This window comes from Talpa europaea, assembly GCF_964194135.1.
Source record: "Talpa europaea genome assembly, chromosome: 7".
Lineage (NCBI taxonomy): Eukaryota > Metazoa > Chordata > Mammalia > Eulipotyphla > Talpidae > Talpa > Talpa europaea.
In genome coordinates this window covers 132,635,318-132,705,894 of record NC_140074.1, presented here as the reverse complement: position 1 = coordinate 132,705,894, position 70,577 = coordinate 132,635,318, and the positions used below count along the sequence as shown (strand labels likewise).

The following is a 70,577-nucleotide window of genomic DNA, read 5'->3' as shown; positions in this document are numbered from 1 at the left end:
GTCTGTTTTCAGACCATCATAAATCAGAGACATCTGCAGGGGAGGAGGAGGGAGAGGGATCAGAGGGAGGGAGGGGGGAGCACAGGGGGCTGAGGTGACTGTGCGCAGGTGCCTTGGAAAAGGAAACTCTATGGGGACGACCCCAGGGGGGACAATGGTGGGGGAAGCAAATATTGTTTAGAAATGAACAATGACATAAAAAATAAAAACATTTAAAATTAAAAAAATAAAGTGCTCTGTGTTGACAGACTCCACTCCTTTGACCTCCAAGTGAGTTATTCGGTGAATCACAAAACCAGAAAGAGAACACGTCGACCAATTTGTGGGACTCAAAATAGATATTTTAGGGTATTTTCTGTAAATGATCCCAAATCAGATTTCAGGTGGAGAAACAGCTTTAAAACAAACACCCAGGACAGACCAAATCCTCCCCATCCGGGTGGCCGCGGCGCAGGGCGAGCCGGTCCTGTCCCCGGGCTGGAGGTGAGCTGGGGCCCCGGAGAGCAAGCAGGGTACCGCGCAGAGACGGCCCCGCCCCCCCTTCCCGGGCACCGCGGGGCCCGAGCCCCGACAGGCCCTTCCCCCCGCCGGCCGCCCCGACGGGGCCGCGCGGAGCCCAGGACAGCGCCCGAGGGGCTCTTGGGGCCCTTGAGGAACCCTGACCGGCCGCGGGCTTGAAGGCCTGGGCCCCATCCAGCGCCGGGACCCCTCGCGTACCCCACCCAGCCTGGGGCTTGGCTTCCCCCGGGGCGCCCCGGGGCCCCCGCCCGCCGCGCAGGCTCCGGCCTCGCCGGGATGCGCCGACCGCGCTCGACCCGCCGCTGCGCAGTGCGGCCAGCAGGGGGCGCCCGAGCCCGGCCCTCGCCCAGGACGGGTGCCCCGGGGGCGCGGTCTGGGGGAGCAGGACCGCACAGGGAGGCATTGCCTTTGCTAATGCACCCCGCCCCGAAGTCATCTGAGCATAATTTTGTTCTCCGGCCACGCAGCTCGCTGCACATTTGCATGGCGACTCTGTGGGCTTGGTCTTTGACCCCCTCTTTCTCTTGGATCTCTTGGGCAGCTCCCCAAATGTCCTGCTGAGGGAGAGGCTTTGCCAGGCCCTGGGGGTCCCCCCCAACCCCCCGACCTGACCTTCTAAGCTGGGCGCTTGGGGCAGCAGGGCTGGCCTTACTCACGCGTGGCCCCCGCCGCTAGCACCCAGGTGGCCTTGAATGTTGGGCATCAGATGGACTCGCGAAGCCGGGGGTCATTTTGAGCATCGTGTCCGGGACATCCCAGGAACCTCGGAGCTCCCGGTGACGGGAGGTGAGAGTGTTGGGTTGCCCCCAGCAGAGTTCAGGGGCCCCACTGCCTGGGCCAACTACTGAATGACCCTGTCCCCAAATTCCATACAAGCACATTCAGGAGCCCCCAGGGCAGGGTGGGGGTCTTAGGACAGGATTGTTGAGGGGTATGTTGGGAGAGGGACTCCCGCACCTCTTTCCCTAGGGGATGGGGTTCAGGGCCAGGCGTGGCCTAGCAGGAACTGTCTGCTGCCTCCATCTTGTGAGTTTTGGCATCCGCTGGAGCTGTGTCCGGGAGGTGCGGGCCCTCCTCCCCTGTCCACGGGGCACTCACGCGGGGAGCCCCGTCGGCACAGCACCTGCAGATGTGCCTTGTTGCTGCTCTTCGGCTGCCAGAGGTTTAGCTGCAGGTAACCCGCAGTCCACAGGCAGCCCGAATGGGACCTCATTTTGTAAGGAGGGTCCTTGCAGATGTGACGGTGTAAGGTGCAGTCGGGGCGGGGGGCATTAATGCAATGCCCTGTGAGAAGAGGGAGAGACAAGCAGGAGGCCCTGGCCCCAGGGAGACTGGCCGGGTGGGAGCCGGGCAGCCCCCGCCAGGACAGGCTGGAGCGGCCAGGAAGGACCCTTCCCCAGAGGGAGTGTGGCCCCGGGGCTCCTCCAGGTTGGGCTTCTGACCTCTGGCTGATGCTTGTGCTGTTGGCTCCAAGACCCTGTTTGCCTCATGGTAGGTTTGGAAAGTGTGAACATTCCAGAAGTCACAGAGAAATAAAAGCATGGCCTGTGGTGCTGCTGCTGGGACCGGCTGAGGAGAGGAGCTCAGGAGCCAGGGAGAGGGCTATGCCAGCCCTCGGCCCTCTAGGTCTGTGGTGGATTCAAGAGCCTCATGAGCCGCCTCCCGTGAGTCAGACATGGAATGGGGCCAGGGAAGCTCAGAGTTGGGGGGTGCAGAAGGGTCCCCAGAGGAAGGAAGCACAACTTACTGACCGAGGGGGCTCCTCAGATGTGAAACCAATGGAGAACCCCCTCCTGGGAGTCCAGGCCTCCTGGTATCCTCTCCGCTGCGGCACACACGCGGCGGCTGCCCCGTCTCTCCCCACCAGACACACACCCCACATCACATACACACCTTCATCCACACAGTTCATATCACATATATCTCACACCAGACACATACCTCACTCCACACACACCTCACACAGTCCTCAACCATACCACACCGAAGGTTCCGTGCTTTACGTACCTCAGATCACGCCACACACACTACCTTGTGTCATGCCATGAGCACATGTGCCCTATGGCACACCATACCCACACACACCACAGACACAATGCCTTCCGTGACCCCCCGCCCACACACACACTTCGGACACTTCACCCCAGACCCTTCTGACCACATTGCAGTTACAGACACAGCTCACACCCCATCAACACGAACACATCTCAAACACGCACCTTCCAAAACCCCCAAATGTGCATGCCCCCCCTTAGAATAAAGCATCTCCTAAATCACCCTAGTACCTCTCATCACCCCCAAATCTAGAATGCACACACAACCCACCTACTTGGACACCCTTGCCCTGCACCACAATTCACCCCCCCCCCCTTCAACACCACTCCTAGGGCTGTTGAGAGACCAGGAGGGGGCCGCCTGACCTCTAGCAAGCAGGGGGGCTTTCCAGGAGGCTGGAAGAAACCCCAGAGTGAGGGGAACAGCGCAGATCCCAAGGGGTGTGGGGTCAGGATATGGAGGGGTGGCCAGGGTGGAGGCTGGAGGGGCGAGGCCCTAAACTCAGGTTTCTCTGCGTCAGAAGCTGCGGGTGCCTGTTCAATGTAGATTCCGGGTCCCACAGAATCTGCATTTGGGGCTGACCTCCCCCAGGAGGTTTCATGGGCCTAAAACGAGCACTTGCCCTGACTGGTTTCAGTTGCGATGGCCTGCCGACCAGGGGCTTAGACTTGGGGAGACCAGGAGCCACTGAAGGTATGAACAGGGCGAGGCTTCTGGAGGGTGAACTTAGCAGAGGTATTTAGGCAAGACTGGAGGATTCAGGGGACATGGAGGCAAGATGTAGCTAGGAAGAGCTGAACTGGGGTAGGAGTGGGGTGGCTGGGTGACCCCGTTGAGGTCAGCACCCCTATAAATCCATCTGCAGGCCTTGGCAGCCGGCTTGATGGGGGCTTGGTTACTAGGCCTCTGCCCAGCCCCGCCCTGCAGCACCAAGCCCAGCCACTCCCTGCTCTGGGCAGCCCGGGGGCTGCCCTCCGGCTTGGACCCCGGGTCTGGGTGTTCCCTCGCAGGTGCTCGTCTGCTCCTCTGAAGCTCTGTCCATCTGGGGCCCTGACGCCCTCACTGTGAGCGTGACCCCATGGCAAGCCCAGTTTCTGGGGTTCCCCTCACTCTTCCCAGCCACCTGGCATGGTGTCCAGCCCTGGGCATGGCCTCTCAGGCCCTGTGCCCTGCTCCATCCCAGAGCTGGTCTGTGAAACGCCCCCACAGCCTAAGGAGCGCCATCTGCTCTTCCCTGTCCTGGATGCTAGGAGACTGCAGCGGGGCTGGAGGGAGCCCAGTGCCTCCTGCCTGCCACAGCTGGGGGGAAGCTCCCCCTCTCCAAGGCTCTTCCGGAGTCCCGGGTCCCAGAGCACGCCCCTTGGGCCTGAGGAACAAGTTGCTACATGAAGCTGGGGAGGAGGGAGGACTTTTCTGCCTGGTGAGTAGAGGGCCATTGAGTAGAGAAAGCCTGAGAACCTCTCCTCAATCTGTGCAGCCCCTCTGGGCTGGGTCCAGGGGCAGCTGGGGGGCTAGAAACTGAACCTGAACTCTTGCCCTACCAGCGCCCAAAGTCCAGGTGACACACTGAGTTGGGACTGTGCATAGACTTTGTAGCGGTCCCTTTGCCTTTCTGGATTCTTCTCGCCCTGGGAGGTGGGGGTAAGACTTCTGAGTCAAGATATTTCCTTGCTCTCTAGCTTCTAGTTTGTTAAGCCAATGGGCACCCCAGAAGGAGATGGGGGAGCAGCAGGAGAGCACTTGAGAGGGGTCCAGCTAACTGCCTTGGCTCCTCCCAGGAGGGCCAGCCTAGGTGGCTCCTTCCTCCACCCGAGGTCCAGCCCCTGGCAGCAGCCCCCTCTACACAGCCTGCTTTGCCTCTGGCTCTGGGGCCTGTCCCTCCTCTCACCTTTTCAGCCTGGGGTGGGATGGAGGCCCCGGAACTACCCAGGGACCTGCTCCATCCCTCCCACTATCCTAACCACCCCCCCTTCCCCGCCCACTCCTGAGAGGTCTCCCCGAATGACCCCACAGGACTGTCCACCTGTTCCTGCTGGGGCCCCGGCAGAGCCGCACCAGGGCCCCGAGCCCAGCCCAGGGCCGCGGTGCCGGCCGGTGCTTACTGTGAAGCCGATGCCCACGGTGGCCGAGAAGGAGCCCGGGATGAACTTGCCCTGGTCGAACTGCACCAGCAGAGACGTCTTCCCCACGCCGCTGTCGCCCACCAGGATGGTCTGAAAGGGAGCGACAGAGACAGGTGAGGGCTGTGGTGTGGCTCCTGCTTCCGGGAGTCCCGGGGCCGCAGGAGCGGGTCCTTCTAAACACGCCTGAGGACAAGGGGTGATGGGGCAGAGGTGCTGTTGGCGGGGGTAGCACGGTGGGGCCATCCCGGAAAGCGTCCGGACCCAACTTCAAAAATGAAATGTGGAGCCCGCCTGCCACCCAGCAGTCTGGGGTCCCCCCCGCACGACCTTCCTGCTCGTCTCCTTCAGTTGGGGTCCCGCCTGCATCCTGGCCTGCCAGGTCTCCCACCTCTCCCACGCCCTTCCTCTCACTGGCGTTGAATCAAATCCCTGAACATCCATTTCCTTTCGGCGTCTGCTTCTGGGAAGACTCGCCGAGCACCGTGAGTCTGAAAACAGTCTGAATGGTGATAATAACAATAATAACAGTAACCACAGCACCCCCCTCCAAAGCACAGGTGTCTGCATGTCAGCCTTGCGAAGAGTTGCACTCGAGCCCAGAATTCCAAGAGAAGCAGGCTTGGAAGAGGTCACCTCCGTGCTGGGGGGATGAAGGGCGAGAATTAGCTGGAAGTTCAGGTGCTTATTTGAAAGAAAATTAGAAGCAACGGGGAAGAAACACACATGTGCCAAAGGTTGGCACCCCGCAGGCCCTCGATGAAAGAGTGAATGAGTGAATGAGCAGGTACAGGCCTTTGTTTCAAGGTGGATGTGGAACCAAGCATAAGTATTCTTAGGCATTGCTTTGTCATTTCGTGTGTAACTGCCATTTTAGAATTTCAGGTCTTGCAGTCCTGGGAAAAGACTGCATTCCAGAGTTCGACCCCCACCCCACTCTGGTCTTATCTCAGTTAGCTAGCCACAGGGGAGCTGAGCAATTCAGGCCACTAATAGGGTCAAACTAGCCATAAAATAGAGCTGCATCTCGATGTGACCAATCGGCTCAAAAACTGAAACTGTGCACCCACCGCTGTTAGGAAATGCACCTGTGTAACCAATGAATGGTTGGCAACATGATTTAATTTTTAGAGATCTGCTTGTAACCCTATATAAGATCCCTGTTCAGGGCTCCCGACCTCCACCGTTACATCGGTGCGTGTCGTGGGCTTGGACTCGAGCTCGTAATAAACTCCTTTATGATCTTACGGCGGCTGTCTGTGTGTCCTTGGGGGCTGCACTGGTCGACATTGGGCACAACAGTGGACAGTAGCCACTTTCCAAAGGCAAGTGTCTGAGGTCTTAGGTGGCGCTGACTTTAGCTGGATTTAACAAAACGTGCAGACATGAAAATGTAAAAGCCCAAACACTGACAGGACCTCCTTGGATCAGGTGTAGGACACCCCTCTCCCCTCCCCCACCCTGCACATTTGTCTGTGACCACAGCACCGGCTTTGGGTGGGGGGCGAGGTTGTCCACGCCCCCTATACTTCTTCTTCTTCTTCTTTTTTTTTTTTAACCAAAAACAGGTTTATTGCACCATTATTGACTCAGCAGATCTATATCCTTACACTTCAGCTGGTGCTGGGTGGGTTAACGGTGTAATCGCTAGAGGACAGTATGGCATGAGTTGCAGTCCAAGAAATGTAGCAGGTTGCTTATCACAGGACCCTGGGCTGCTTTGCTCAGGTGCCTGGCTCAGTGCAGTGTCAGAGTTCTCCGGAGGATACTTGAGGCATCGTTTTCCTCTTCTTGAACCAAATTCTACTCCATTGTTTTCATTTCCTCCTGCCTTCAGGGGCTCCATTTATCTGCTGGATGCAGTGGCTTTGATGATTTACATCTCAAAAGCTACTTCAACTTCCTCAGGCTTGAACAAGTGCTTTCTCAAGAGAGAATATTCCAGAAGGTGAGGGGTCCCACCATTCATGTCCACCTCATTCATTTTAGAGGGTCAAACAGATTCTAATTCTTTCTTCTTTTATCCTTTTCCTTCCTAGGTGTTCCCATCTCTTCTCTCTTCCTACGAAAACTTTTCCATCTTCTTGGGACATTTTCTGGTGCTGTGGGTGTGGAACCATGCCTAAGTATTCTTAGCCATTGCTTTGTGTAACTGCCATTTTAGAATTTTAGGTTTTGCTGGGAAAAGACTGCATTCCAGAGATAGTTTGAACCCTGACTCCTCCCTTTCTCTCCAGTCACCAATGAGGGTGAACTTGCTGTAATTGGAGCTGCAGGTTGGAGCTGCATCTTGGCCTGGCCAGTCAGCTTAGGATGATAGCAGGGCAACTTTGGAGAACACATCCTTATAGCCAATGAGTAACTGCCAGCATAATTTAACCTTATTAAAAGACCCCTGCTTCCTTTGTTCCGGGCTCTCTGTATCTGCCACTGTGTTGGTAGGTGCCATGAACCCGGACTCGAGTCTGAAATAAACTCCCTTTTGTGTTTGCATCAGCTGTCTTTGGGTTCTTGGAGGCTATGCTCACCAAGTCTGCTGACCTTGGGCACAACAGTGGGTACTGGGTCTGGAGTGACAGGACTCAGCTTTTCCGGTCCAGTTCCCTCCTGCCTCTGGGCAGGGGCGGAGCCATGCCCTCATACTAGCCTTAGGGCAGTGAGTGCTGAGTCCATATGCTTTCCTGGGCTGACCTCAGATCTGTTTGCGACCCGTTCACAAATGCTGCTGAATTTTCCCCTAAATCTGGAACTTTTCTTAGACCTGACCCAACCTGATCTGTGCTACTCCCTGAAATGGAGGGCCCAGGGCCAAAAGCCCGTGAGCCTCTGTGGGCTGTGTTCTCCCCAGGCTCCCCACCGAGCCGTGGCCCTGTCTGGGGGCGCAGCCAGGGTTGGTGGCTAGTAGGGTGTGGACGGAGCTGGGAAGTGAAGGCTGGGTGGCCTCAGCAGGAGGCCCATGCCAGTGGAACTCAGCAGGGTGTGGAGCTTGCAGGAGGGAAAATAGGGAAGCAGCTGTGGTCGGGGGCCCAGGTCAGGGTGGCTGTCCCTGGGTTGCCACATTTTGATTTGGAACTTCTGAGAACCCCGGGTGCAAACTGGGCTTCCGGGTGGTAAGAAGGCGCTTGTCAGGATAGCAGAATCAGAAGCGTTTGGTTGGGTCGTTTCTAGCCTGATTTAGGACATTAGGAGAGTTTGGGAACATTCTTGCTCGCCACCAAGGGGGTTCAGAACAAGGGGACTATTTGTCGTCTAGTCCCGCCTCCATCCTGTGAAACTGCAGGCAGGGGCCTTGGGTCTGGACCATGGGGAGGGGCGGGGAGGCAGCAGTTTCTTGCTTCGTTAACTCAGTTTCCAGCTCAGGACCCTGCACTCTTTCATGGACTGCGAGGCGGGGGCGGAGGGAGGGTTGGCATGGGGGGCGGGGGCTTCTTTACAAACTGCTGAAGGACCCTCTGCCTATTGGCTTTTTTTTTTCCTTAAAGGTTTATTTTTATTTATACAAGGGCTGGGGTGCAGGCCAGAGGCACGGGAGTGTAGGAGGATTCACTAGAGACAGAGCAGGGAGCAGAACAGGCAGATGGACCGAAGACACTGCTGAGGGGAGCAGCGGGTGCGACAGGAGAGGTCTGCCGCGCCATGTGGGAATCTCCCTGGCCAGTGGGAATCAAACCCGCGCTGCAGAGGCTGCGGACAGCTTCACAGAGTTTGCTCAACCTGCTGCGCCACCGGGGAGGCCCCCTATTTGCTTTTTCATGTCAGATGAACAGGATCAGGGGGCAACATCTTCTCTCCTGGCCTTGCTGGCAGGAGGCAGAATGGGAAGCTCCTCGAGCCACCTACCAGCTGTGTCTCCTGGGACGAGTCACCCGTTCTCTGGACTTTGATTTCTTTATCCAAAGGATGGGGATAACATGGCTTTCCCACTAGATGGGTAGTGAGCATTCCACACGGTGATTGTATAAACCACGAAGCACAGCACGCTGTGGGTAGAAGGGACGACACACAGGTGGGTCGAAGGGGAATTGAAAGGGCTTAGGGACACTTGTGATTTATGATTGGTTTTTGGGCTGAGAAGAAAACTTTCTTGGTAGAGCTTATGGGGCTGGGGGAGACTGACAATGTGGTAAAAATAGTTCGTTTGTTTTTTCCTTTTCCATCAATTATATATTTTTTGAGATTTATTTATTTATGCGTACAAGAGCTGGGGTACAGGCCAGCGGTGCAGGGGGTGAGAGGATTCACCAGAGACAGAGCGGGGAACAGAACAGGCAGACTGACTGAAATACACTGCTGAGGGTGTTAGGGGGGAAAGGATGTCCGAACCCATTTAATATTGGGGCTGTTCTATAACAAGGGGAGCAGCGGGGAGACAGGAGAGGTCTGCTGTGCCATGTGCGTAGCTGTCTGGCCAGCTGGTGATCGAACTTGTGCAGAGGCTGCGGATAGCTTCATAGTGTCGTGCTTAACCCCTTGCGCCACCAGGGAAGCCCCTTTTTCCATCAATTATTTATGGAGTATCTACTATGTGCCAAGTAAAGTTTTAGCCACTGAGGTTGAAGCCTTCAAGAACCTTCTAACCCAGAAGATAACTGCCCTTTGCCTCCCTGGTGGTGCCTGCAGGGCAGGGGTGGGGGCCCTCGCGGGCAACTCCTCTCCCTTCCGTCACAGAGCGGGACCTGGCAGCCCCATGCAGAAGTCAGTGGCCAAGCCGGGTTGAGAGCCCAGTAGGTCTGTGGAGACCCAGGTCCCCCAAGAGCCTGGCTCTCCTGCACTCCCCACCCCCAGGCCCTTGCTTAGAGGAGCCGTCTGGCCACCACACACGGCCACTTGGTTAATTCTCTGGTCTTGATTCAAAGGGTTGTCCAGGAGAGACCCCCACTGCTGAGAGTCAGGCCACAGGCAGAAATGTGAGCAGCTCAGAGCCACTTAATCCCCACAACCCACAAAATAGCTGTCCCCTCGTTTTTCAGGGCTGCCCGATCCTGCTTAATTTCCTTGGTCACTTTCCCCAGAAGCCGTGGTATTCCTGGCCCTGTTTGCTGAGGCCCGAGGCCTTGTGGGGCAGCAGGAGCTGCAGAGCTCACCAAGTTTTTACTGCGGACACTTGATTTGACTAGGGCTGGGGCTATGGAAAGGAAGGGCCCTTGCTGGCCTCATTATGGAAAATCCCAGGCTGGCGGAGCTGGGCTTTACCATGCCAATGACCTCCTGCCCACTGTTCCTTCCCACTGCGGGAGTGGGGGGCTGTCTCTCCCGGGCTCCCTCCTCAGGACTGTCTCTCCTGGGTTCCCTGCTCAGGACCTTACCTGGTACGTATGGCACAGCGAAAGTGGCTTAGGAGAAAAATAAGAGACCCATTTCCTGACTGATCCCTCTGTTCTACCCAGGGGCTTGCTGGGACCTTCCCGGGGATGGGGGAATGGGGGCGGGCTCCCTCCTCAACACTGTCTCTCCTGGGCTCCCTCCTTGTTGCGAGCCAGCCGCAGCAGTCTGGGTGTCAGGGGTTCCTGAAGGATGGGAAGGCAATTGTAGAGAAAAATAGTAAGGGAAGGGGGAGAGAGAATGAGGAGACGCAGACACTTGACATCATCCTGCTGAGGGGCTCAGCAGTCCTTTATTTATACTAAGCAAATCGTGAGTACACAAGCATAAGGTAGGAAGATCATAATCATCACATATTCTTTTTCAGGAGACGCCAAGGGTCTGTTTGCCTTCTGGCAGAGGTTTAACATTTATTATTCTTTGTCTTAAAGAAGGCACAGTTGCTAAACAAATGTTTTCAAAACAGTTATTTACTTTAAACAATCTAACAGTTATTTTATTACTAGCAAAAAGCCTATGTGTCTACAACTAACATTTTTAAGTTTGCCATGGTGAACGATTAACTATGGGCTAGAGGAAAACAAAGGGCAGGAGATTACCTGGGGGAAGGGAGATAAAGAGATGATTTCTAACTAACCTATAAAGTTTAGACTAACATATAACTAATTGATTAAAGTAAAAAACAGAAGGCTTTTATATCAAAATTATCATCTATAGTGTACTGTTTTAATATTGATTTGATATTAAGGAGCCAAAGGCCTGGAGGGCGTTAATGCCAGGCAAGCCGCACTGACTCTTCCCTAGCCCCCAACTCTCAATTAGGGGAGGAAGTCTCCTCATCTAAACAAAGAGTTTTCTACCTATCACTTCTCTACTATCTAGTCAGCCTAGTTTCTGTATTTAACTTTAAGATCAAGGGGCAATTTTCTCTTCCATAAGGTTGCTGGTTGTTGTTTTAAGGAACTACAAATATTTTATCAGAGGCAAAAGCAGGAGATGGTTATAGCCTTTGATCCTCAAAAAAATGGTCAATATGTGACATATCAGTAGTTGTAACAGTGACCATTTCCGAGTGCGTTATTTGTGCTGCGGTGATTACTAGCTCAACCATTCACAAATTGCTGTTGACTTATTCTTGAATGCACACTCTAACAGCTACCATACCAATTGTCACATCCTAGGGAATTAGCGCTAAACAAACAGGAAGAATTTAGCAGGACTCAACTATGGCCTCTCCTGGTTTATCAGGAATTTTCTTATACTTGGAGCGTGGCTCGCCTCTGCCACCTAACTGTTATCCTTAACTTTAAAGTAAAGGGACTTCTTTCTCTAATTAGCTCTTGCCTCAAGACACCACATCTCTATATCAAAGTCTTGGCCTACAGATGTTTAAACCTTTTGTTTCCAGAAGTTTTTTCACTCGTTAATGTAAAGCCAAATGTTGAATTGCTGCCTTTTTGGCAGAGGACTACTAATTTTATGAAAAATGTAATATTTGTATCATGCAGTGCCATTTGTCATCAATTTGGTTATTCAGTGATTAATTAGTATTTGCAGCTTTACTTTTAAATGCGTATTTTAGCAATGGTAGAAACTAGCCATAAACAAATGAGGAAAATCTTGGAGTCAGCTAATGAGATTCCTGATTTTTCAGAAATCTGCCCCATGCCCGGACTTTTGTCAGACGACATGAGTAGCACAGCTCCCCATACCTCCTCAGGACCTTACCTGGTACGTATGGCACAGCGAAAGTGGCTTAGGAGAAAAATAAGAGACCCATTTCCTGACTGACCCCTCTGTTCTACCCAGGGGCTTGCTGGGACCTTCCCGGGGATGGGGGAATGGGGGCCAGCAGAGAAAGGCCCAAGGCCAGGCGAGAGGGGAGTGGCCAGAGCTAAGCCCGTGTGCTGGTGTCTCCTCTTGCTGGTGTCTCCTCTCGTCTTTATTTGAACAGTTATTATGAGGTGGGAGGTGAGGAGCCATGGTTTCTTCAGGAAGAAGTCCCTGATGGAATCGATGTTTCTGGAGGATTCTGGCTGGTGGCTATGGCCTCGGCCTCTCTCTGGTGGGCTGGGACAGGCCAATGGAGTTTCCAGCATGTTCTAGGGACAGTTGTCTCTTGCTCATGGAGCCAGGTGTCTCGACTGGCATCGCCACAACTTTGAACCTCTTTCTTTGTGGCCTGGTTTTGGAGATCCTCTCAGCATCTTCATTTCAGTGTCGGGTGGAATCTCCCCCTCAGCTATTTGACTTTGGCCCCCAGCCACCCTCGTTAGAGTTGACCTCCTGACCCAGATGCCCAAGAATCTGGCTGCACCTCAATGTCCAGGTGTAGGGCCCTGGGTATTGGCTCTCCAAGGCCTCTCGACAGTCTCCCCACCAGGGGAGAGAGACTGAATAGATTTGGCCAGGCCCAGGGAGTTGTGTTTGCAAATTTCCACAAAGGAGCATAGAGTTCTCTTTTCTGAAACTCGGAGAGGCTCCAGACTGGCAGCTGTTTCGTAGAAGCTCATCAAGGCTCGCTGCGAGTCTGGGCATCTCGCGCTATTTTGAAATTTTGCCCATTCCACCTCCTTCCTCTTTTAGTCTTATTCACGATGGGAAGTGGCCGAAGGAGGAAGTGCGAGAGTGATAGTGAGCGAGCGAGAGCAGAGGGCTGGGGCATGAGGTCGCCCGCTCTGTAGTTTGCTCTTGATGACAGGCTGACCCAGGGGCACCGGTGGGCAGAAGATGCACCTGCTGTGTCTCGTCCCCCTCCTTTTTGGGATCTCAGGTGAGCAGGGGCCTGGGTCTGAATTGGAGGGAAAAAACTTGTTGGGCAAGAGGAGGTGGAAAGGGAGGGACCCAACCAGGTGTCCTGCTGAGAAGCCGACCCCATTTCTAAGAGGGTCCTCCAAAGAGTGAGCCCCTGAGCTTCACCCAGTCCACCCCTCACCTGTGTTTCGGCGCCCCCCAGGGCCAAGGCAGCCATGTGCAGTAATGAGCCCAGTGCAAGGGCAGCTCCCGAATGCCCAGGGGCTGGTAATTCAAAATAGGCAGGCAGACAGGGCCCCTGGCCAGGCAGGCAGGGCCCCAGGCAGGCAGGCGCAGGGGGCCTGAGGCCCAGGAGAGGTGGCCCACCTCTTCCTGTCCCGTTGTCCTCAGTGTGTGTTGTGAGACAGGGGAGACTTTGGGAAAAGGGTGGCGGAAGGGGAGCAGGGAGTTTGCCAGACATAGAGGGAGAGGTGATTCAAGGCATTTCGGAAAGGAAAGTAGGAGTTGCTGAGGGATGGGAAAGATCAAAGGCGGGAAGCTTGCTCCAGACACAGGGACAGGAGCGGGGAGATGTGGGCAGAGACAGCTGAAGTCGCCTTGAAGCTGATGGTACCATTCTGGTTAAAAAATAAGGGGATTTCCTGGACTTCGGGGTATTGGAGAGTTGGATTTGGCTGTGTTTGGGTTTCTTCTCTCTCTAGTGTCCCTCCCTCCTTGATCTCACCTGCTTTCTTGACTTTAAAAACCATCTCTAGACAGCTGACTCCCAATTTTGTATCCTGGCTTGGACATTCCCCTGCACTCCAGAATTTTTGATTCATTCTACTTGGGTACACAGATCGACATTTTCTTTTCTTTTTTTTTAAAAGATTTATTTATTTATGCATATAAGAACTGGGGTACACGTCAGAGGTACAGGGGGTAAGAGGGTTCACCAGAGAAAGAGTGGGGAGCAGATGTATTGAAATATACTGCTGAGGCGAGCAGCGGGGAGACAGGAGAGGTCTCCTGGGCCATGTGGGTCACCTCCCTGGGGATCAAACTCGTGCCGCAGAGGCTGTGGATAGCTTCTTAGAGCTGTGTGTAACCCCTTACGCCACCAGAGAAGCCCCAGATTGACATTTTCATTGGAACCTGATCATCTCTTTCCCCTCCAAATTTTTCTTCCCCATTTTGTGTTTGGTAACTCCATCTTTTTCTGTGCTCAGGCAAAACCTGGGGGCAGCCATCTCTTCTCTCATACCCCCTCATGATCCTTTGAAAATAAAAGGCAGATCCCATCTCTCCACTCATCAGAAACCTCCAGCGACCTCTCGTCCTACTCCGAGTAGAAATCCAAAGTCAAGATTACCAGGTGCTCACCCTCTTGACCTCCCGCCACCCCAGATCTCTGCCCCCTTAACTCAACCCACTCCAGCTGCACTGGCCCCTTAAATGTCCTGGAAACATACGCCTGCCTCAAGGCCTTTGCACTTGCTGCTCTCTCTGCCCTGAATGCTCTTTCCCAGACAGCCACAGGCTCCAGTCCCTCCTTGGTGTTTTTGCGTATCACTGAGGCCTTTCATTGGTGACCCTGATTAGAACAGCAAGTCCCATGCGTTATTTTTCTCTATTGTCCGTCTCCTTCCTTTCCCCGCTTTGACAGAATGTCAGCTTCTGCAGAGAAGGGACTTTTGCAACTGCCAACACACCCAGGTCCAGATGAGACGGTATTAGCTAAATGAGTGGCTGTATCCAACAGAGAGGGGACAAGGTGATTCTCTAACCCACTCTCTGGGAGAGCCCCACACTGTCTACTTTCATAGAACTGGACCATCGAGACTCAGCAGACACTGGAGAGGGCATACACTGGCGCCGGTGCTTTGGGCAACAGTTAGACGCTCTTCAACACAATCAGCGTGGACACTGCCGGCCCAGCAGTTCCACTCCTAGGCATACGCCCAAGGAAAACTGCAAGTTCATGTAAGATCTTGTACTGAAATGTTCCCCTTTGATGTTTGCAATGGTCATGATTTTCACAGCCCACATTATTTACTATAGCTAAAAAGTAGAGACACCTTAAACATGGAGAAATCGAATGTGGCATATCCATGCCATGGAATATTACCCAGCCATAAAATGGGATGACCCTTGAGGACACTGTGCAAAGGGAGAGAATCCAGACGCAAAAGGTCATGGGTTGTACAGTTCAGATGTGAGTCCATAGATACAGCAAGTAGGTTGGTGTTTGCAAGGCCCAGGGAGGACAGGGTAAGGAGAGTGACCGTGATGGGTGTGGGGTTTCTTTTCAGGGTTATGAAAATGTTCTGGAATGAGCTAGTAGTGATGTTTGCATGGTTTTTGAATGTACTGAATACCGCTGAGTTGTACACTTTAAAAGGGTGAATTGTTTTTTTTCTATAACTTTTTAAAAAATATTTATTTATTTATTTATACAAGCACTGGGTACAGCCAGAAGGGCAGGAGGGTAAGAGAATTCACCAGAGCCAGAGAGGGGAACAGAACAGGCAGACTGACGAAATACACTGCTGAGGGGAGCAGTGGTCGAGACAGGAGAGGTCTGCGTGCCATGTGGGACCCTGGCCGGTGGCTGGGGATCGAACCGACTCTGCAGAGGCTGTGGGCAGCTTTGTAGCCCAGCGCTCAACCGCTGTGCCCTAAAAGGGTGGCCCTTTTAGGGGGAGGCCCTAAAAGGGTGAATTGTTATGGAATGTGGATGGCGTCTCTATAGGAAAACAATTGAGAAGCTGAGAGAACGGGGAGCAGAAGAGTTCCGAGGTAGCATTTGGCAAGTGGGTGACGTGCAGGCTCTGGAAAGGGGTATTTGCAGCCACCCAAAACCCTTGATGGTCTGTGACTCTTTAACATGGTCTGACTCGATCCAGCGGCCCCAGAAATGGAAGCTACTGCTAAGGCGTGGTATGTGCTGAGAGGGAAGCTGAGCTTGGTCCAGTGAGACCTGAGGGAATCGGGAGCACTTCAGAGAGGGCAGTGAGAGGAGCTCTCTGAGGGAGGAGGCGCTGGGCTGGGCCCCAAGCTGCGAGACTGTGAGATTGGGAATGGCTTTCCGGGCCCGGGAGCCACGCGTCCAGACTCAGATGTGGAAAGGAGCTTGGCTGAAGCGCGTCTGGGGAAGAGAAAGGCTGTGTGGCTTCCCTCCGGCTGGGACGATGGTGTCCTCTTTTTGGGAAAATGTTTTAGGGAAGGAAAGTGACATATCTGGGACCACAAGGCTGGAGTAAGCAGAGCCGAGGGTGGGGGTGTGGGGTTGTGGGGGTGGGGTGGTTCCATCCAAACTCTCACTGCTTAAGGCCACCAGTTGACATTTGACTGATTTCCTTTTACTCTTTCTCCCCTCCCCCCATGAATATTTTACAAGTTAGTGAAGAGCATCCTGTGCATGAGATTTTCTTTTTTCCCTTGGTCTGAAGACCTCCCACGTGGTGAAACACATTTCTGAGTGTGATGACACTCCCGCTGTCTGCACTACATTTCATCGTGTGCTAGTGCCCCGCTCGGGCAGACTGTCCCGTGCTTCCTCTGTGCTTGTGAATATGGACACTTGTTTGGCGAGTCTCATGCACGCATTTTCATTAACCTCTCAGATTGTTGCCCGAGGACCCCAGCTTAGAAATATAATCACTGGAGCAGAGGGCACGGCTGCTGGGCACCTGCCAGGCTGTTACCCTTCCTGTAACGGGTGAGGCGGGCACGATCCCACCGCCCTTCTCACTGAGCCCTTCCCCGCATCCTGTCAGCGCGACGTCAGCTACAAAAACTGGTTGGCTCGATATGTGACCATCACATCACTGCCAACCGACTTTACTTACTAAATTATTTTGATATAGCACTGAATTTTGTTGTCCACTTGGCTTGGCCTCCCCAATTTTCCTAATGGGGTCAGAGCAAGAGAAAGGATGTTCATTTGTTTTTGCATCATGCATTTTAAATATATTGTCTGTTATTATTGATACCGGAATTGTCAGGCCTAGTCTCCCAGCCACGAACAGATCCCAGGCTGCAGGGCAGCACTGAGCCCCAGCCGCCAGACCCCCACGGGTTGGTGTCTCAAGAAGCCGCAGCAGGAACTTCGCAGACGCTCAGGCAAGCAAGCGAGAAGAGGCAGTTTGTTTAGAGAAAGAAAAAGTTTATTGAGGAGAAAAAGAGCAGAAATAAAGTGGGACTCCCAGGCCAGGGAACCAGGCCTGGGAGGGACAAGGAAGCCAAAGTGGAGTCTTGTCTCAGGGAATATATACTTTCTTTCCCTGATTATTCTAAAGCTCCACCAGTCTCTTTGTGATTGGTCAGTTCTTGGCTGACTCACTTAATTTGCTACTGAGTGGGGGATCTTCACATTCCTTATCTAACAGTTTTTTTCCTTTCCCCATTTGTTATGCTTATCGCTTTACCTTTATGGTCTAGTCCTCACCCCCCCCCCCAGCATCTTTACACTTTATCTTATCATCTGAAGAAAACCAGGACCATCCTTAACAAGATTATCTGTGGTTCTAGGATGTTTGTTTTTTCTCTATCGTTAACAATGGTCCAAGATGTTTGTTTTTCCCAGTAGAATTGGTTACATTTCCTTGGTTGTCCTTATCTCTGAAGCCTCCCTAAATTCTTCAGTGGTCCCCTCCTGCACGGTCCCTAAAACTGCCTAATAACCCTAGCTTGCCCTGTCTCATTATTAAGTTTAGAAAATTCTTTCTTTCATCCAGGGATTTTATAAAGATTCACTTCTATTTTCTTCCAGTTTAAAAAATAATTTGCTATTTTATGGGGCTCTTTTAATCTCCCTGAACTCATGGAAACAGAAGAGCTGAGTGGTTTAGCACCCACAATATCTACGCCTGACCCTTCCTTCCTTCCTGCTTATCTTGTTAAATCTCTGGTTTCTGTGAGAGACTGAAATAGACCAGGTTTGCTCTGAGGCTGGTGACTGTTCTATTGTGTGTTTATCTCACCTTGCTAGATCACCAAGTTTTCCTTATGAGGGTTTGATGCCGATTTAATACCTGTCAAGGGAAATCCTTCCTCATTACTCGACTTTAAAATGTTAAAAGTGGGCCTCCCTGGAGGCACAGGGGTTAAAGTCTCAGTGCTATCAAACTGTGCCAGCCCCTGCTGCTCCCCTCAGCAGTGTATTTCAGTAGATCTGCCTGTTCTGCTCCCCACTCTGTCTCTGGTGAATCCTCTTACCCCCTGCATCTCTGGCCTGTACCCCAGTTCTTCTATGCAAATAAATAAATATATAAATACATAAATAAAGGGAGTAAAATGTATGATATATGACTAATATCTGAATTCTAAAAAGTGGACAAAAGTAAATTTTAAACATGTTTTAATTAATTTTGGAAAGGAAGAAAAGGATCAATCTTTACTCGACAAATTGGAAAAAGAGAACAAGTGGTCACCTCCAGGGAATAAGAGGGATAATATGACCCAGATAAGAAATTAATACTTGAGAAAATCAAGCATTAGCATTCACCAACTAATTTGCAACACTGGCTTAATGCAGGAAAAGAAGGAGGAGGGAGTAGAAAAACAAAGTAGAAAATCTTCTGGCCCATTACTGGATCAAAAATTGTGCAGGGACCTCCCTGGTGGTGCAAGAGGTTAAGTCACAGCACTGTGAAGCTATCTGCAGCCACTGCAGCACGAGTTCGAGCCCCAGCCAGGGAGCTACCCCCATGGCGCAGCAGACCCCTCCTGTCTCCCCGCTGCTCCCCTCAGCAGTGTATTTCAGTAGATCTGCCTGTTGTTTCCCGCTCTGTCTCTGGTGAATCCTCTCCCCGTCCCCCCTCCACCCTTCTGGCCTGTGCCCCAGTTCTTGTGTACATAAATAAAAATCTTAAAAAAACAATTGTGCAGGCGAGCTACAGGGAAGGGACTTCCACATCCATCCAAACTTCTGCATCTGCGACTTTTATTTGTCCAGTTTATGTTGCAGTTCAGCAAAGACCCCTGAAAGCGTAATGCCCAAGAAAGTGATCTTATCCGCCACTGCCCTTAAAAGGGCGTGCAGCCAATTGGCGTTATTTAACCCTAAAGTGAGAAACCCTCACTGATGCACACTTTGCTACTGCAAATAATATGAACAACTTTAAGATCAGTTTTTGAATAAAAACAAGTGAGAATGACAGAGCAGCAGCCCAGTTTCTCATCAAAATGCAGAAAAGATGCTTCTGGAATATAGTAAGGAGCTAGAGCTGCTGTGTGAGGAACGACAGGCCACTTAGATCATTTGACCAAACTGTTGAAAATGGAAAAACTGCCTTCTACACCAACAAAATGTGAGGACTGGAAAATCACCATTATGGGGAGGAGCGGAAATGGCCCCTCTTTCACATGAGGCCCACAGCCGGTTGTTAGCAGCTTGGCGACCTTTGCGGCATGGACAGGAAGGAGCGTCACCTAAAATTTCCATTGGCCAAAAGCTTGTTCACACCAAGGACCGCCAGCTCACCCTCACCAGCCCGACCTGGACGGTGACAGCAGGGAGACCAGGGAGACTCTCCAACCCACCTTGCTCCATAGTGCGTGGGCTCTGGACCCCAGGCTTGGAGCCTGCTCCCTCGAGGTGGGGGGGTCTTCCACACAGACCCCGTGCCCTGCTCTAGGACCATGCCCTGTGCTCCGGCCTGGCCACCCACCCTCCATCTCATGGGATCTCTTCACCAGCGCCCTGCAGACACCCGGCTGGCAGAGCCCCCCACGTGATGCCATCGGCCACTCAGCGTCCATAGAGGGGCTCGCCCAGGAGGACTACTGTGGGGTGATGAGCCCCTTTATAGAAACAAAACAACACAAAAAGTGTAACAGGGTCTATGATCCAGATGTGTAACTATAATGGACAAAAACTTTAATTATAAACGGTGACTATAATCACAAACTTTAGGCTAATACTCCACAAAATAGAGAGCACCTGGGAAAAATAAAAAAAGCAATTGAATTGATTCATAGCAATAAAAAACATGACTAGTCCATGTTCATGGAGGAAAATTTTTAAGTAAACAGAGAATTTGCCCCAACAATGAAGTTGCCATAAAAATTATAGTTTTCAAGATTCCAGGGACACAATGATTCCTTTGCTCTATTTATTTTCTGAAATCAGATCCTAAAAGGTAGAAATTTACCTGATAAATTAGGTGATCTGAGCGTATCTTTAATATTAAACCTTGACGAGGACAGGACATAGGAATGTATGACAAGAGCCTCATTTATGAATGTCAGTCTGGAGTTGAGCCCTGGCGTCCAAGGTCAGCTGCAGACATGACATCAGTACTATGTCATAGTAAGCCCACATTTGAAAATTGAGGGATTCCATACACAATCCAGATTCCTGGCTACTCCAGAGAAGGTAAAAGATCTGAAACTCTGGAGCGAGGCTCTTGCCTGAGGACAGTGCTGAGGTGGGATGGGGACCCTGCCCTCGCTGGGGGTTTTCTCTGCACGGTCGGGTACCCTACATCCGGGTCTGACGAGAGGCCTAGAAGTCAGTCATTTTCACCATGTTGGAAGGGCTCATCTTCCGGTACAGAGACGTCTATGTCCTGAGCCTTTCAAAAGCAAGAAGACGAAAGGAAGAACAAGACCATGCAGGAAAATGCTTCTACATTTCGTAACACCTGCCTTGCTATAAGATGATAGTGTTCAAGACAGAAGGGGTTGGCATAAGGATAGACAAATGGATCGATGCAACAGACTCTGAAAAACCATAAGTAACTCAGATATTTATTTTTTGACAAAGGAATCAAAATAATTCAGTGGGAACACGCCCCTGTGTGATGGGGACCCACAGCTCGTGTGGCCACTGAGCACCACCGTTTGGTGTCATAACAGCTGTCCCCACAGCTGGATTCCCAGGGAACCCCTAGGAGCTCAGAGCCACGGGGGCACTTCCACTCCAGGGTGCAAGGGTGTCAGCTGCACCTCCCGGACCCTGGTGCGGGGCAGGCACAGGCGTATTCTGGGAGACAGGTCCTCTGGGATTTACTCCCCACCAGCAGGAACAACACAGGGTTGGTGCGAAGGGGCCTCACTAGGGACACAGATTCATTAACGATGGTGTGTGTGTGTGAATCTGGGGACTGTCATTGCTCAGGGCCAGCCTCTCTGAGCTGTGTCTCAGGTGCTGTTCCCGGGGCTTTGCCCAGTGGGATGTAGAAGGACACAGGCCTCTCTCCTGGGGGTCATTCCCTCCATGGCTGTGTCCACCTCCCCGCCCTTGGGCTGAGGGGGCAGGCGCAGGGCAGGAGGCTGGGCCTGGGCGCAGGTGGGGTCACAGGGGCACGGACGTGTGTTTTCCAGGCTATTCTGCCGTCACGGGTCCAGGCGCAGTGAAGGGCCGGGAGCGGGGCTCGCTGACCGTGTGGTGTGACTATGACCCAGGCCACGAGACCCACAGGAAGTGGTGGTGTCGAGGGGCTCCCTGGGGCAGCTGCAAGACCCTTGTTAAAACCACCGGCTCGGAGCAGGAGGTGAAGAAGGGCCGCGTGTCCATCAGGGACCATCACAGATACCGCACGATCATCGTGACCATGGAGGCGCTCACGCTGGGTGATGCGGACACTTACTGGTGTGGGGTTGATATAGAAGCACGTCCTGACCTTGGGACCCAAGTTACAGTGACCGTTGACGCAGGTGAGCGCCTGTTCGTGTGGCTGTGTCTCTGCGGTGCCTGCTCTGTCCTGGTCCCTCAGGTCCTCCCCAGGGGTCACTGTCACTCAGGGTGACTGTCCCAGAGGGGGGAGCCTCACCCGTGGTTGCTGGGAGGGGGGCTTCTCCCGGATGCTCAAGGCTCCAGGCGCCTCCTGGACGGGAGGATCCTGTGGCTCACTGTCCCCCTCTGCGCGGCTCAGCCCCTCCGTCCATGGTCACAGAGGTCAGGTGATGCCCTCGTTAGCACATGGGCAAAGGGACCCCCTTCCATGGGACCTGAGACCCCAACTCCTTCTGTACTTTCTTTGCACCTCCCTGCTCTTTCTGGATTTGGGGCTGGGACCTCAAGTGACTATTTGCACTTGATTTTCCAGGTCTGCTCTCAGGGGGCAGGGCTTAGCCCAGTCAGGGGCTTGGCTGATTCCAGAGACCTGGAAATGCCCCTACAGTGAAGGGGCTGCCCCCCTGGGGCCTGACATGCGCCTGACCCCTTTCTGCACCTGGGCTCGTGGGTGTTTTTCCCTGAGTCCTTCTAGAATGCAGACAGCCTGGGAAAGGCAGCTCAGGGACGCCTACCTGGGTGTGTAGGAGCTTGTCTTGGGGATCCATCCCATGACCTCCCCGGGGCATTTGTGGCAAAGGGGGGGAGCACCAACCCTGGGACCTGGGAGGCACCTCACTGTGCAGAGCCGCTGTTCACGCCCTGTGGAGTCCTGACCTCGTCCTGGGAAGGGCCGACGTCACAGAAGGTCACCCCTTGCCCCATGTGAGGGTCTCCCTGAACACAGTGGGCTCGGGTGGTCCTGCCCTGAGTCAAGGCTGGTCTGTTGGTGCTGGGTGGCCCTGCTCTGCTCCATAGTGGCTGGAGGATGAGATGGGTCTCTGGGGGGACTCAGGAGCAGCAGGGCTGTTTACGGTTCCGGGACTCCAGCTGCCTGGCCCTGAGCATCCTGGCCCTCTACTCCCGGGGCCTGCGGGACGCCCTCCTGCTCCCACAGTCCCACCTGCCCCCAGGCTCATGAGTCTGCTGGAGGCCTGAAGGTCTGAGAGGTTCAGCTCTAGGCCCCCCAGACCCTAGGGACCATAAAGCTCAGAGGAGCACACAGGGCTGGGGCAGGCTGGCAGGTAGAGTGTGTGTATTTGATTTATGTGTCAAGCAGCCACTACAGCGTCCACCACCACTACCGCCACCACCACCACCACCCCCACACCCACCCCCACAACCACAATAACAGCGCCAGACACCCCTGAAGAAGACAACGTCTCCCTGACTGTAACCGATAGCAGGTAAGCCAGCTCTGATGCTGTCGTGTTTTATGCACGCTGGGCCCACTCTCCCCCTGGGGCCCCTTGTAGCCCCAGTTCTCGGCCAGCTGGCACTTGTCTCTGGACCCTCTGAGGGGGAGGCTGAGGGGCTTCCTCTTCATCCCAGCTCAGGGCCAGAGCCTGAACCAGGTGAGGGTGGGGTGGCTCTGTTGGGGTCAGAGGCTGGTGTGTCCTGGCCCCTCTCCTGCTTCCGGAGTTGGGGCACCCCTAGTGTCCCCCGGCACGTGGCCCCTTCATCCTGCTCCCGGGACCTCTCCCTACGGGTCCCTGGGCCTCTTTCCCTCTTACAAGGAACCAGTCACTGGACAGGGTGCCTGCCTAGAGCGACCTCCTCACCTTGATGACACCCACAAGGGTCGCCTGTCAGGAGGTCACCCCGGGTCTGAGTGACCTGGACTATGGGGGACGCTATTGCACCAGCGCTGGGCAGGGCTGAGACCCACTTGTGGAGCCTGATGCTGTATTTGTCTTGGGTTCCAGACCCCCTGGGACTGCCTCGGGCGGGGGGGGTGGTCCTTCTCTCCTCTCTGCCTTTTCTTAATCCTCTCCGAGGACACCTGGGAGTGGGGCGTCCCAGGCTGGACGCCACAGGCCTGGAGGTCAAAAGGTGGTGTCCTCCCTGCAGCCAGTGGGTGGGAGGCCCAAGGGGGGAGTTGGGGTGCATGGGGTCCCCTCTGTGTTTCTAGGGACGTCATCACAGAGATCCTCCTCCCCCTGGTGGCGGCCGTGCTGCTGCTGGTCCTGACAGCGGCCTCGCTCCTTGCCTGGAGGCTGGTGAGGCGGCAGAGGAAAGGTGAGAGGCCTGGCCAGGCCGATGGATGGGGCCGAGGCTGCTGGACAGGTGACCCCCAGAGGTCCCATGGGCCACCTGCAGGGCGGGCTGGGGGGAGACGTGGAACCACGGGGAGCCCCGGGGGCCTGGCGCTCCTGCTGCTGCTCAACCCCGGCTTTCTCTGCTCTCTGCCCCGCCCCTGACGTGGCTTAGCTCTTGGGGTAGAGGCAGCCAGGGCCTTAGGCAGCAGCCCAGCTATGGGACAGGACACTGAGCTGGCACAGGGGCCAGGGGAGAGAACCCCCAGGCACAGGGCCCTAAACACGTGACTTGTATACCACACGCGCGCACACGGCGTCTCCACGTTGCTCCCTCTGCCCGGCCCCTTCTGCCCCGGACTTGTCCCGAGTCCGTGGCCCCTTAGGGAGCTCCTCCTTGGGCCGGCGCTGGGCACGAGCTCTGGCCTCAGCCAACCCTTTCCCGCGGGCTCCGTCCACATTCTCACACCAACCCCCCGACTCCTCCGGGCCGGGCCTGAGCTGTCTCGGGACCCCGCGGCCGCCCTCCCCGGGCTCTGCTGGGCTGGGCGGAGGAGCCGGGTCTTCCTCGTCACTGTCCTCCCGGACGCGCAGGCCGGGGCCCCGGCTCTGAGCACCCCTGAGCCCGTGGGGTCCCTAGACTTCCCCGCGGAGAAGCAGGAAGAGGCTTCTCTGTGGTCCGTGAAGCAGGAGGCCGGGGCGGGCGGCAGGGGTGGGCCAGGAAGACACGGGAGCCCGCGGGGCACCGGGAAGCTGGTCCAGACCGCGAGACCCCGCTGGCAGGTCCCCCCGCAGGGCAGGTGGGGCCGCCTGTGTCCCAACAACTGTACCCCTGGGCCCGTGTCTCCTGCGCTGGCACAGCCACACCAGGGCGCCCTCCCTGCAGCCACCGCCCCGGGGACCCCCCAGGACCTGTGGGACATCAGTGACAGGACAGACAAACCCAGGGCAGCCCGCGGTGGGGCGGGGAGGGCTGAGGGGGCCGGTAGCAGCGCAGGCAGCTCAGGAGTCCGTGGAGCTCCAAGTGGGAACTGGGGGACATTGGGGGTTTGGGGGTTCTGGGCAGGGCTGCCAGCCAGGGTTGCAGGTTGAGCCTGGGATGAGGGGAAGGGAAGGCCCCGGGGCTGCGGGCGGCCGGCAGGGCCCCCTGAGACTGAGGCGGGTTCTGTGACGTGGCCGCGGCTGGGCCGAGGGTCCTCACTCTCCAGGGGGAGAAGCGGGAGCCGCACGGGGGAGGTGACGATGCCGCGTGTGCTGGGTCAGCAGGGCCGGGGCCTCTCTGAGCAGGACCCGGCTCACCCTTTGCTCCTATTTCTCTCCCCAAACCCGGGCCTGTGAGTCTCAGATGGGTTTTCTGATTCCTACTGTCTTTGTCTTGAAGCTTCCGGGATTTCCTCAGGGCAGGTGAGAGCTGGAAGCCAGATCCAGGACACCAGCCAGCCCCAAACTAGCACCGAGGCCCTAACTAGCAGGCCCCCCAGGGCCCAGGTCTTGTACACCCAGCCCAGTGCCCAGTGCAGGGCCTGGTGGGGTGGGAGGCTGGGAGGAGCCCTGGAAAGAGCCAGAGGCAGGAGGGCTGGGAGGGGCAGGTGTGGGGACTGGAAGGGGGTGCTGGAGGGAGCCTGTGGAGGGCACCAGGAAGGCAGAGAGGCTGGTGTCCCTCCAGAGGAAATGCTTCCTGTCCAGGCCCCAGAGAGCGAACTCTGCTACGCCAGCCTGGCCCTGCATCGGACGGGCACCGCTGGGACGGAGGCCTCCGCCCAGGTAGAGGTGCAGGTGGAGTACATCACTGCGGGGTGTGCTGGGAGCCGCCTGCTGGGGCCACCCCTTTGAGGATGGGCTTTCTCCCACCCACGTGGGCACAGAGGAGGGGGAGCAAAGCCACAGCCATTGAAGACTTGTCTGGGGAGCCCGCCCCTCACCCCTTCCTGCTTTTGGGCTTTGGCTGTGTCCCCACCCCGGGGCTCAGCACTGGGAACTCAGAGGCCCTTAAAACATGGTCCTTGTGCCTGGCAGGGGAGACCCACATGGCCGAGTGACCTGGGGCCCTCTACGTGGGGCTGAGGGGTGTCCTCTCTGGGAGGAGCTCGGGGCCCTGGCAGAGGGCAGCGCAGGGGAGCTGGAGGGCCTGGGGAGGGCTTCAGAGCCCGGTAGGGTCAGTCTTTTCTCGCGAGGCCTCATCCTCGTGCTGGCACCGCCTCCTGCTGCCTGACACCCGCCGTCTTTATATCAGGGTCCTTCTCAGCGTGAGAACATTACCTATGCAGCCCTGTCTCTGGGTGCCCTGGGTCAGGAGCCCACCTACGGCAACACGGAGCAGCTCGTCACCCACATCCCCCGCAGCAGCCAGGAGGAGCCCACGGAATACAGCACCGTCAGGAGGCACTGAGCCGGCTGAGCCCCTGCTGACCCCAGCCCGGCCCTGAGCTCGGGTTGCCTCACCCAGGACCTCTCGAGGAACCCAGGAAGTAAGGCCTTGCTAGTGGCCAGCATCACCCCAGCTCTGGCTTGGGCTCAGGGCCTAGTCTGAGGGGTTTCTAGCAGTGAGACAGTGGTCTCCACTTCCTTTCCTTCCCACCCTCTTGGGAGGAGCTGGGGACCAGCTGTGGTCCTGCCCAGGCTGTGATAATAACGACGGTGACAATTATGTCGTGAACCTGTATTAATTGCTTAGTCTGGGTGATGTTCTCAATAGTGTCCCCAGGATATCTGCGCCCCAACACCAAAACCTGTGAGCATTGTCCATGAAGGTGGCAGATGTGGTGAAGCCAAGCATTTAGAGATGGGGGACAACCTGGATGATCCCGGGTGGCCCCCAGTACACATCCTATAGAAGGGGGCAGGAGGGTGGCAGGAGAAGAGGTGCCAAGCGACCGAGCCAAGTGACGGAGCTGAGGTTGGAGCCAAGCCGCTGGGAGCCCAGGAATGCTGCAGGCGGGTACCCTGTGCCCCCAGATGTCCAGCCCCGCTGAGACCTTGACTCCAGCCCAGGGAAACTGACTCCCTACTTCCGGCCTCCAGATTGTAGTGAATAAATTTATGTTGTTTTCATGGAGCCTCTCGACTTGCAGTGATTTGTTACAGCAGCAACAGGAAGGAATCACGTGTGTGATCCTGGCCGGCCGGGATCCAACCCACGCTGCAGAGGCTGTGGACTGATTCACAGCGCTGCGCTCAACTAGCTGCGCCACCAGGGAGGCCCTGATCCTGCCTGGTTTAAAGTTGACAAATTGGGCCTCCCTGGTGGCGCAAGGTGTTAAGCACAGCACTGTGAAGCAATCCGCAGCCTCTGCAGCACCAATAAGCAACCCACATGGTGCAGCAGACCTCTCCTGTCTCTCCCGCTGATCCCCTCAGCAGTGTATTTCAGTCAGTCTGCCTGTTCTGCTCCCCGCGCAGTCTCTGGAGAGTCCTCTCACCCCGATACCTGCCGTCCCAGGGGGTGAACCTGGCTTTGCTTTCCGGGTTGTTATCCTGCGGTTGGGTTTTGATGGAGGCAAGTCCCTGGGGTGGGGCGGGGGTGATGTTGCTGGGCTTCTCTGCTTGGGGACCTCGTTATCCATGCCCTGCGGTGTCAGGCCCACTTTCCAGAGGCTTCTGAACCGCTTGGCGGCAGCATCTTCGATGCTTTATGAATGGATGTTCCCAAGCCCATTGATGTGCTGTCAGGGCTGGGCCAGGCTGGCAGCTTTGCCAGGTCTGCACCAAGCTTCAGGAGGTCAGCCACTGAAGGGGCGCCGGGCAGCTCCACTTCAATCCTCCCTTTCCCCGAGGACCCCAGGGATCCAGGCAAGGGTGCTACAGAGAGACCATGGGAAGAGTTCGGGGTGTGGAGTCAGATGCTCGGGGCAGGGGTCAGCTGTTATTATCTGAATTCCCATAATGCCTGTTGTGACCCTGAACGAGTAACTTAAATTTTTTTTGTGTCTGGCCTCTGTTTCCCTATTTATAATATGAAATTAATAGTAAAGCCTGTGATAAGTGAAGGTGTCCTAGCACATATTAAAGTTTGCTGTAAACTGTCAAATGTTCCACAGGAATCATGTGTCCCGACCCGCGGGATTCGTAGGCACGAAAAGAGAAGGGCTGAGGATTGAAATGAGGGGCTTGAGACAACTTAACGCTCGCGCGTGCTTCTTGATTTTTCCTTTTCCTTCTCTTCCTTTTCCATGTCTTTGTTACGTCCCTGCCTTCTCTCTGCTCCTCTCGCAGTACCCCCCTTACTCTCTCTTGGTTCCCTTCTTATATCTCTCTTCTTCTCTCCCTCTCTCCCGGCATTCTCCTCTTATGTCCTGATACCTCCTCCCATCGTACCTCCCAGTCTCATTTGATTAACAGGAAAAACCTGTGGTTTCTCAGCAGGCGAAAGGGAAAAGCGAAACTTAATTGATGGCACGTGTTGCGCAACACTGCGCATGCTCCGGACAATCAGGCATCTCTTTTTATCATTTATAATGAGCAACTATTTGTCTCACCGGTCTCTAGATTATGGCACAGAGATGATTTCTTAAAAATATTTATTTTATTGATGTATGCATATAAAAGCTGGGGTGCAGGCCACAGGTGCCAGAAGTGAGAGGACTCACCAGAGACAGAGTGGGGAGCGGAACAAGCAGATCTACTGAAATCCACTGATGAGGGGAGCAGCAGGTGAGTCAGGAGAGGTCTGCTGGGCCATGTGGGTAGCTCCCTGGCTGGACTGGAACTCAGGCCCTCAAGACACAGTGGCTGGTGACAGCTTGATAGGGCTGAGACTTTAACCCCTGTGCCACCAGGGAGGCCCACGCAGAGATGATTTTATATCCCCAGTTCACAACCTAATGAAGCCTGGGAAGGAGACCTGGGGAGGGAAAAAGTCCCAATGAAAAGGAAGGTTTGAGACTGACACCCAGGAGGGGGACATTGCTAAGGGGCTGGGGGGGGGGGGCGGTGTCCTGCCTCCTCTGGGCTAAGTCTGTACCAGCAACTTTATTCCCTTCTGACTGTGCAAAGGCTGCTCAGTGAGAAATTGGGGGATGGTCGGGGCTGGGTGACTGGATGTTCCCTGGGGATGTTGCTCTCCTGAGGGGCTGGGGTGCGGTGGGGCAGGGCAGAGTGGATGCAAAATTCAAGTGGCAGCGGGAGGGAGAGGGGAAAGGTTTGTGTTTTTACAAGGCCCTTCACAACAACAGAGAACAGAAAACAAAATACCTCCTTGTCACCGACCCTGCCTATACCTGTGTGTGTGCGTGTGTGTGTGTGTGTGTGTGTGTGTGTGTGAGTGTTGGTGTCAGCCGCCAGAGGAACAGAAAGGAAATACGACTCAAACACAACTTGGGCGCAGGTGCCTCCAGCCCGCCCGCGGCATCTGCAGAGGCTGCATGATGGAGTGAATCTGCTGATGGATACACTGTCTGCTAATAAACAGAAACACAAATTCAAGCAGAACGTAGCGAGCAGACTTCGGCATCAAGGTCAGGGAAACAGGGATGATTTGCTGGGAGGATTCTTGAGCTTTGTTGGTTTCACCAGTTACATTATTTTCACAGCACAGTGGGATCTGGGTGCTTTAGCTGCAGAACAAGGTCCACAGGCCCTCGGCGGCGGTCAGGGAGGGTTAAGATTTCCAGATGTAGAGTTTGCCCCAGGCCTGCAGCTCTTTCAGAAAACCTCTGTGCATCCACCCACTGCCTTGAGTGCTGTGCAAGTTAGCAAAGGGCTGAGTCTCCACTCACACTTGCCATCTCCGGGGACCCGTGTCCTGCCTGGGGAGGAGAGGCTGGGGACCAGGAGCTTGTCGGGGTAAGTTAGAGTCACTTCAAATTTCCTGTTTAACAGTTTTCCGCCTCTGCCTGTAGACTCCAGCCAAGTGGGGTTTCCTGCCCTGGATGAAGGCAGCCAAAGTCCTTCCCAGAACAGCTTCCAGGAGGAAACCTTTGAGCACCAGCACTACGGAGCAGATATTTTCTCACAAAAGGCCCCGGGGAATGTGAAGTGGAGGCAAGATCACTGGGGAGGAAGCCTGGCGGCTTTGGAGAACCTTCCTCCTCGGCCTGAGTCACCATCAGATCCTGCTGAGGTTATTGAGGAGAACCAGCCAGCACCGCTCCCCAAGTCAGCTGCCTTCTCTGGGGTCCCAGCGGGGCTGCCCATTAGCCAGAGGAGTCCTGGGCGGTCAGAGGTCATGGCTGATGCAACACACGCTTCATGTATTTATCTGAAAGCCTCCGAGCAGGCCAGAGGGAAATGCAGAGTTTCTGCAGGGAACGGCTCACCTTCCTTGGCTTTCTTGTTTGTTCTCGAGCCCAGGGTGAATCTGACAAGCCCTGGAGCCAGTGTTTTTACTTGGATTTTACAGATTTGTTCCATTTTTAAATAAAAAAAAAAAAAAACAAACAAAAACCAAAAACCAAAACCTGCCGTATTGAGGTCTGAGACTGTCTTTGCACGTGAAATCTCTCCCCCTGCAGAGTCTGAGTTTTCCTGTGGAATCTGATTCTTTGGTCATATTTGTGTTCCATTAACATTGTCTAATGACAAAGACTCTGCCCCTGAGGGGTGAACAACAAGGGCTGGTGGAGGGAGCATGAGAGCAGGCAGGGCCTTTCGCAAGCGATTTGTGTTACTTGGCAAACTCTCTCTGGGGTCAGTGGGTGACAGCCCCTGTCGGGGGCGGGGAGAGGGGGAGTTTGGTGTGGGACTCTGTCTCTCAGATACTATCTCTTAATCAGAAGCCACAAGTGAGAGAAAGTCTGACCTTGAGGTCAGAAGTGACGGTCTCCCCTCGAGTTGCGCCCCGTGTCTTCCTGCTCACGTCTGAGCCCATCTCTGAGCCTACACAGCATCACGGCGATATGTGCACGTGTGCGGGACGCGGCTTATCGAAGGTGGGGACAATTGTGTGTGTGTCTGTGATGCTCCGTGTAGTTTCTTTCACTTTGGAAATGTCCCAGATGTGTTTGTTGAATGACTAGCTGAGATATCTTTTAAGGCTGTGGAATCACAAGGTGAGCACAGAAGAGGGAAGTCAAGGCCAGGGGAGAAGAGGAGGGGGGCAGAGCACCCCCTGGCCTCTCACCTGGAAGAGGAGTTGGGGCAGAGGCAGAGGGAGTGGAGATCCCTGTGGGACAGGGACCTTCTGCTGGCACCTCCCTAATCCCTCCAACACTTCCATTTCCCCCAGCGGGCACCAAGCCCTGCGGGAACGGATGGACAGTGGTGTTGTCTGTCCGCTGCTCACGGGTCTTCTGAGATGTTACAGAGGAACTTGCTCTGCCTTAGCAGGCGCCTTCACCCCCGCCCCCCCCCCCCCCGCCCCGCAAGCAAGCCCGGCACGTGGCTGTGCCAGCTCCTGGTGATGCTGAATGAGGAACAGGCTCTGCACTGAGGCCCCTTGTCCTGGTTCCCTGGAGTCCTGATAGGAGCCACCCTGCTCTGGGCTTCACTGCTCCGAGCCCATGGTCAGGTCCTGGCACAGCACGACCCTAAGCCTGGCCTTGTGCTGAGCCCCTAAGCACACCCTTGCCCGTGGAGCTCTCCAGACTGGACTGGCGGCAAGAGGGGCTGGGGGTTCTCTGAGCAAAAGAGCAGAGAGGCTGTTCACATGTTTTCAGTTGTTCAGTTGCATCAAATATTCAGATTTGTGAGAACAACAGCAACTCTATTTCAAAACTCCAAGACTGGGATGGATAAGCGAAATGCTTGCAAGCACTTCCCAGCCCCCAGCCCACACTCCAGGAATATTCTAGGAGTTCCTCAGGCTCATGTAGGTCAGCCTCCAACTCCTAGGGTCAGCTGAAGCACAAGAGCATCCGAGGCTGTGATAACTGGCCTGTGACTTTCACAACAGGGAATTCCATAAGAGGTTTCATTGCCCCCCACCCTAACCTCCCGAGGAAGAAGATATTCCACTTAGTAAGTCAGAGCTGGGTGTTCACACAAAGTCATGACTTTTGTGTGCGTGGGTTGTGTGAGCTCAGCCTTATGGGATTGTGCCTGTGAAATAAGTGTGTGTTTCCATGCAGGGAGTTCCTGCTCTTCCCCGAAAGCTTCATTGTTTCAGTGAGAAAAGATGTGACAACTATTTGAAGTTGCTCTTTCTCAAGTTACCTGTCCTCATTACAACCATTTACGGAATGACTCATATATGGCTGAACACACACACACACACACACACACACACACACACACACACTCTTCTTAAATGCCAGAGAATATATAAATATTTTACATTATACTATCTAATACCTTCATTTAAAAAAAAAACCCAAAAACCCAACAATAAAACAAGCCAGATATTATTACTTGTGCTTTACAGATAAGAAAAGTGAGGTTCATAAATATTTAAAATCGCATTATGGTCTGTCTGATTCCAAGCTTGGGGCTCTTTCCGCCACACAGCAACTTCTCTGCTCTGACTAATTTCTGGGTCTACACTGCCTGAAATCTGGCAGCCCTGTCAAGCCACAAAAGCCAACTGCATCCTCTATAAAGGTGCCTTCTGTCAGGAGGAGGGGAGGGGAAGGGGGCGGTGTGTCTGGGACACTAGCAAGGTTCTGTTTGTTCCTCTTAGTAGCAGTGGTGGAGGGGCCCTTACTCAATGACAATGCATCCAGGTGTACACATAAGAGTCAAGATTTTTTCTGTTTATTATAATTCAACATAAAGTTTGTTTGCAAAATCCTTATTCTTAGCAACTAATGCCAGAGGGGAGTTCTGCCTCCTGCAGCCAATGTATTCTAGCAAATCAACAAGCCAGTGAACTTGGACTCTGCTCATAGCAGTCTTTCAAGTGATACAGATGTGTTGGTGCTCTGACCCTTTACAAAGAGATTTTTACCAGAATCATATATAAAAAGTCATGCACAATAATAAAATCCTATCAGGGAGGGGTGATGGACACAATGTGAAAGAACTTTCAACACTCATGAGCCACTCCCTGGGCACACCTCACCCCCCAAAGCTTCTGCTCTCAAGATGCTCACAGCCCAGCCAAAGAGACTGAGCCTTCATAGTAAGCAGATGCTTATGTTCAGATAGATCAGAAGTTGTAGGAACAGGCTGTCTTCCAGCTGGATGACCAATAAACCCAAAGGAAGCAGAAGTTCTCACGGGCCACATCCTACCTTTCCTGTGTAGGTCATTGAGGTGGGAAGGGCTGTACTTGATCAGTAATTTATAAACATTCACTTCCAAATCTTAAAGCTTTCAAAAGGAATATTTATATCTGTATTCGATGATTTAGACCTGGAGCGATCCATCCATTTCATCACAGGGTACTCTGCAATTGATGTGCAAGTATGTGCCTTAGTTTGCCTGCACTTTCTGCTCCGGTTAGAGTCACAGCCTCAGATAACACGGGCCTTATCATAGTTAACTTCAAACTGTCATGGTTTTTAAAACTTCCTGACTGAGGCAGTTATAAATTTTTCTTCTCTAGACTCTAGAGGTTGAGGGACCTGGAAGGAGACATCCCATGGGCTATTCAAAGTTATAGATCTACTTCCTCCAGAATTCGATTTTCCTTCCTTTATGTTAGATATAGCATGACACAGAATCATACATCTGAAATTTTAATGTGAATATTTTTTTCCAAGGGATCTTGTTAAAATACGAATTCAGTTTCAGTTGGTCTGGGTGGGGACTTAGACTTCAAGTTCCTACAAGCTTCCAGTCAACATCCATGCTGAGGTCTAAGGACCACATTTGCATAGAGAAGAGAATATTAATTTGGAATAATAATTTCTGTCTTTGAGTGCTAGCTCTGTCTCTTAGATCAGCTGGTTTCAAAGCTTGCCTTCATGGAATTTCCAGGGTGGTATTTTGATTTAAATAATCCCCAAGTAAAGGACCCTATGCAGTCTTTCAGAGTTCTAACAGATAAATCCACACTAGCAAAGCAGGAAATTTAAGGACTCACTGAGGAGGGCAGAGAAAGGGATGAAGAACAACACTGACTTCTTAATGCCCACTACAAGGATTTAATTCTTTCAAAGCGATGGGGTTTTGGATTTGAAAAGTATTGCCAAGAAACAGAGGCTGTTACTTTTTGTGAATGGCGATTTCAAGAGGAGACCTACATTTCTGAGATTTTGAGTTGCATAAGAAACTTGAATGAGGGAAGCAATGGCCGAGTTAGAGCTTTGGAATAAGCAAACACTTTCAAGAGGCTGTGGGCAGGGCGCTGCTGGAGACCAGCTTTCTGGCACCAGGGGGGAGTCTGGTTTGAAAACAACCGTTTATTTCTCCTGCAGATAATTTCTATGCCTGATTCCAGCCAAGTTGGCAGGAATTCAGGACTTTGCCTACAATTACCAAACCTCACAGGGCTGGAGTTTGTGAGCAAGGATGGAGGGATAAACACGGCCGGCAAGGGCTATAGAGACGCAGCGAGCTCGGGTTCAAAGGCGCAGGAGGAGGGAGGACGAGGAAAGGACACAGGTGATTAAGTGAAGGAGATGCTCCGGACCCCCGGGGCTCGGTGGGCGGCCCCTCCCCCATCACGGGTCCGCTTTGAGCAGTAAACAGGGTCACACAGACGCACAGAATCTGGCTGTTTCTCTTTAAGTCCAAAGCAAAGTCGGGGGATGGAGAGAACTCCTGGCAATGGCGCCTCTTGCTGCTTTGAGGCTGGACAGGGACAGGAGGAGAGTCTTACCTTGTGCAGGACGTGCTCATAGAAGTCGGGGCCAGCTCCCCCCTGATAGGAGTCGAGTCTCTGCAGGTCCATGCCCAGCGTGGAGGCCGCTGCTCCTTGCTCTCCAGCGCCTGTTTCAGCCATCTCGGCTCACCTGGGCGCGGCTGGCGGGTGCAGAGCCCGCGGGCAGGGCGCCCGGGTTCAGCACTGGACAGCTCCCGCGCCCCGGCCCGCAGGCAGCGCCCCGCGGTTCAGCACCTGGGCCAGCGACCCGAGCTCTGAGCCCCAGTGGCTCAGCACCCCGGGCCCCCCACAGCTCCCCGACTCCAGAACGCGGAGGGACTCAGGATTCCCCGCCAGCCGCTGGGCCGTGCGCGTCTCACTGGCCACCGCGCGCTGAAGGCGCAGCGACCCGCCGCGTCTCAGGCGCCTCCGCCCGGAGCTCGCGGTTCCTGAGAAGGCGGCGTCCCGGGCGCGGGCGCCACCCGCTCTCCGCCAGCCTTTGCAAAGCCCTGCTGGGCTGGCGCCCAGCGAATTGGCCTCTGAGTAATTTTTTCCTGCGTGCATGAGTTGGGCAGATGATGGGACCTTAGGGGCTCCTGAAGTCTCCGAATTATTATGTAAAATTCCTAGGAGACGGCTCAGAGTTTTAATTAACATTCTTTTGCACTTATAGGACCCCCAGAAGTTAAACACAGGCTGTAGACTTCAAATCTTGGCTCTCAAAATGATGACTTGTGTAACGTTGGGCAAGTTGTTGGCCTTCCCCTAGTTGTCCACAAATGGAGATACCAGTAGTATCTACTTTATGAGGCTGTTTTGAGGATTTAATGAATTAACTTCTAGAGAGCCTAGACCGGTGCCTCACGTATATTAAGAGCCCAGGGATATTCATTGTAATGTCCTCTGGGTGTCCCTCCAGGGGATGGGAGTTCTATGTCCCCAAACATGTGAGGAATCCTGCTGCCAGGACCCCAATTTGCAGTTACATCACTGGAAACGGGGGTCTTGGGGTGATCCTCAGGATGAGCTGGTGTTCTGCAGCAGCTACATCAATAGGCACAAGTCCTAGCTCCCCCCCCCCAACCCCTGGAGTTGATATCAGTATGGAGGGAAAGGTCTAGGGTTAAAAGGTTGCATAAATTAAATAAAATAAAACCCCTGGATTTCTAGTCTTTTTAAGTTGGGTGGCCTTAGCCAAATCACTTATGTTCTCTGGGTGCTTATGTTTCCGATAAAATGGACAGAGCATTGTTTGCTACCACATAGGGTTTTTGTGAAGAATAAATCAGACAATTATTTGAAAATATTTCTTTTCTTGCAAACCATAAGTCAAATTTCATTTACAAGGCGCTGTTATAAATGATACCTACAGCTATTCAATGAGAAGTGTCCGATAACACAAAGCCAGGGAAACAGCATGCTGTGTGGATGAGACTCTCAGTAGGCCGTCAGTTGAGTTCTTAACCTGAGGTGAGTAGATTTTTAGGACAATTGTGAAACCTTGGACACATTACCAAAAGTTTTGCTTATGTGCTTTTTTCTGGGGAGAAGTCCCATAGATTTTATTATATTCTCAAAGTTGTCTATTCAAGAAAGAGTTAGGGTCAGCTCTCATCCTGTCTTCTGTGTTTCCTCTCAGCCATGACTGTGGTAGGCAAGAAGGTTCCAGAAGTCAATGGCTGCTTTGCCCTGAGCTTTGCTTTCTTGGAAAGGTTCACCACTTCTCAGGATCCAGCACTGAGCTGTGAAGATTCATCACATTTGCTCTATGGTTATGAAGAACACATATACAGGATCGGAACTGATCTGGAATTGATGCAGGAAGACCTCTCTGAGAATGCAGTTTAAGCTGAGAGCTGGAGGAAGAGTGAAGGCCGGTGAGGAAGTGCTGGTGTAACTCCAGACAGCGTGTGTACACACTTTATAGTGGCAAGGAGTCAAAAGAACACCAGCTGGTTAGAATCCAGAGAGGGAGGAGAGAGGCACAATAGTAGAAAAGTCTAGGGAGGTAGATATGGACCAGATCACGTGGGGCATTTTAAGTAAAGTTTTTAACTTTATTCTATGAACAATGTGAAGCCATTGAAGGACTTTAAATAGAGAAGTGACATGGCCAGATTTGTGTTTTAAAGATACTAGTCTGAATGCTTGTGGATGAAAAGCCAAGAATAAGTGTGCTCATTTTTACTTATTGATTTACAAAAGATCTTTATATATTGAGGACATTGATTCTTTATGTCATAAATATTTCATTTAGGTGCATACACATTTCTTGGAGAATTGACTCCTTTATCATTTTATGGATGGGAATGACGACTTCTAGTTTTTTACTTGTCAGAGTTAAAGCTAGATGTCCTTCATTTAGGATTAGAGCATCACGTCGCCTGTGAAAAATTCCAAAAAACATTCACTCTCTAATCTCTTCTTCTGATGGCTAGCCTTCTGGAATTTTGGTAGCATTTTAAATTAACATGATAATTTTCAAAAATACCTTATTCTCACAGTAATTACATTTTTTAAAAAGGTTTATTTATTTATGCATACAAGAACTGGGGTACAGGCCAGAGGTGTGGGGGGTGAGAGGATTCACCAGAGACAGAGTGGGGAACAGTATAGGCAGATTGACTGAAGTACACTGCTGAGGGGTGCAGCGGGCGAGACAGGAGAGGTCTGCTGTGCCATGTTGGTAGCTCCCTGGCCCGGGGATCGAACTTGTGCTGCAGTGGCTTCATAGGTTACATCTTAACCCCTTGCACCACCAGGGAGGCCCAGTAATTACATTTTGGATTGTAATCTCTCTGTTATTGGAGATCACGCAAATGACATTGATAAGCATGGGAAGTCTTTGAATGATGTCATTTTATTAAACGTTGTTTTGTTCCACACCATTTCACTTAAAGTCACAAAAATTTCCGAAAACTTACCTATGATGTTAAGGGAGGCCTTGCTGAAGTCCTTTGCAGACTTAGCTCAAGGTGGTGATTCCTTTTATGGAGCTTCTGTTATAAATATTTTAAAAGTTATATTGTCTTATACTGTTCCCTTAGGATGAGGAGGTGAAGTGTTGGACTAGAAGAGGTGTCCCTGAGAGGCTGAGTGGCAGTTACACGGCAGATGTAACTTTGTTGTCAACAGTTAATTCCCTTGTCCTCTGTCTGTCTTTGGTCCCAGCGCCGTCTGCTGGGAGATGGTGTTAGATCCTGCCAGGGCTGTGGAGTCTATAGTAGTTTTCAGATTTTCTTTCAGTCCTTGAGTTCAGGCTCATCGAGGACTGAATTTCTACCCTGTTTCCTTTCTTCTTTCCTTACACTTTCATTTCTTAAAACTCCAGAGATCAGCAGTGCTGGGTTATGTGGGCTCAGTTGCCCACTTCTCAGCAGAACACAAATGTGGGAAAGATTGCTAGTTACCCCCAACTGTCCTCTCCTTATTTTATAGTAATGGGAGTTTCAGCTGGGCACAGGGCTGGGAAGGTGAAAACCACATTTCCCAGGCTCCCTTGCAGCTGGATGTGGAGACACAAGCACGTGGAGGGGAGTGAGGGGAGCCTAGCCCCACCTGGGGCCACAGCCTTAGAAGCAGGGCAAGCCCTCCCCTCTCTTGCTCTCCTGCAGGGTGAGGTAGTGGTGGAAGCTGCAGCAGCCTGAGGCCCATGGTGGAGCCGCCTTTGCAGCCCTGGGCTGCTTAAACCCTGGGTGATGGAGGGCAGAGGGGTGCCCTTTTATCTTGTGCGGGGAGGAGCTCCACGGGCTTTAGGTACAGTAGCTGAGCTGGCACCTTGAACGTGTGAGTAAAGAGCAGGCGCGTTCTGTCAGGTGTCAAAAGGACAAAAGACCAGGAGGGATGGGAGAAACACAGGAGTCTGAATGAATGAGAAAGGGTTGTGGGGAGGAGGGAGCAGGCTGCAGGAGACAGGCCCATGGTGACAGGGAGAGGGGTGCATGTGGGAGGGGCTGGGTGGGGCGGAGTCAGCAGAGAAGAAAGGACCAGGGAAAGGGTGACCTTCAGGTTGATGGTTCAAAGCGGGAAGTTTTTAATTCAGAGAGAATCTTCCTTCACACCTGATATTTTAGAAGTGGGAACAGATGCAAGGTCTGGTATCATCCACCTGCTCTAACATTCAGGGACAACGGAGGGGGGGTGGAGGTGGGGTGGGGGGAGCAACAGGGCACTCAAGAAGAGGACATGATGAGGGCAAGGCCGCGTGACCATCAGGTGAGTGTCAGCAGCCTGACCCCCAGCGCCACAGCTGAAGGGAGGTCAGCAGGCTGAGCCGGAGCGGGATCTGTTTCCAAGACCGGCTCTGAGGACGAGGCAGGCACCTGGGTCCCGCGCTCTTCCCGTCTCCCGTGGGTGTCCGGGCTATTTCATCTTGGCCTGTCAGGGCTGGCAGCACAGTCTGCCAGGGGAGCGAAGGCTGAGAGACCCGCCAAGCAGAGGCGGCCTGGAACAAGCTCCCTGAGTCTGGCCCGTGTCTGTTACACATCCTGTCTCGCTCGACCTCGCTGCCAACCCTGAGTTTCCCCACAGCACGGGGCTGGACAGGGGGACACCCAGACTCCAGAGAGGGGTCCCTGGGACAGGGGTAGTGGCCCGGAGGTGGCAGCTGTCCGGGATCGCAGCTTGGTCCTGCAAACATTATTCAGCTGGAGCTCCGTGTCCTTCACGCTGCTGGAGAGTCCTGGGAGCATGAGCACATTGCGAACGTTCTAGGAATTTCCTGCCTGCACTGGTCCTGCAGGGAAGCGAGCAGAGCCGTCCACATAGACCTGAAGTGGGAACAGGATCCACCTGCCTGTGAAGCAACTATTGGAACACGTGCCGCCTGCTGGTAAACCAGTCTCTGACCTCCCTGGAGACCAAGGATTCAGACAGAGAAGCTTTCACAATGGGCGCCGGCCCTTCACCTCCACAGCGAACTCCTGCGCTCACGCACCCCGAGGCCTCGAGAAAGTCCAGTCCCTGAGCCTCACACTCCTCATGTGGACAGTAGGAGCAGCAAAACCCGCTTCTCCGGCACGCACCATCCTCAGGCACCACCCCAAATCCCGAGACACCCTGCAATAGTAAAGTGTAAACAGTGAGGGATTTCCTGGAAACTTCTAGAGAAAGACACGTTTGTAGAGAGTGGGAATCTCCACTTGGGGGGTTGGCTGTGGACGCAGGGCTGGAAGGTGGGTGCTGACAGCAGCACCCCGAGGTAGCACGCTCTCTGTCCGTGGGGTCAGGTAGAATCTGCAGTGAAGATTCAGAACCCAGGGAGGGGGTAGGAGACCCAGATCCCCAAAGCTCCTTCAGGAAGCACTTCCTGATCCTGCTCGGGGTAGCAGCCATTGGGGCCAGGAGCAAGACCCGGGGGAGTGGGGCTAAGGAGCACCGGGGTCTGGGTGGTCTCAAAGGAGCTGAGGGTCCTCTCTGGCTCTCCCTCAGCACCCCCGTGGTTCACTCTGCCCTTGGGTTGGAGAGGCCAGAAATCCAGTAGTCATGGAGCACCCCGGGGTGAGAAGGCTCTGGCCTAGACCACCGTGGTGAAACGAATATCACAATAAAACAATTGTGAATTTTTTTTTTTCCTGGAACATGGTGATTTTACACGATACCGTAGCCAATCAGCGTGCAACAGCATCCTGTGTGGAAAGGCAAGTGTGTACCTCAATTAAAAACGACTTTATTGCTAAAGGAATGCTAGCCACTGTTGAGCCCTCGGGGAGCCCTGCTTTTTTTTTTTTTTTTTGAAGATTTATTTATTTATGCATACAGCAGCTGGGGTACAGGTCAGAGGTTCAGGGGGCGGGGCGGAGTGAGAGGACTCACCAGAGACAGAGCGGGGAGCAGAACAGGCAGATTGACAAAATATGCTGCTGAGGGGAGCAGCGGGGAGACAGGAGAGGTCTGCTGCGCCATGTGGGTAGCTCCCTGGCGGTGGCTTGAACTTGTGCTGCAGAGGGTGTGGATGGCTTCACAGGCTGTGGCTTAACCCCTTGCACCACCAGGGAGGCCCGAGCCCTACTTTTTTTTCAGGTGAGGGCGGGTCCCATAAAAGACACAAGTCTGCAAAGGGAACCAAAAGGGAGCGCAGCAAATTAAGGGACGCCTGTACTTCACTTCTAACTTACCAGGCAGGACACGCCATCTCTCTTCTGAGTCTCGTTCTCACACTGCGCGTGGGGCGGGATGAGAAAGACAGCATGACCCTGGCGTGGGGTCCCGGGGGGCTCAGGCTGGCCGTGGCCTTGGAGACAGACGCGTTCCTGGCCATGGTCTGTAGAGGACCCTGGCGCCCGTGCCTCCACTCCCACCCCCGCCAATCCAGAAGCCCTGAGGTTCTGCCATCACAGCGTGTTTTGAACCCCTGCTCTGCGCGGGGAGCTGGCCTGCAAAGGGACCCTTGCAGGGACGGAGTTGGGGGGTGACAGGTCTGCAGGTCCTGCTCACCCCTCGAGCACAATCCTCAGCCAGTCTCTTCCTGGCCTCCCTCAGCACCCAGTGCGGTGCCTGGGCCTCTGGAGACATGATGATTAAATACTCACAAAGATGCAATGAGCAGAATAAGTTGGCTAGAGAGGTCAGGAAGGGAATTTTAAGAGGGCATCAATCACCCAGGCAAAATTTATTAAGTATCTTTCCCCCATCGTTATGCAATGCGACTTTGTGTGTGTGTGTGTGTGTGTGTGTGTGTGTGTGAAATAGAAGCATGCTATTATTTTGGTGGGGGGGGTGGGGAGTGCAAGGACAAGGCACAGAGGAGGAGCCCAGCCTCCTGGAGTGTTGAGGGCCCGGCCTAGACCCAGAACTCACTCGGGCTGTGGAGAGAATTCTGGGCATTTCTGTTTATCCCAAAGTGCTGGTTTGGTTTTCCCTCTTCCCCCAGAGCCGCTCCCAGCCCCGGGAGACACACTCATCCATCAGCCTCTCCCCAGAGGCTGCCCTGAGCCAGGCCTGCAGGACGCACTTTACCAGCCTTTTAATCTGGTGAGTGTCTTAGGAAGAAGCCAGATAAGAAAGACACCCTCCCCTCCAGCCAATCTTGTTTCTTAGAAAAACAACTCTCAGTGCAAAAAAAAAAAAAAAAAAAAGAAAAAAGAAAAAAAAAAAGGAGTGTATTTGGGGATCATTTTCTTGGACTCTTGTGGCTGAAGGACACTAAGGTATCAGTTGGTCCAAGCAAAATGGTCCTGCTGAACAGGGGCCAACGGGTGGGATCTCAGCTTCTGGAAAGGAACATCCACCAGCAGGAACAGGCAAGGCCTGTTTTCAAAAGGTTAGCAGCAGAGTAAAGGGCTTCTGTTCTGTTGTGAATAAACATGACTTTTAAATCAGGAGACATGGTGGGTTTTTTTTTTTGTGGGACCCTCGGCGATGACCGGGGAACAAACCTGCGCTGCAGAGGCTGCGGGCAGCCGGGCAGACTCGCAGCCCAGGCTCAACCGCTGCCCATGAGAGGAGGCCCTCAGGAGACCTGTTTGTACCAAAAAAAAAAAAAAAAAAAAGCTATAGGCATTCTCTTTCTCATGCTGGCTGGGGAGGCAGCAGGTCTCTGTCCATTGTTATTCCTTGTCATGTATTTGTGGAGTGCATGTCATCTAGATAAAATATTGAATACTCAAATTTTTTTTGGTTGCAGAAACTCTTGTTTAAATAAAATTTAATCTGGACGCTGCTGTCATGGAGTCAGGGTTGCCCTGGGGCTGCTCCCTCCACAGAGATGGCCTAGGGCTGGGACATCTTCTGATTTCCTCCTTCTGGGGTGAGGGAGGGGGACCGGCAGGCAGGCCTGGGGCTGGACGCTAATCCTTCTAACTTCTTGCCCTGCTTTTTCCTAATTCACTGCCTCTTTCATTCAACTTCCTTCCTTAAACCCCAGCGGGGTTTGAAGCCTGAGGGCTAACACTGGCGCTGTTTTCCTCTAATGTGATTTCCCATATTCCCTTATTTTCCTTGATTGTCCTTAAAGATGGACCTTCTGTTCTGGCAGATGGCAGGAGAGGCTGGGCCCTGGAGGTGGTGGAGGTGAGGAGAGAGGCCCTGGGGATGTTGCAGGCTCAGCCTGGAGGCCTGGCAGCCCTTGGCCAAGTGGGATTAGGTGTGATTCCCGCTGCTACTTGGTCAGTCGGGACTTGACCTTCCAGGAGACCAACAGCTTCCACAGGAGATTTCTCTGACGCTGAGTCCCGGGAGGGCTGGAACCTGGACAGGGCAGCTGAGGACTCTTGGCATGGCTGACCAGGAAGAAGGAAATGGTTTCTGATTCTCAGGGGACAAGTCCTGTGGAGAGAGCTATTCTGGGCTCTGGCTCTGCGAGGGAGTATCTGAATTCCAGAACAGCTCAGCCTGGGACAGCTGACACAGAGTGGGCACAGTCTCTAGAGAACAGGGAACTCTGGACTTCCCAGGCTGACTTGGCAAATTGTGTGCATTTCTTTTGGTTTTTGCTTGTTCATTCTTTTTTTTTTTTAAAGATTTATTTATTTATACAAGTACTGGGTACAGTTAGAAGCGCGGGAGGGTGAGAGAATTCACCAGAGCCAGAGCGGGGAGCAGAGCAGGCAGAAGGACTGAAGTACACTGCTGAGGGGAGCAGCGGGCGGCAGGAGAGGTCTGAGCACCATGTGGGACCCTCGCTGGGGGCCGGGGTCGAACTCGCGCTGCAGAGGCTGCGGGTAGCTTTGCAGCCCAGCGCTCAACCGCTGCGCCACCAGGGGAGGCCCTGCTTGTTCATTCTTTCAACGATATTGTCTGGAGCATCATTACAGCACTGGGTGTTGACGGTGCAAGTGAGCAAAGACGCAGCCCTTCCTGCCTTCTGGAATCAAAATTAATCAAATGTGCACAAATAAATGTCCAATTGCAACTGGATTGGAGACATCCACCAGGAGCTGTGGTGGATCGGGGATGTGGTGACATCTCACCCAGTGTTGTCCCTGCCTGGTCCACCTGGAAGGCTCCCAGCTTCCACCCCCTTGGTTGCTTTTACTCCTAGCTGCCTGCGTGATCCTTTGGAAACTCTGCTGTGTCCTTCTCCGGCGGTTCTCTGCATCACTCCAAACTCAAACCAGCTGTTGTGCAATCTTTACCAGGTAGACTGGAGAATTCTGTGTCTGCGGTTGGCGACTGGGGGATTGTCATGATCCTTGATTCCTCAAGTTCCTTGGAGGTCATTGCTGGTTTTGCATGTGAGAGGGGTCGCCTCCTCCAGTCTTTACTAGTTGCCTTCAGGTGGAGAAATTTTTCACTGGTCCTGCTCACACCTGGGACTTTCTCCTACCTTGGATGGACTCGCCTGCCAGGCGCTCTTGCTCCCTCCTGTGGCAGGATTCCAGAGCTGGCCTGCTCTCCATCTTGGAGCTCACCAGGCCGGCGCCTGGGTGCGTCTCTATTGCTTTCCTGAAGGTGGCGCCACAGCTCAAGTTTGTGGTTTCTGCCCCACCACAGAGCCTGACCTGTTTGCACTCCAGCCCCTTCTGGGGAGCTTGATCTTCCTGCTGCACTGTTTGGGGAATGTAGGTTTTCATTTGGGGCATTGCACCCTCTGCAGTTGCAGGGATCCTTAGGCTTCCCAGTGGCTCATGGGCAGTTTTCCTGCTGGATTCTAGAGTGCAGCCAGCAGGAATCATACCCTTCAATGCCCTCTGATGTCCTTATCTGCCTCTTTCCCAGTCTCCTCCCTCACCCACCCTTCTAGGGAGAGGTCCCATCTCGAGTCAGGCCCTCATTTACCACTCTCCCTTTTCTCTCTGGGAAGTTCTTCTTACCCTCCCCAGTGCATCCAAACTCATATTTTATCTATCTATCTATCTATCTATCTATCTATCTATCTATCTATCTATCTATCTATTTATTTATTTTTTGCTTTAATGGAGTTCTGGAATCTTTCTTGGAAGACTGGACTCTACAAAGGCCCTCTGGTACATGAGCGTCCCAGGTTTCCCCTGACAGCATCTGAGACGGGCTGGGGCTGGCTCACAGTCCCCTGCTAGTTCCACAGCAATTACCTATTACCTATAGCTACTATCCTTGAGAGGTGGGGAACCCTTCTGGGTCTGAATTGCTGAATCCCACCACTTCCACAGAAGTATTTTTTATTTGGAATGGAGGCTGAGTTTTACTTGTCAAAGGGAAGATGACAAGACAGGATGTCGTATGCCACCATGTGCTCCCGCTCACTTCTTTTTCAGGACTGAGTAATATTCCTTTGCATGGTGCACTTCCATGTGTTTACCCATTCGTCTGTTGCTGTTGAAGGACAACTTGGTTATTTCCAAGTCTTGACAACTATGAATAAAGACTATAAAAACTCCCTATAAACACTCAAGATCTTTTGAATAGAGGTGATCCTGTCAGCACCTACCTATATAATTTTAAATTGTGGTAGCTATAGATAGCAGAACCTACCACATTTTAAACTATGTTTGATGGAATTTTAGAGTAGAAAGATTCAGGATGGAAGTTCTCACAAGAACAAACACCAGAGGTGGGGTAGGGGATGATTAAGGAATCTTAACTAAACCTGGCTCTGGAAGGTTCCAGGAATCTGAGGCGGGGTCAGAAAAGGTTATCAGCCAGAGGCCAGGCAGAGAGGATTACGGATCTTAGATGACCAAGCCAATCTGACCCAGGGCTAATGCTTCCACAATAATTCCATCAAAGAACTTTATAAAACAACACCCTTCCCCTGGCAGAAGGCAGAGCCTTTAACTCTTTTAAGACTGCCCGCCTGCGTCTACGCAGCTGTCTCTCTTTCCGTTCCTCCATAAACAGGTAAGTAGGAACATCTGCTGAATTCTTTCTCAGAGGGACCCAACAACCCTCACCTGAGCCCCAGCACATTCAGTGGCGTGAAGTATCTTCATATTGTTGTCTCACCATCAGCATCATTCTCTCTGTGGTTTTGTTATAGGGTAGCCCCGATACAAAACGGGGTGCCTGACTGTGGGTCCTCACCCGCGCGCTTAAAAGGACTTATCAATGCTCTACTGCAGGCACAAGCAAAAGGTTCATAAAAGGTTTATTTACAAGGGAAGGGGAAATGAGGAAATGTACAGCTCTGGGAGAAAAATGGGAGATAAAGTTTTAAATGTGTCCTACCCGATCCACCGATCTGGAAACCCAAATGGCACTCTGAGGGCTGAGCTTCGAGCCGGGAGCCGTGAAGCCTGGAGGCGAGCGATAACGACCTCCCAAGGCCCACGTGTTTGGTTTTTATATCCAACCTGGCTGCTTCACTCTACCCTCAGGTCCCAGCCACCTTCCCTCTGGTGGTGACGGGATGTGTCTCTCCCGCTGTCCTGACGGCTGTGGTCTGGAGTGGGGGTGGCGTCCACAAAGCCTGTATGGGATTAGCTCAGGACATCGTTTCCCCCTAACAGTTTTAACTGCTTTTTTAAGAAGGACTCACACAATAAGGAGAATCTTACCTTTATTAGCTCTTCTGATTAGCATCCTCTTTAGAGAAGTGTCCATTCAAATCTCTGGCCCATTTGAAAATATCGAGGTGTTTGCTTTTTCGCTGGTGATCTGCGCCAGTTTTGATACATTCCAGATGCCCAGGGACTACCCTGTGCCGAGACATGTGTGTTTATTTTCTCCCATCTCGGGCTTGCCCGTTCATTTTCTAAAGGGTATTTCTTGATGAATAGAATATTTTAAATTTGATGAAGTCAAATCTGTCCTTTATGGTGGTGTCCTTTGCGTCCTGAGAAAATAGTGGCCTCCAGGGCTGCTTAGTTACTTAGATGCTTTTTGTTCTAGAAGCCTGTGGGTTTGGTTTTGATATTTAGGTCTATGACCATCTTAGAATCAATTAGCTAGTTAATGAATCTATCTAATTATCAGCTGGTTAATTAATTATAATTAATTTTTGTGTGTGGAGTGAGTACAAGTTGTAGTGGGAGTAATATGAGGGTGAGGCCAGAGGCGCGGAGGTGAAAGAATTCGCCAGAGACAGTAAAGAACAGAAAAAGCAGATTTATTGAAACACCTGCTGGGTAAAGCAGTGGGCGAGACGGGAGAGGTCTGTGCGCGAAGGATTTGAGGCTCTTTTGTACTCTATTTGTTAAGATAAACCTTTTATGAACCTTTCGCGTGTGCCTGCAGTAGAGTATTGATAAGCCCTTTTAAGCGCGCGGGTGAGGACCCACAGTCAGGCACCCCGTTTTGTATCGGGGCTGCCCTGTAACATATTATCGAGAGCTTCCTACTCGGGGCACCAGTTTGCAGCAGTCACCTGCTGGACGTGTGGTCCCGGGCTCTGGTCTTTGACACAGAAACATGTTCTGGCCTCTGCTTCTGTGTTCCTGGAGCGGGGCTGGTTTTTCTGGTCCTGGTGGGGGGTTTTATGGCCTTGTCCCCGGGCCGCCTTATCCATCCCCTTATCCATTCCAGCCTCCTGACCTGCCTGCTGGGCCAGGAGATGGGGCTTCCTTTTTGACCTGATTCAATTGATTTTTCCCCCACAGGGATAGTCTGTTGTTGCAACATTTTCTCTTTTCCCATCTAGCTGCCTTGGGCCTTGGTTGTGTTACAGGCCAGGGAGAGGGATACCTTAGAACCCCCAAATCTACCTGCTCTAAATAGGTTCTGCCATCCGCCGCATCAACACAAAACATATAAGACTTTATTTATTTCTTTTTTTAAAGATTTACTTATTTATACAAGAACTGAGGTACAGGCCGGATCTGCGGGAGAGTGAGAGGATTCATCAGAGCCAGAGCGGGGAACAGAACTGGTAGACTGATGAAATACACTGCTAGGGGAGCAGCGGGCAAGACAGGAGACGTCTGCCGCGCCATGTGGGACCCTCGCCGGCCAGCTGGGATCGAGCCGGCGCTGCAGAGGCTGTGGTCAGCTTCACAGGGCGCTGCTCAACCGCCTACGCCACCAGGGAGGCCCATCTAATTCTTTAAAGGGAAGGAACTTTAATATGATTAGGAAACAATACAGGAAAGGCAAAGAATATAGTTTCTAAATGAAGCACCCACAGTTGCCCATGCCCTCGTGGGTAAAAGTCCACCCAAACGGGATTAGCCCAGAGCAAGGCCTGAAAGCAAGGCCCAAAAGTAACTTCCAGCGGGGACCCACAGAAATGGATCAGAAACAAACAGTCTGGGAGGAAAAGAGCAAAATAAAAATCAAGATAAAAGCTGCCACTGTCACCTCCCCGCGGGTCTCTCCCCCACGTCTGCGTCACCCAGCCCAGGACAAGAAGCAAGCGCAGTTTCTTGACGTGTCTCTCTGCTCCCTGGGCCTCCTCCAGGTCTCCTCCTGGCCCCATCTTTCTCCCTCCTTCCCCAGGCTCCTCTCCAGCTTCTCCTCCTCCCTACTCAGCTCCCCCTCCTCTGGGTGGGGAAGGGACCCTGGAACTTCCCCTTTCCTGGGCACCACCCTGTGACAGTTGGACACATTGTCCATGAGGGGCGAGTCTACGGGGCTTCCTGTCCAGTTCCTTGCGTCCCTCTGCCTCACCTTGCCAGTAGATTCAGGCGTCAACGGGCACAACACTCTCAAACTTGCAACCTTTCAACCGAAGACCACAAAAATGCTCACCTCTTGCAGCTGCCTCTCAACCGCTGCCTACACCCCACGGATTCTCTGGGCCACGCACGCCCTTCCTCATAGGCACACATGGGCTCGCACCGACACTGCTGTGGCTATGGGAATTGAAACTGCAGGCCTGATTTGGAAGGAGTTGTGCAATGTCAGCCAGCTCCTAACCACCCCTCGCTGGGTCTTCACGTTCCCGTCGGAAGCCGGGCTCAAGTCGCCATAGCTCATGGGGCTTGACCGTGTGCGCACTGGCTCACCCGCCGGAGAACTGGGATCTGCCGCAGACCTGGCAGTTGGTGGAGGAGGAGAGTAAACCAGTGAACAGATGGCCAAACCCTCTTAGAAGGGGCACCCCGGGCCTCCCTGGTGGCGCAGGAGTTAAGTGGCACCACTATCAAGCAATTGGCAGCCACTGCAGGGAGCGACCCCCATGGTGCAGCAGACCTCTCCTGTCTCCCCGCTGCTCCCCTCAGCAGTGTGTTTCAGTCAGTCTGCTTGTTCTGCTCCCCACTCTGTCTCTGGTGAATCCTTTAACCACCCCATACCTCTGGCCTGTACCCCAGCTCTTATATGCATACATAAATAAAATAAATCTTTAAAAAAAGAGAAGGTGCACCCCTTAACAGGTCACTGGGAGCCCCTCGGTCATGACCTCACCTTGATACTGGCCTTGCCAGAGCAGGTGCTCTGCAAAGGCGGCTGGACTGCCCCGGGCCTGCTGGGGGCAAGTCTGTGTTACCCTTTTACTCCACAAATCAAGGCGCAAACTCTTGGTAACTTGGCAAGCAAGTGGGCTCTAGCAATACGGGTAAATTGGTCTGTTTTCAGACCATCATAAATCAGAGACATCTGCAGGGGAGGAGGAGGGAGAGGGATCAGAGGGAGGGAGGGGGGAGCACAGAGGGCTGAGGTGACTGTGCACAGGTGCCTTGGAGAAGGAAACTCTATGGGGACGACACCAGGGGTGACAATGGTGGGGGAAGCAAATATTGTTTAGAAATGAACAATGACATAAAAAATAAAAACATTTAAAATTAAAAAAATAAAGTGCTCTGTGTTGACAGACTCCACTCTTTGACCTCCAAGTGAGTTATTCGGTGAGTCACAAAACCAGAAGGAGAACACGTCGACCAATTTGTTGGACTAAAAATAGAAATTTTAGGATATTTTCTGTAAATGACCCCAAATCAGATTTCAGGTGGAGAAACAGCTTTAAAACAAACACCCAGGACAGACCAAATCCTCGCCATCCCGCATGGCCACGGCGCCGGGCGTGCTGGTCCTGTCCCTGGGCTGGAGGTGAGCTGGGGCCCTGGCTAGTGAGCGGGGTACCCCGCAGAGACTGCCCCGCCCCGGCCCCGCCACCCCTTCCCCGGCCCCGCGGGGGCCGAGCCCCGACAGGCCCCTCCCCCGGCGGCCACCCCGACGGCGCCCCGCGGAGCCGCCGTCCCTCCAGGGCGCTCAGGGCCCGGGACAGCGCCCGAGGGGCTCTTGGGGCCCTTGAGGAACCCTGGCCGGCCACGGGCTTGAAGGCCTGGGCCCCATCCAGCGCCGGGACCCCTCGCGTACCCCACCCAGCCTGGGGCTTGGCTTCCCCCCGGGGCGCCCCGCCCCCCCCCGGCCCCCCCCCCCCCCCCCCCGCCCGCCGCGCAGGCTCCGGCCTCGCCGGGATGTGCCGACCGCGCTCGACCCGCCGCTGCGCAGTGCGGCCAGCAGGGGGCGCCCGAGCCCGGCCCTCGCCCAGGACAGGTGCCCCGGGGACGCGGTCTGGGGGAGCAGGACCGCACAGGGAGGCATTGCCTTTGCTAATGCACCCCGCCCCGAAGTCATCTGAGCATAATTTTGTTCTCCGGCCACGCAGCTCGCTGCACATTTGCATGGCGACTCTGCGGGCTTGGACTTTGACCCCCTCTTTCTCTTTGATCTCTTGGGCCGCTCCCCAAATGTCCCGTCGAGGGACAGGCTACCCCAGGCCCTGGGAGTCCCCCCCACCCCCCTGACCTGACCTTCCAAGCTGGGCACTTGGGGCAGCAGGGCTGGCCTTATTCACGCGTGGCCCCGGCCCCTAGCACCCAGGTGGCCTTGAATGTTGGGCATCAGATGGACTCGCGAAGCCGGGGGTCATTTTGAGCAGCGTGTCCGGGACATCCCAGGAACCCCGGAGCTCCCGGTGACGGGAGGTGAGAGTGTTGGGTTGCCCCCAGCAGAGTTCAGGGGCCCCACTGCCTGGGCCTACTCTTGAATGACCCTGTCCCCAAATTCTATACAAGCACATTCAGGAGCCCCCGGGACAGGGTGGAGTCTTAGGACAGGATTATTGAGGGGTAAGTTGGGAGAGGGACTCCTGCACCTCTTTCCCTAGGGGATGGGGTTTAGGGCCAGGCGTGGCCTAGCGGGAACTGTCTGCTGCCTCCATCTTGTGAGTTTTGGCATCCGCTGGAGCTGTGTCCGGGAGGTGCGGGCCCTCCTCACCTGTCCACGGGGCACTCACGCGGGGAGCCCCGTCGGCACAGCACCTGCAGATGTGCCTTGTTGCTGCTCTTCGGCTGCCAGAGGTTTTTGCTGCAGGTAACCCCCAGTCCACAGGCAGCCCGAATGGGACCTCATTTTGTAAGGAGGGTCCTTGCAGATGTGACGGTGTAAGGTGCAGTCGGGGCGAGGGGCATTAATGCCATGCCCTGTGAGAAGAGGGAGAGACAAGCAGGAGGCCCTGGCCCCAGGGAGACTGGCCGGGTGGGAGCCGGGCAGCCCCCGCCAGGACAGGCTGGAGCGGCAAGGAAGGACCCTTCCCCAGAGGGAGCGTGGCCCCCGGGCTCCTCCAGTTTGGGCTTCTGACCTCTGGCTGATGCTTGTGCTGTTGGCTCCAAGACCCTGTTTGCCTCGTGGTAGGTTTGGAAAGTGTGAACATTCCAGAAGTCACAGAGAAATAAAAGCATGGCCTGTGGTGCCGCTGCTGGGAACGGCTGAGGAGAGGAGCTCAGGAGCCAGGGAGAGGGCGGTGCCTGGCTCTCCTCTGTGTGGGCCCTCAGCCCTGTGGGTCTGTGGTGGATTCATGAGCCTTGTGAGCCGCCTCCTGTGAGTCAGATGGAACGGGGCCAGGGAAGCTCAAAGTTGGGGGGTTCAGGAGGGTCCCCAGAGGAAGGAAGCACAACTTAATGACGGAGGGGGCTCCTCAGATGTGAAACCAATGGAGAACCCCCTCCTGGGAGTCCAGGCCTCCTGGTATCCTCCCCACTGCGGTACACATGCGGCGGCTGCCCCGTCTCTCCCCACGAGACACACACCCCACATCACATACACACCTTGATCCACACACAGTTCCTATCACAAATATCTCACACCACAGACACATACCTCACTCCACACACACTTCACACATTCCTCACACCACACACACACCTTAGAAGGTACCGTGCTTTATCTACCTCAGATCACACCACACACACTACCTTGTGTCATGCCATGAGCACATGTGCCCTATGGCCCACCATAACCCCACACATTGTGTGGCACACCATAACCACACCATAACCACCACAGACAGTGCCTTCCATGACCCCCCCAAACACACCCACTTCGGACACTTCACCCCAGACCCTTCTGACCACATTGCAGTTACAGACGCAGCTCACACCCCATCAACACGAACACATCTCAAACACGCACCTCCCAAAGCCCCCAAATGTGCATGTCCCCCCCACTCAGACACCCCTGCCCTGCACCACAAGTCACCGCCCCCCACATTCGACACCCCTCCTAGGGCTGTTGAGAGACCAGGAGGGGGCCGTCTGACCTCCAGCAAGCAGGGGGGCCTTCCAGGAGGCTGGAAGAAAACCCCAGAGTGAGGGGAACGGCGCAGATTCCAAGGGGTGTGGGGTCAGGATATGGAGGGGTGGCCAGGGTGGAGGCTGGAGGGGCGAGGCCCTAAACTCAGGTTTCTCTGCGTCAGAAGCTGCGGGTGCCTGTTCAATGTAGATTCCGGGTCCCACAGAATCTGCATTTGGGGCTGACCTCCCCCAGGAGGTTTTCATGGGCCCAAAAGGAGCACTTGCCCTGACTGGTTTCAGTTGCGGTGGCCTGCCGACCAGGGGCTTAGATTTGGGGAGACCAGGAGCCACTGAAGAGATGAGTGTGGGTGAACAGGGCGAGGCTTCTGGAGGCTGAACTTAGCAGAGGTATTTGGGCAAAACTGGAGAATTTGGGGGGAGATGGAGGCAAGACGTAACTAGGAAGAGCTGAACTGGGGTAGGAGTGGGGTGGCTGAGTGACCCCACTGAGGTCAGCACCCCTACTAATCCATCTGCAGGCCTTGGCAGCAGGCTTGATGGGGGCTTGGTTACTAGGCCTCTGCCCAGCCCCGCCCTGCAGCACCAAGTCCAGCTACTCCCTGCTCTGGGCAGCCCCGGGGCTGGCCCTCCGGCTTGGACCCCGGGTCTGGGTGTTCCCTCGCAGGTGCTCGTCTGCTCCTCTGAAGCTCTGTCCATCTGGGGCCCTGACGCCCTCACTGTGAGCGTGACCCCATGGCAAGCCCAGTTTCTGGGGTTCCCCTCTCTCTTCCCAGCCACCTGGCATGGTGTCCAGCCCTGGGCGTGGCCTCTCAGGCCTTGTGTCCTGCTCCATCCCAGAGCTGGTCTGTGAAACGCCCCCACAGCCTAAGAAGCGCCATCTGCTCTTCCCTGTCCTGGATGCTAGGAGACTGCAGCGGGGCTGGAGGGAGCCCAGTGCCTCCTGCCTGCCACAGTTGGGGGGAAGCTCCCCCTCTCCAAGGTTCTTCAGGAGTCCCGGGTCCTCCTGCCTGCCACAGTTGGGGGGAAGATCCCCCTCTCGAAGGTTCTTCAGGAGTCCCGGGTCCTCGAGCACACCCCTTGGGCCTGACGAACAAGTTGCTACACGAAGCTGGGGAGGAGGGAGGACTTTTCTGCCAGGTGAGTCGAGGGCCATTGAGTAGAGAAAGCCTGAGAACCCCTCCTCAATCTGCGCAGCCCCTCTGGGCTGGGTCCAGGGGCAGCCGGGGGGCTAGAAACTGAACCTGAACCCTTGACCTGCCAGCGCCCAAAGTCCGAGTGACACACTGAGTTGAGACTGTGCATAGACTTTGCAGCGGTCCCTTTGCCTCTCTGGATTCTTCTCGTCCTGGAGGTGGGGGTAAGTCTTCTGCATCAAGATATTTCCATGCTCGCTAGCTTCTAATTTGTTCAGCCAATGGGCGCCCCAGAAGGAGATGGGGGAGCAGGAGGAGAGCACTGGAGAGGGGTCCAGCCAACTGCTTTGGCTCTTCCCAGGAGGGCCAGCCTAGGTGGCTCCTTCCTCCACCCGAGGTCCAGCCCCTGGCAGCAGCCTTCTCCACACAGCCTGCTTTGACCCTGGCTCTGGGGCTTGTTCCTCCTCTCACCTTTTCAGCCTGGGGTGGGATGGAGGCCCTGGAACTACCCAGGGACCTGCTCCATCCCTCCCACTATCCTAACCCCCCCCCCACTCCTGAGAGGTCTCCCCGAATGACCCCACAGGACTGTCCACCTGTTCCTGCTGGGGCCCCGGCAGAGCCGCACCAGGGCCCCGAGCCCAGCCCAGCGCCGCGGTGCCGGCCGGTGCTTACTGTGAAGCCGATGCCCACGGTGGCCGAGAAGGAGCCCGGATGAACTTGCCCTGGTCGAACTGCACCAGCAGAGACGTCTTCCCCACGCCGCTGTCGCCCACCGGGGTGGTCTGAAAGGGAGCGACAGAGACAGGTGAGGGCTGTGGTGTGGCTCCTGCTTCCGGGAGTCCCGGGGCCGCAGGAGCGGGTCCTTCTAAACACGCCTGAGGCGCTGCTGGTGGGGGTGACGTGGAGCAGCCATCCCGGAAAGCGTCCGGACCCAGCTTCAAAAATGAAATGTGGAGCCCGCCTGCGACCCAGCAGCCTGGGGTCTCCCCACACGACCTTCCTGCTCGTCTCCTTCAGTTGGGGTCCCACCGGCATCCTGGCCTGCCAGGTCTCCACCTCTCCCATGCCCTTCCTCTCATTGGCGTTGAATCAAATCCCTGAACATCCATTTCCTTTCGGCGTCTGCTTCTGGGAAGACTCGCCGAGCACCGTGAGTCTGAAAACAGTCTGAATGGTGATAATAACAATAATAACAGTAACCACTGCTGCACCTCTCCCTGCAGTGACCTTCAGGGCTAATGGCTGTTGACATGGTCCCTGAGGTCCGGTGTGGGCAAATAACCATGTGCGCAGGGGGAGAACAACAAACTCCCTAAGATGCAGAGAAGCCGGATGCCTGTGAAGACATAACGACCACAGAAGCCGCCACAAAGTTTGTTAAAAGGAATGTTGAACACAGGGAACCTTATCTCGCTTTCTCAAGGCCCACAAACTTTATTCTGCTATAACTGTCTTTCTAAAATCTTTTCTTTTCCCGGTCTAAAAAGGTCATTGATTGCTGATTAAAAAACACATGTAATCTAATAACTAGGCTAACTCAAATGAAACATTACTAAACTCTGTGTAATAATAGAGTGGTTCGTTTTATGATTTCTCTGTTGTGTCCTTGGCTTTGTTAGCTTTGATCTTAATGAAAAAATATTACTTTGTGAAAAGTGAAGTCACCCATGCTACTTAATAAATAAGTTAGTGGTAGTGAGTAGTTATTAAAACAAAAAAGTAATTACATAGAACAAAAGAAAAATTATTAATTAGCCTGACTACTTAAGGATGCGGCTAGGTCCAGATGTAGCTTCGGACATAGATCACTGCCCTGTCAATGATAAGCTAAACCTATGAGCCAGCTGGTTTAGTTCACTGATAACCGACCCTATGCGTTTAGAAAAACATATATATACTGGCCATTAACTCAAATAAAATCACACTCAGATTTTCACTCTCTTGAAGTGTGTCTGTGTGTCATTTATTCGCCGAATCCCTGACCACCCCGCGCAATCTCTCAACCCTGAGACGGTCTCATCGTCCACTGCTGTGCTGGTCCGCGGCAAACCACAGCAACCCCCTCCAAAGCACGGGTGTCTGCATGTTAGCCTTGGGAAGAGTCTGCACTCGGGCCCAGAATTCCAAGAGAAGCAGGCTTGGAAGAAGTCACTTCCGTGCTGGGGAGATGAAGGGGCGAGAATTAGCTGGAAGTTCAGGTGCTGATTTGAAAGAAAATTAGAAGCAACAAGGAAGAAACACACATGTGCCAAAGGTTGGTGTTGTGCCCGAGGTCAACAGACTCGGCGAGCATAGCCTCCAAGAACCCAAGACAGCTGATGCAAACACAAAAGGGAGTTTATTTCAGACTCGAGTCCGGGTTCACGGTGAGACACAGGGCAAGCTGGGGTTATTAGGCAGTTTCAGGGACAGTGCAGGAGGGGGCCTCTGAAGAATTTAGGGAGGCTTCAGAGATAAGGACAACCAAGGGAATGTAACCAATTCCACTGGGAAAAACAAACATCCCAGGACCATTGTTTTTTTTTTTGTTTTTTTTTATAAATTTTATTGTTATATTCCCCATACAATTGCAGCCCCCCATTCTGACCCCAATCCCTCCCCTCCCGCCCCCGCCCCCCTAAAAGTTTCTCTGGTTCATAGTTTTTTGTTGATTTTGATTTTCACTTTCTTATAGTTATTCATTTTCCTGGTCCCTTATTTAAGTTTTCTAGATTCCTGCTATGAGTGAGACCATCCGGTATTTTTCTTTTTCTTTTTGGCTTATTTCGCTGAGCATGATCCCTTCCAGCGCCATCCATGTTGCAGCAAATTGCATGTGTTTATCTTTTTTGAATGCTGAGTAATATTCCATGGTATATATGTACCACATCTTCTTGATCCAGTCATCTATTTTTGGGCATTTGGGTTGTTTCCAAAGCTTAGCTATTGTAAACAGTGCTGCTATAAACATAGGGGTGCAGGTGTTCTTTGGAATTGATGTTTCTGTGTCCTTTGGGTAAATACCTAGGAGTGGCCAGGACCATTGTTAACAATAGGGGAAAAACAAACATCCTAGGACCAGGGACAATATGGTTAAGGATGGTCCTGGTTTTCTTCAGGTGATAAGATAAAGTGTAGAGATGCTCCCCTGGAGGACTAGACCATAAAGAGAAAGCGATAAGCATAACAAATGGGGAAAGAAAAAAGCTGTTAGATAAGGAATGTGAAATTCCCCCACTTAGTACCCTCTGGGAGCTAGCCAATCAGGAAGAGAGACTGAAATTTTAACATAATGAGAGAGAGAAAGTATATATTCCTAAAGTAATATCCCCTACCGGCTCAATCGGTCCCTCCCAGGTACCTTATACCTGGGAGTCTTTCTTCTTTGTCTCTTTCTTCCTAAATAAACTCTTCTTTCAAAGACAAGATTTGTCTCTCTCTGCTTACTTACTTCAAAAGGTCTGTGAATTCCTTTCTACAGTTTCGCGAGACAAGAACTCGTGGTAAAGAGGTGACAGTTGTTACACACTCCGGCATCAAGGGCCCCTACCCATGCAGTGGCAGATACAGAGAGCCCCGAACAAAGGAAGCAGGGGTCTTTTAATAAGGTTAAATTATGCTGGCAGTTACTCACTGGCCACAAGGATGTGTTCTCCAACGTTGCCTGGCTATCATCCTAAGCTGACTGGCCAGGCCAAGAAGCAGCAACAACCTGCAGCTCCAATTACAGCAAGTTCGCCCTCATTGGTGACCTGAGAGTAAGGGTGGAGTCAGGGTCAAAACTATCTCTGGAATGCAGTTCCCCAGCAAAACCTAAAATTCTAAAATGGCAGTTACAGGAAGCCATGGCTAAGAATACTTATGATTGGTTCCACAGTTGGCACCCAGCGGGCCCTCCATGAGTGAGTGAATGAATGAATGAGCGGGTACAGGCCTTTGTTTTAAGGTAGACAGTACCCACTTTCCAAAGGCAGGTGTCTGAGGTCTTCCGGAAGGTTTAGGAGGCGCTGACTTAACTTAGGAGGTGCTGGATTTAACAAAACGTACAGACATGAAAATGTAAAAGCACAAACACTGACAGTGTTAGGGGGAAAAGGCTGTCCTAAAGCTAATTCTTCAGGCTTTGTGGACTCCACCCCCACCCCAGGCCAAAGCCAAGACACTGGGAACTCCAAATCCCATCACCACCAAAGGGAAGGTGGCTGGGACCTGAGGGTGGGGTTCAGCAGCCAGGTGGGTATAAAGCCAGACACGTGGGCTTTGGGGGGGGGTTCCCCCATTTTGGTTTAGGAGAAAAATAAGAGACCCATTTCCTGACCCGTCTGTTCTACCCAGGGGCTTGCTGGGACCTTCCCGGGGGCGGGGGTGTGGGGGGACGCCAGAGAAAGGCCCAAGTACAGGTGAGAGGGGAGTGGCCAGATCTAAGCCGGTGTGCTGGTGTTTCCTCTTGCTGGTGTCTCCTCTAGTCTTTATTTGAACAGTTATTATGAGGTGGGAGGTGAGGAGCCATGGTTTCTTCAGGAAGAAGCCCCTGATGGAATCGATGTTTCTGGAGGATTCTGGCTGGTGGCTATGGCCTCGGCCTCTCTCTAGTGAGCTGGGACAGGCCAATAAGAGTTTCCAGCATGTTCTCGGGACAGGTGTCTCTTGCTCACGGAGCCAGGTGTCCCGGCTGGCATCGCCACAACTTTGAACCTCTTTCTTTGTGGCCTGGGTTTGGAGATCCTCTCAGCCTCTTCATTTTAGTGTCGGGTAGAATCTCCCCCTCAGCTGTTTGACTTTGGCCCCCAGCCACCCTCGTTAGAGTTGACCTCCTGACCCAGATGCCCAAGAGTCTGGCTGCACCTCAACGTCCAGGTGTAGGGCCCTGGGTAGTGGCTCTCCAAGGCCTCTCCACAGTCTCCCCACCAGGGGAGAGAGACTGAATAGAGTTGGCCAGGCCCAGGGAGTTGTGTTTGCAAATTTCCACAAAGGAAGCATAGAGTTCTCTTTTCTGAAACTCGGAGAGGCTCCAGACTGGCAGCTGTTTCGTAGAAGCTCATCAAGGCTCGCTGCGAGTCTGGGCATCTCGGGCTGTTTTGAAATTTCGCCCATTCCACCTCCTTCCTCTTTTAGTCTTATTCAGGATGGGAAGTGGCCGAAGGAGGAAGTGCGAGAGTGATAGTGAGCAAGCGAGAGCAGAGGGCTGGGGCATGAGGTCGCCCGCTCTGTAGTTTGCTCTTGATGACTGGCTGACCCAGGGGCACCGGTGGGCAGAAGATGCACCTGCTGTGGCTCATCCCCCTCCTTTTTGGGATGTCAGGTGAGCAGGGGCCTGGGTCTGAATTGGAGGGAAAAAACTTGTTGGGCAAGAGGAGGTGGAAAGGGAGGGACCCAACTAGGTGTCCTGCTGAGAAGCCGACCCCATTTCTAAGAGGGTCCTCAGAAGAGTGAGCCCCTGAGCTTCACCCAGTCCACCCCTCACCTGTGTTTCGGCGCCCCCCAGCGCCAAGGCAGCCATGTGCAATAATGAGCCCAGTGCAAGGGCAGCTCCCGAATGCCCAGGGGCAGGTAATTCAAAATGGGCAGGCAGACAGGGCCCCTGGGCAGGCAGGCAGGGCCCCTGGCCAGGCAGGCAGGCCCCCAGGCAGGCAGGCGCAGGGGGCCTGAGGCCCAGGAGAGGTGGCCCACCTCTTCCTGTCCCGTTGTCCTCAGTGTGTGTTGTGAGACAGGGGCGACTTTGGGAAAAGGGTAGAGGAAAGGGAGCAGGGAGTTTCCCAGACATAGAGGGAGAGGTGATTCAAGGCATTTCGGAAAGGAAAGTAGAAGTTGCTGAGGGATGGGAAAGATCAAAGGCGGGAAGCTTGCTCCAGACACAGGGACAGGAGCGGGGAGATGTGGGCAGAGACAGCTGAAGTCGCCTTGAAGCTGATGGTACCATTCTGGTTAAAAATAAGGGGATTTCCTGGACTTTGGGGTATTGGAGAGTTGGGTTTGGCTCAGTGTTTGGGTTTCTTTTCTCTCTAGTGTCCCTCCCTCCTTGATCTCACCTGCTTTCTTGACTTTAAAAACCATCTCTAGACAGCTGACTCCCAATTTTGTTTCCTAGCTTGGACATTCCCCTGCACTCCAGAATTTTTGATTCATTCTACTTGGGTACACAGATCGACATTTTCTTTTCTTTTTTTTTTTTTAAAAGATTTATTTATTTATGCATATAAGAACTGGGGTACACGCCAGAGGTACAGGGGGCAAGAGGGTTCACCAGAGAAAGAGTGGGGAGCAGATGTACTGAAATACACTGCTGAGGGGAGCAGCGGGGAGACAGGAGAGGTCTCCTGCGCCATGTGGGTCACCTGCCTGGCCGGGGATCAAACTCGTGCCACAGAGGCTGTCGATAGCTTCATAGTGCTGTGTGTAACCCCTTACGCCACCAGAGAAGCCCCAGATTGACATTTTCAATGGAACCTGATCATCTATTCCCCCTCCAAATTTTTCTTCCCCATTTTGTGTTTGGTAACTCCATCTTTTTCTGTGCTCATGCAATTCTGGGGGCAGCCATCTCTTCTCTCATACCCCCTCATGATCCTCTGAAAATAAAAGGCAGATCCCATTTTTCCACTCATCAGAAACCTCCAGTGACCTCTCATCCTACTCCGAGTAGAAATCCAAAGTCCGTCAAGGTTACCAGGTGCTCACCCTCTGGACCTCCCGCCACCCCAGATCTCTGCCCCCCTTAACTCAACCCACTCCAGCTGCACTGGCCCCTTAAATGTCCTGGAAACATATACCTGCCTCAAGGCCTTTGCACTTGCTGCTCTCTCTGCCCTGAATGCTCTTTCCCAGACAGCCACAGGCTCCAGTCCCTCTTTGGTGTTTTTGCGTATCACTAAGGCCTTTCATTGCATATCACTGAGGCCTTTCATTGCTGATTAGAACAGCAATTCCTATGCATTGTTTTTCTCCATTGTCTGTCTCCTTCCTTTCCCAGCTTTGACAGAATGTCAGCTTCTGCAGAGAAGGGACTTTTGCAACTGCCAACACACCCAGGTCCAGATGAGACAGTATTAGCTAAATGAGTGGCTGTATCCAAAGGAGAAGGGACAAGGTGATTCTCTAACCCACTCTGTGGGAGAGCCCCACACTGTCTACTTTCATAGAACTGGACAATCGAGACTTAGCAGACACTGGATAGGGCGTACACTGGCGCCGGTGCTTTGGGCAACAGTTAGACGCTCTTCAACACAATCAGCGTGGTCACTGCCGGCCCAGCAGTTCCACTCCCAGGCATATGCCCAAGGAAAACTGCAAGTTCATGCAAGATCTTGTACTGAAATGTTCCCCTTTGATGTTTGCAATGGTCATGATTTTCTCAGCCCACATTATTCACTATAGCTAAAAAGTAGAGACACCTTAAACATGGAGAAATCGAATATGGCATATCCATGCCATGGAATATTACCCAGCCATAAAATGGGATGAACCTTGAGGACACTGTGTAAAGGGAGAGAATCCAGACACAAAAGGTTCAGGAGATGTGAGTCCATAGAAATAGAAAGAAGTTTGCTGTTTGCAAGGGCCAGGGAGGACAGGGTAAGGAGAGTGACGGTGATGGGTATGGGGTTTCTTTTCAGGGTTATGAAAATGTTCTGGAATGAGCTAGTAGTGATGTTTGCATGGTTTTTGAATGTACTGAATACCGCTGAGTTGTACACTTTAAAAGGGTGAATTGTTTTTTTTCTATAACCTTTTTTAAAATATTTATTTATTTATTTATACAAGCACTGGGTACAGTCAGAAGGGCAGGAGAGTGAGAGAATTCACCAGAGCCAGAGAGGGGAACAGAGAAGGCAGACTGACGAAATACACTGCTGAGGGGAGCAGCGGGCGAGACAGGAGAGGTCTGCGTGCCATGTGGGACCCTGGCTGGTGGCTGGGGATCGAACCGGCTCTGCAGAGGCTGTGGGCAGCTTTGTAGCCCAGCGCTCAACCGCTGTGCCCTAAAAGGGTGGCCCTTTTAGGGGGAGGACCTAAAAGGGTGAATTGTAGTGGAATGTGGATGGCGTCTCTATAGGAAAACAATTGAGAAGCTGAGAGAACCGGGAGCAGAAGAGTTCCGAGGTAGCATTTGGCAAGTGGGTGACCTGCAGGCTCTGGAAAGGGGTATTTGCAGCCACCCAAAACCCTTGATGGTCTGTGACTCCTAACATGGTCTGACTCGATCCAGCTGCCACAGAAATGGAAGCTACTGCTAAGGCGTGGTATGTGCTGCGAGGGAAGCCAAGCTCGGTTCAGTGATACTTGAGAGCATCGGGGAGCACTTAAGAGAGGGCAGTGAGAGGAGCTCTCTGAGGGAGGAGGCACCTGGCTGGGCCCCCAAGCTGCGAGACTGTGAGATTGGGAATGGCTTTCTGGGCCCGGGAGCCACGCGTCCAGACTCGGACGTGGAAATGAGCTTGGCTGAAGCGCGTCTGGAGAAGAGAAAGGCTGTGTGGCTTCCCTCCGGCTGGGACGATGGTGTCCTCTTTTTGGGGAAAAGGTTTTAGGGAAGGAAAGTGACATGTCTGGGACTACAAGGCTGGAGAAAGCAGAGCTGAGGGTGGGGGTGTGGGGGGTGGTGGTTCCATCCAAACTCTCACTGCCCAAGGCCACCAGTTGACATTTGACTGATTTCCTTTTACTCTTTCTCCCCTCCCCCCATGAATGTTTTACAAGTTAGTGAAGAGCATCCTGTGCATGAGAATTTTTCTTTTCCCTTGGTCTGAAGACCTCCCACGTGATGAAACACATTTCTGAGTGTGATGACACTCCCGCTGTCTGCACTACATTTCATCGTGTGCTAGTGCCCCGCTCGGGCAGTCTTCACCGTGCTTCCTTTGTGCTTGTGAATATGGACACTTGTGTGGCGAGTCTCTGTGCACGCATTTTCATTAACCTCTCAGAATGTTGCCCGAGGACCCCAGCTTAGCAATACAATCACTGGAGCAGAGGGCACGGCTATTGGGCACCTGCCAGGCTGTTACCCTTCCTGTAACGGGTGAGGCGGGCACGATCCCACCGCCCTTCTCACTGCGCCCTTCCCCGCATCCTGTCAGCGCGACGTCAGCTACAAAAACTGGTTGGCTCGATATGTGACCATCAATCACATCACTGCCAACCGACTTTACTTGCTAAATTATTTGGATTTAGCACTGAATTTTGTTGTCCACTTGGCTTGGCCTCCCCAGTTTTCCTAATGGGGTCAGAGCAAGAGAAAGGATGTTCATTTGTTTTTGCATCATGTGTTTTAAATATATTTTCTGTTAATATTAAGTTTAGAAAATTCTTTCTTTCATCCAGGGATTTTATAAAGATTCACTTCTATTTTCTTCCACTTTAAAAAATGATTTGCTATTTATGGGGCTCTCTGAATCTCCCTGGACTCATAGAAACGGAACAGCTGAGGGGTTCAGGACCCAGAATATCTATGTCTGACCCTTCCTTCCTTCCTGCTTATCTTGTGAAATCTCTGGTCTCTGTGAGATAATGAAATAGACCAGGTTTGCTCTGAGGCTGGTGAGTGTTCTATTGTGTGTTTATCTCACCTTGCTAGATCACCAAGTTTTCCTTATGAGGGTCTGATGCTGTTTTAATACCTGTCAAGGGAAATCCTTCCTCATTACTGGACTTTAAAACGTTAAAAGTGGGCCTCCCTGGTGGCACAGGGGTTGAAGTCTCAGTGCTATCAAACTGTCGCCAGCCACTGCTGCTCCCCTCAGCAGTGTATTTCAGTAGATCTGCCTGTTCTGCTCCCTACTCTGTCTCTGGTGAATCCTCTTACCCCCTGCACCTCTGGCCTGTACCCCAGTTCTTCTATGCAAATAAATAAATATATAAATACATAAATAAAGGGAGTAAAATGTATGATATATGACTCATATATGAATTCTAAAAAGTGGACAAAAGTAAATTTTAAACATGTTTTAATTAATTTTGGAAAGGAAGAAAAGGATCAATCTTTACTTGACAAATTGGAAAAAGAGAACAAGTTGTCACCTCCAGGGAATAAGAGGGATAATATGACCCAGATAAGAAATTAATACTTGAGAAAATCAAGCATTAGCATTCACCAACTAATTTGCAACACTGGCTTAATGCAGGAAAAGAAGGAGGAGGGAGTAGAAAAACAAAGTAGAAAATCTTCTGGCCCATTACTGGATCAAAAATTGTGCAGGGACCTCCCTGGTGGTGCAAGAGGTTAAGTCTCAGCATTGTGAAGCTATCTGCAGCCACTGCAGCACGAGTTCGATCCCCAGCCAGGGAGCTACCCCCATGGCGCAGCAGACCCCTCCTGTCTCCCCGCTGCTCCCCTCAGCAGTGTATTTCAGTAGATCTGCCTGTTCTGTTCCCCGCTCTGTCTCTGGTGAATCCTCTCACCGCCGCCCCTCCACCCTTCTGGCCTGTGCCCCAGTTCTTGTGTACATAAATAAAAATCATTAAAAAATATTGTGCAGGCGAGCAACAGGGAAGGGACTTCCACATCCATCCAAACTTCTGCATCTGCGACTTTTATTTGTCCAGTTTATGTTGCAGTTCAGCAAAGATCCTTGAAAGCGTGATGCCCAAGAAAGTGATCTTATCCGCCACTGCCCTTAAAAGGGCGTGCAGCCAATTGGCGTAATTTAACCCTGACGTGAGAAACCCTCACTGATGCACACTTTGCTACTGCAAATTATATAACCAACCTTAAAATCAGGTTCTGAGTAAAGGCAAGCGAGAATGACAGAGCAGCAGCCCAGTTTCTCATCAAAATGCAGAAAAGATGCTTCTGGAATATAGTAAGGAGCTAGAGCTGCTGTGTGAGGAACGACAGGCCACTTAGATCATTTGACCAAACTGTTGAAAATGGAAAAACTGCCTTCTACACCAACAAAATGTGAGGACTGGAAAATCACCATTATGGGGAGGAGCGGAAATGGCCCCTCTTTCACATGAGGCCCACAGCCGGTTGTTAGCAGCTTGGCGACCTTTGCGGCATGGACGGAAGGAACGGCGTCACCTAAAATTTCCATTGGCCAAAAGCTTGTTCACACCAAGGACCGCCAGCTCACCCTCACCAGCCCGACCTGGACGGTGACAGCAGGGAGACCAGGGAGACTCTCCAACCCACCTTGCTCCATAGCGCGTGGGCTCTGGACCCCAGGCTTAGAGCCTGCTCCCTCGAGGTGGGGGGCCTTCCACACAGACCCCGTGCCCTGCCCCAGGACCATGTCCTGTGCTCTGGCCTGGCCACCCCACCGCCTTCTCATGGGCTCTCTTCACCAGCGCCCTGCAGACACCCGGCTGGCAGAGCCCCCCAAGTGGCGCCATCGGCCACTCAGCGTCCATAGAGGGGCTCACCCAGGAGGACTGCTGTGGGGTGATGAGCCCCTTTATAGAAACAAAACAACATGAACAGCGTAACAGGGTCTATGATCCAGATGTGTAACTATAATGGAAAAAAACTTTAATTATAAACGGCGACTAAAATCACAAACTTTATGCTAATACTCCACAAAATAGAGAGCACCTGGGAAAAATAAAAAAAGCAATTGAATTGATTCATAGCAATAAAAAATATGACTAGACCATGTTCATGGAGAAAAATTTTTAAGTAAACAAAGAATTTGCCCCAACAATGAACTAGCCATAAAAGTTATAGTTTTCAAGATTCCAGGGACACAATGATTCCTTTGCTCTATTTATTTTCTGATATCAGATCATAAAAGGTAGAAATTTACCTGATAACTTAGGTGATCTGAGCGTATCTTTAATATTAAACCTTGACGAGGACAGGACATAGGAATGTATGACACGAGCCTCATTTATGAATGTCAGTCTGGAGTTGAGCCCTGGCGTCCAAGGTCAGCTGCAGACGTGACGTCAGTACTATGTCATAGTAAGCCCACATTTGAAAATTGAGGGATTCCATACACAATCCAGATTCCTGGCTACTCCAGAGAAGGTAAAAGATCTGAAACTCTGGAGCCAGGCTCTTGCCTGAGGACAGCGCTGAGGTGGGATGGGGGCCCTGCCCTCGCTGGGGGTTTTCTCTGCACTGTCGGGTACCCTACATCCGGGTCTGACGAGAGGCCTAGAAGTCAGTCATTTTCACCATGTTGGAAGGGCTCATCTTCCGGTACAGAGACGTCTATGTCCTGAGCCTTTCAAAAGCAAGAAGACGAAAGGAAGAACAAGAACATGCAGGAAAATGCTTCTACATTTCGTAACACCTGCCTTGCTATAAGATGATAGTGTTCAAGACAGAAGGGGTTGGTACAAGGATAGACAAATGGATCGATGCAACAGACTCCGAAAAACCACAAGTAACTCAGATATTTATTTTTTGACAAAGGAATCAAAACAAGTCAATGGGAACACGCCTCTGTGTGATGGGGACCCATAGCTCGTGTGGCCACCGAACACCACCGTTTGGTGTCATAACAGCTGTCCCCGAGCTGGATTCCCAGGGAACCCCTAGGAGCTCAGAGCCACGGGGGCACTCCCACTCCAGGGGTGCAAGGGTGTCAGCTGCACCTCCCGGGCCCTGGTGGGGGGCAGGCACAGGCCTCTTCTGGGGAGGCGGGTCCTCTGGGATTTGTTCCCCACCAGCAGGAACAACACAGGGTTGGTGCAAAGGGGCCTCACTGGGGACACAGATTCATTGACGATGGGGTGTGTGTGTGTGAATCTGGGGTCTATCATTGCTCAGGGCCAGCCTCTCTGTGTCTCTGACTCTGAGCTGTGTCTCAGGTGCTGTTCCCGGGGCTTTGCCCAGTGGGATGTAGAAGGACACAGGCCTCTCTCCTGGGGGTCATTCCCTCCATGGCTGTGTCCACCTCCCCGCCCTGGGCCTGAGGGGGCAGGCGCAGGGCAGGAGGCTGGGCCTGGGCGCAGGTGGGGTCACAGGGGCATGGACGTGTGTTTTCCAGGCTCCTCTGCCGTCACGGCTCCAGGCGCAGTGAAGCGCTGGGAGCGGGGCTCGCTGACCGTGTGGTGTCGCTATGACCCAGGCTACGAGACCCACAGGAAGTGGTGGTGTCGAGGGGCTGCCTGGGGCAGCTGCAAGATCCTGTTAGAACCACCGGCTCGGAGCAGGAGGTGAAGAAGGGCCGCGTGTCCATCAGGGACAATCACAAATACCGCACGATCACCGTGACCATGGAGGCGCTCACGCTGGGTGATGCGGACACTTACTGGTGTGGGGTTGAGAGAGAAGGACATGACCTTCGGGCCCAATTTAAAGTGACTGTTGACCCAGGTGAGCGCCTGTGCGTGTGGCTGTGTCTCTGTGGGGCCTGCTCTGTCCTGGTCACTCAGGTCCTCCCCAGGGGTCACTGTCACTCAGGGTGACTGTCCCAGAGGGGGGAGCCTCACCCGGGGGTGCTGGGAGGGGGGCTTCTCCTGGATGCTCAAGGCTCCAGGTCCATCCTGAACGGGAGGATCCTTGTGGCTCACTGTCCCCCTCTGAGTGGCTCAGCCCCTCCGACCATGGTCACAGAGGTCAGGAGATGAACCTGGCCAGCACATGGGCAAAGGGACCCCCTTCCATGGGGCCTGAGACCCCAACTCCTTTTCTGCTTTCTTTGCATCTCCCTGCTCTTTTTGGATTTGGGGCTGGGACATCAAGTGACTATTTTCACTTGATTTTCTATGTCTGCTCTCAGGGGTCAGGGCTTAGCCCAGTCAGGGGCTTCGCTGATTCCTGAGACCTGGAAACGCCCCCACAGTCAAGGGGCTGCACCCCTGGGGCCTCACATGCGCCTGACCTGTTTCTGCACCTGGGCTCGTGGTTGTTTTTCCCTGAGTCCTTCTAGAATGTAGACACCCGGGGAAAGGCAGGTCAGGGACTTGAAGGAGCTTGTCTTGGAGATCCATCCTGTGACCTCCCCGGGGCACTGTGGCAAAGGGGGGGGGGGCACCAAACCCGGGACCTGGGAGGCACCTCACTGTGCAGAGCAGCCGTTCACGCCCTGGGAAGTCCTGACGTAGTCCTGGGAAGGGCTGACGTCACAGAAGGTCACCCCTTGCCCACTGTGAGGCTCTCCCTGGACACGGTGGGCTTGGGTGGTCCTGACCTGAGTCAAGGCTGGTCTGTTGGTGCTGGGTGGCCCTGCTCTGCTCCATAATGGCTGGAGGATGAGACGGGGCCTCTGGGGGGACTCAGGAGCAGCAGGGCTGTTTACGGTTCCGGGACTCCAGCTGCCTGGCCCTGAGCATCCTGGCCCTCTACTCCCGGGGCCTGCGGGACGCCCTCCTGCTCCCACAGTCCCACCTGCCCCCAGGCTCATGAGTCTGCTGGAGGCCTGAAGGTCTGAGAGGTTCAGCTCTAGGCCCCCCAGACCCTAGGGACCCTCTGGCTCAGAGGAGCACACAGGGCTGGGGCATGCTGGCAGGTAGAGTGTGTGTATCTGATTTGTGTGCCAAGCAGCCACTACAGTGTCCACCACCACCACCACCACCACCACCCCCACAGCCACACCCTCAATAACAGCGCCAGACACCCCTGAAGAGGACAAAGTCTCCCCGACTGTAACCGATAGCAGGTAAGCCAGCTCTGATGCTGCTGTGTTCTGTGCACGGTGGGCCCACTCTCCTCCTTGGGGCCCCTTGTAGCCCCAGTTCCCGGCTGGCACTTGTCTCTGGACCCTCTGAGGGGGAGGCTGAGGGGCTTCCCCTTCATCCCAGCTCAGGGGCCAGAGCCTGAACCAGGTGAGGTCAGGGTGGCTCCTGCTGGGGTCAGAGACGGGAGTGTCCCGGCCCCTCTCCTGCTTCCGGAGTTGGGGCACCCCTGGTGTCCCCTGGCGTGTGGCCCTGCTTCCGGGGCCTCTCCCTGCGGGTCCCTGCACCCCTTTCCCTCTGATCAGGACACCAGTCACTGGACAGGGCACAGCCCAGAGCGACCTCCTCACCTTGATGACACCTGCAAGGGTCTCCTGTTCAGGAGGTCACCCCGAGTCTGAGTGGCCTGGACTGTGGGGGACACTATTCTACCAGTGCTGGGCAGGGCTGGGACCCACTTGTGGACCCCGATGCTGTATTTGTCTTGGGTTCCAGACCCCCTGGGACTGCCTGGGCGGGGGGGTCCTTCTCTCCTCTCTGTTTTTTCTTAACCCTCTTTGAGGGCACCGGAGACTGGGGCGTCCCAGGCTGGACACCACAGGCCTGAAGGTCAAAAGGTGGTGTCCTCCCTGCAGCCAGTGGGTGGGAGGCCCAAGGGGGCAGTTGGGGTGCATGGGGTCCCCTCTATGTTTCCAGGGAAATTGTCACAAAGATCCTCCCCGTGGTGGCGGCCGTGCTGCTGCTGGTCCTGACAGCGGCCTCGCTCCTGGCCTGGAGGCTGGTGAGGCGGCAGAGGAAAGGTGAGAGGCCGGTCCTGGCGGAGGGATGGGGCCGAGGCCGTGCTGTCCTCCAGGCTTACGGGACAGGTGACCCCCAGGGGTCCCACGGGCCACCTGAAGGGCAGGCTGTGCGGAGATGTGGACCCGAGGGGAGCCCCGGGGGCCTGTGACTCCTGCTGCTGCTCAACCCCAGCTCTCTCTGCTCTCTGCCCTGCCCCTGACGTGGCTTAGCTCTTGGGGCAGAGGCAGCCAGGGCCTTAGGCAGCAGCCCAGCTACAGGCCAGGAAACTGAGCTGGCACGGGGGCCAGGGGAGAGAACCCCCAGGTACAGGGCCCTGCACACGCGACTGCGCACCCCACACGCACGCACACGGCGTCTCCACGCTGCTCCCGCTGCCCGGCCCCTTCTGCCCCGGACGTGTCCCGAGACCGCGGCCCCTTAGGGATCCTCCTCGGGGCCCGGCGCTGGGCGCGAGCTCTGGCCTCAGCCAACCCTTTCCCGCGGGCTCCGTCCACATTCTCACACCCACCCCCCGACTCCTCCGGGCCGGGCCTGAGCTGTCTCCGGACCCCGCGGCCGCCCTCCCCGGGCTCTGCTGGTCTGGGCGGAGGAGCCGGGTCCCCCTCGTCACTGTCCCCCCGGACGCGCAGGCCGGGGCCCCGGCTCTGAGCACCCCTGAGCCCGGGGGGTCCCTAGACTTCCCCGCGGAGAAGCAGGAAGAGGCTTCTCTGTGGTCCGTGAAGCAGGAGGCCGGGGCGGGCGGCAGGGGTGGGCCAGGAAGACACGGGAGCCCGCGGGGCACCGGGAAGCTGGTCCAGACTGCGAGACCCGCTGGCAGGTCCCCCGCAGGGCAGGTGGGGCCGCCTGTGTCCCAACAGCTGTGCCCCCCGCCCCCGTGTCTCCTGCGCTGGCACAGCCACGCCAGGGTGCCCTCCCTGCAGCCACCACCCCGGGGACCCCCCAGGACCTGTGGGAGGTCAGTGTTGGGACAGACAAACCCAGGGCAGCCCGGGGTGGGGCGGGGAGGGCTGAGGGGGCCGGTAGCAGCGCAGGCAGCTCAGGAGTCCGTGGAGCTCCGAGTGGGAACTGGGGGACATTGGGGGTTGGGGGTTCTGGGCAGGGCTGCTGGCCAAGGTGGCAGGTTGAGCCTGGGCTGAGGGGACGGGAAGGACCCGGGGCTGCGGGCGGCTGGCAGGGCCCCCTGAGACTGAGGCGGGTTCTGTGACGTGGCCGCGGCTGGGCCGAGGGTCCTCACTCTCCAGGGCGAGAAGCGGGAGCCGCACGGGGGAGGTGACGATGCCGCGTGTGCTGGGTCAGCAGGGCCCGGGCCTCTCTGAGCAGGACCCGGCTCACCCTTTGCTCCTATTTCTCTCCCCAAACCCGGGCCTGTGAGTCTCAGATGGGTTTTCTGATTCCTACTGTCTTTGTCTTGCAGCTTCTGGGATTTCCCCAGAGCAGGTGAGAGCCGGAGGCCGGACCCTGGACACCAGCCAACCCCACCCCCAGCACTGAGGCCCTAATTAGCTGGCCCCCCAGGGCCCAGGTCTTGTACACCCAGCCCAGTGCCCAGCACAGGCCCTGGTGGGGCGGAGGGCTGGGAGGGACCCTGGAAACAGCCAGAGGCAGGAGGGCTGGGAGGGGCAGGTGTGGGGACTGGAAGGGGGTGCTGGAGGGAGCCTGCAGAGGGCACCAGGGAGGCAGAGAGGCTGGTGTCCCTCCAGTGGAAAAGGAACCTGTGCTTCCTGTCCAGGCCCCAGAGAGGGAACTCTGCTACGCCAGCCTGGCCCTGCATCAGTCGGGCACCGCCAGGAAGGAGGCCTCCGCCCAGGTGGAGGTGCAGGTGGAGTATCTCACTACGGGGTGTGCTGCCGGGCTGGAGGACTGGGAGCCTCCTGCTGGGTCCACCCCTGTGAGGATGGACTTTCTCCCACCCACGTGGGCCCAGAGGAGGGGGAGCAAAGCCACAGCCATTGAAGACTTGTCTGGGGAGCCCGCCCCTCACCCCTTCCTGCTTTGGGCTTTGGCTGTGTCCTCACCCAGGGGCTCAGCACTGGGAACTCAGACCCGGAGAACACGGTCCTCGAGCCTGGCAGGAGAGACCCACATGGCCGAGTGACCTGGGGCCCACTGTGTGGGGCTGAGGGGTGTCCTCTCGGGGGGAGCTCAGGGCCCCTGGCAGAGGGCAGGGCAGGGGAGCTGGAGGGTCTGGGGTGGGCTTCAGAGCCCAGAAGAGTCAGTCTCACCTCGCGAGGCCTCCCCTCCTGCCGGCGCCGCCTCCTGCCGGCTGACACCCACCATCTTTATCTCAGGGTCCTTCTCAACAGGACATTACCTACGCAGCCCTGTCTCTGGGTCCCCTGAGTCAGGAGCCCACCTACGGCAACATGGCGCAGCTCGTCACCCACATCCCCCGCAGCAGCCAGGAGGAGCCCGTGGAATACAGCACCGTCAGGAGGCACTGAGCTGGCTGAGCCCCTGCTGACCCAGCCTGGCCCTGAGCTCGGGCTGCCTCACCTATTCTAACCCAGGACCTTTCGAGGGACCCAGGAGTGACCAAGGCCTTGCTAGTGGCCAGCATCACCCCAGCTCTGGCTTGGGCTCAGGGCCT

At 53.9% G+C, this 70,577-nt stretch overlaps 1 protein-coding gene across 1 annotated transcript; it reads left to right on the top strand.

The window, feature by feature from the left end:
- Positions 1–12,613: 12,613 nt before the first annotated feature.
- On the top strand, positions 12,614–25,956 carry LOC311173982 (CMRF35-like molecule 1; the record flags this gene model as incomplete). The annotated part of the gene is made up of 6 exons (XM_084238067.1): positions 12,614–12,650; positions 21,081–21,413; positions 22,667–22,718; positions 23,444–23,531; positions 25,254–25,331; positions 25,801–25,956. The coding sequence occupies 6 exons, from the start codon at positions 12,614–12,616 to the stop codon at positions 25,954–25,956; spliced, it is 744 nt and encodes a 247-aa protein (XP_084094193.1).
- Between the last annotated feature and the right edge of the window lie 44,621 nt (positions 25,957–70,577).